The sequence below is a fragment of the Rhinolophus ferrumequinum genome, chromosome 11 (assembly GCF_004115265.2).
Source record: "Rhinolophus ferrumequinum isolate MPI-CBG mRhiFer1 chromosome 11, mRhiFer1_v1.p, whole genome shotgun sequence".
Classification (NCBI taxonomy): domain Eukaryota; kingdom Metazoa; phylum Chordata; class Mammalia; order Chiroptera; family Rhinolophidae; genus Rhinolophus; species Rhinolophus ferrumequinum.
Genome location: NC_046294.1, coordinates 3,949,679 through 4,010,626, shown reverse-complemented (window position 1 = coordinate 4,010,626; position 60,948 = coordinate 3,949,679). Strand labels below are relative to the sequence as shown.

General features: G+C 52.6%; 3 protein-coding genes, 2 long non-coding RNA genes and 1 pseudogene across 5 annotated transcripts; 4 read left to right on the top strand and 2 right to left on the bottom strand.

Moving 5' to 3' along the window:
- The first annotated feature begins 3,618 nt into the window (after nucleotides 1-3,618).
- On the top strand, nucleotides 3,619-10,585 carry LOC117029651 (uncharacterized). The gene is made up of 3 exons (XR_004424296.1): nucleotides 3,619-3,808; nucleotides 5,167-5,456; nucleotides 10,262-10,585. It is a non-coding gene; the product is annotated as an uncharacterized LOC117029651 (long non-coding RNA).
- LOC117029650 (10 kDa heat shock protein, mitochondrial-like) lies at nucleotides 6,214-6,811 on the top strand. Its single transcript, XM_033118875.1, has one exon. It carries the CDS (start codon nucleotides 6,359-6,361, stop codon nucleotides 6,665-6,667), a length of 309 nt encoding a protein of 102 aa, XP_032974766.1. The 5' UTR covers nucleotides 6,214-6,358; the 3' UTR covers nucleotides 6,668-6,811.
- Nucleotides 10,586-19,859: 9,274 nt separating the features above from the next.
- LOC117030776 (60S ribosomal protein L10-like) lies at nucleotides 19,860-20,503 on the top strand (annotated as a pseudogene).
- Nucleotides 20,504-22,309: 1,806 nt separating this feature from the next.
- On the bottom strand, nucleotides 22,310-33,890 carry MRPL21 (mitochondrial ribosomal protein L21). Its single transcript, XM_033119794.1, has 7 exons — nucleotides 33,743-33,890; nucleotides 30,310-30,367; nucleotides 28,278-28,363; nucleotides 27,153-27,316; nucleotides 25,366-25,418; nucleotides 24,861-24,964; nucleotides 22,310-22,427 (listed from the first exon to the last, which is right to left on the bottom strand). The coding sequence occupies exons 1-7, from the start codon at nucleotides 33,840-33,842 to the stop codon at nucleotides 22,363-22,365; spliced, it is 630 nt and encodes a 209-aa protein (XP_032975685.1). The 5' UTR covers nucleotides 33,843-33,890; the 3' UTR covers nucleotides 22,310-22,362.
- A 3-nt stretch (nucleotides 33,891-33,893) lies between these two features.
- IGHMBP2 (immunoglobulin mu DNA binding protein 2) lies at nucleotides 33,894-56,366 on the top strand. Its single transcript, XM_033119795.1, has 16 exons — nucleotides 33,894-34,064; nucleotides 35,333-35,502; nucleotides 37,469-37,652; nucleotides 37,852-37,949; nucleotides 39,698-39,861; nucleotides 41,332-41,532; nucleotides 42,892-43,039; nucleotides 43,854-44,028; nucleotides 46,403-46,585; nucleotides 46,864-46,979; nucleotides 47,552-47,646; nucleotides 48,605-48,728; nucleotides 49,629-50,298; nucleotides 50,428-50,624; nucleotides 52,800-52,972; nucleotides 55,173-56,366. Exons 1-16 carry the CDS (start codon nucleotides 33,979-33,981, stop codon nucleotides 55,365-55,367), a joined length of 2,979 nt encoding a protein of 992 aa, XP_032975686.1. The 5' UTR covers nucleotides 33,894-33,978; the 3' UTR covers nucleotides 55,368-56,366.
- LOC117030103 (uncharacterized) lies at nucleotides 48,646-49,744 on the bottom strand. Its single transcript, XR_004424327.1, has 3 exons — nucleotides 49,612-49,744; nucleotides 49,293-49,476; nucleotides 48,646-48,750 (listed from the first exon to the last, which is right to left on the bottom strand). It is a non-coding gene; the product is annotated as an uncharacterized LOC117030103 (long non-coding RNA).
- Nucleotides 56,367-60,948: the final 4,582 nt, after the last annotated feature.

Genomic DNA, 60,948 nt, shown 5'->3' with positions numbered 1-60,948 from the left:
GTTCGGAAAAATAAAAAAAGATTCCTCAAAGTTATGGTTTTATTGCCCTGTAGGATAACCAGTTTGTACCTTTTTAGGAAAAACTCAGATTTTGTCTACCTTCCTGTGTAGAGAAAAATCTAGTTCTTCCCTACTGTGTGTTTCTCTTCTGAAAGTCTCCTTTACGACTGACACAAAACACTTCGCTTCTGACACTTCTGGTCACCAAATGTGCATGGGGGGGGGTTCCCCACACCAACAAGCCATTCAATTCAATTCTGACACCCTCTACCCAGAGAGCATCAGATTCCACAGGTAAGGGCTCAGTCCTATAAGACTACCCACCCCCCGCCCCTTCAGACTCTCCAGAGGCTCCTTGTTTTTATTTATTTATTTTTAAGTTGTTTTTTTTTTAATGATTATTATTTTTTTATTGGGGAAAGGGAACAGGACTTTATTGGAGAACAGTGTGTACTTCCAGGACTTTTTTCCAGGTCAAGTTGTTGTCCTTTCAATCTTAGTTGTGGAGGGTGCCGTTCAGCTTCAAGTTGTTGTCCTTTCAGGACTTAGTTGTGGAGAGCACAGCTCAAGGTGCCGTGTTCAATCTTAGTTGCAGGGGGCAGAACCCACCATCCCTTGCGGGACTCGAGGAATTGAACTGGCAACCTTGTGGTTGAGAGCCCACTGGCCCATGTGGGAATCGAACCGGCAGCCTTCGGAGTTAGGAGCATGGAGCTCCAACCGTCTGAGCCACTGGGCCGGCCCCCAGAGGCTCCTTGTTTTTAGAAGACTCACACTTTGTACAGTACCTTTCTACTTGCAGATGCGATTGTCCTCAGATTTCAGATGTGTCCACATATTTTTCTCTTCCTTAAGAAAGTCCATCTCACCCAGCAGCTCCTCCTCCCACTGTGGCACTGGTCCTCCGGAAGCTTACCGGTGACCAGCAGCACCTGCCACCTGCCCCAGGTCCCATCCTATTGGGCCCTCTGCTGCAGTTCACTGCTACTGCACTTCATGTCCTGGGAACACTGTCTCCCTGTAACCGCCGAACCACCTTCACCAGGTTCTCCTCCCCTGGGGCCTGTTCTCAGCTGTTTACCATAGCTCCCTTCTGTTTCCCCGCACCCCCAACCTAGATGTGGCTCTGACCCTGGCTGGTGTCTACACCAGCCTTGTTTGCTCAACTCCTGCTAGCTCCCACCCTGCCAGATAGCACCCGTATTCTGATCCTCCCAAATCCTCAAGGAGCGGCCCTAGCAGAAATCTCTCAGCTTTCCTGCCTCTGTCCTTCCTGGTGTGCCTATGCTCACCTTCCTGTCTGAACATCTTTGCTACATCCTGTGGCCTCAGGCAGAACTAGCTGCATTGTCTGCCAGGCCCCCTGCAAAATGAAAATGCAGAAACCCTGGGCGGCCAGTTAGCTCAGTTGGTTAGAGCCACGCTGGTTGTAACACCAGGATTGCAGGTTCGATCTCCACATAGGCCAGTGTGAGTTGCACCCTCTCCAAATAGATGGAGACAACTATCCACAACTAGATTGAAACAACTACTTGACTTGGAACTAATGGATCCTGGAAAAACACACTTAAAATAAATAAAAGTTTTTAAAAAAAAAGAAAACGCAGAAACCATTGTTCAAGAATTATTAAGAATTTTAAGACTGGGCATTAGAGTGGCCGGGTGGCTCAGTTGGTTAGAGCGCCAGCTCTCAACAAGCTTTCCGGGATGGTGGGGTGGGCCTCCTGCAACTAAGATTGAAACCGGTGACTGGACTTGGAGCTGAGCTGCGCCCTCCACAACTAGATTGAAGGACAATGACTTGGAGCTGATGGGCCCTGGAGAAACACACTGTTCCCCAATATTCCCCAATAAAAATTTTTTTTTAATTATTAAAATTAAGGCCTTCATTTAGAAAAAAAGAAAGAAAGAAAAAGAAGACTGGGCATTAAGCCACCACCGGGCCCTTCAGCACCCTTCTGAGTGCTGGCTCTGTGTGACTGGGCGGGGTTGTACACCCATGGAGCTGGCCCTGTCCCCTAGGCAGGACCCACAAGACCTTCCGAGGCCTGCACCTAAAGGACCAGCCTGTGCTTATGAGCCTTGATGGACTAACTCTGTGCTTCTTCCACTCAAGCTCTCACCCTGTTTCCTGCCTCTGGGCATCCGTTCTTGCTGTTCCCACTGCCTGGAGTGCCTTCCCACTCACCTCTTATCTTCCCCCCCCCCAACTGACAACCTTGTGGTTGAGAGCCCGCACTCCAACCAACTGAGCCATCCAGGAGCTCAGCGGCAGCTCAGCTCAAGGTGCTGTGTTCAATCTTAGTTCCAGGGGCGCAGCCCACCATCCCTTGTGGATTCGAGGAGTTGAACCAGCAACCTTGTGGTTGAGAGCCCACCGGCCCATGTGGGAATTGAACTGGCAGCCTTTGGAGTTAGGAGCACGGAGCTCCAACCGCCTGAGCCACTGGGCGGGCCCAACTCTTATCTTTGTGCCCAGCGGTGGGCTAAATGCCAGGCACAGAGACAGGGTAAACCAGGACCTACTCCTAACTCTCCAGATGCTCAGAGAGCATCTGGGTTCTGGCTCAGCGGCAGCCCTGCCCAGCTGTGAGGCCCCAAGCCAGTAAACTTTCCTCTATTGCAAAATGGGATAACAACCCAGGAAAGTGCTCTACCCATAACCCTCCTCCTTTAAAAAAAAATCCATTAGGATATGACTCATGTATACCATAAAATCCACCCTTTTCAAGTGTACAATTCAGTGGTTTGTACTACATACACAAAGTTGTGTTACCATCACCACAATCTAATCCCAGAAGCTTCCCAAAACATGCTCCCCTAAAAGAAACCCTGACCCACTAGCCATCACTCCCCTCAACTCCCGCCAGCCCCTGGCAACCACCAATCTGCTTTCTGTCTCTATGGATTTCCCTATTCTGGACATTTCCTATAAGTAAAATCCTCCAATAAATAGTTCACCTTCTGTATCTGGCTTCTGTCACTGGGCATAATATTTTCAAGGTTCTTCCATGTTGTAGCGTGTCAGTGCTTCATTCCTCTTTAAGGCAAGTAACACCCTATTGTATGTCTGGACCATGTTTTCTTTCACCATTCCTCCTTTGATGGATGCCCACAGCTTCTTCACTCACCAGCCTCCAATCTGCCTGTGGGGGCTGGGGGTGGGGTGCGGAGCTCCCACTCTGACCTTGACCCTGAAATAGAACCCGATGGCTGTCTCCTTTTCCACTTGGAAAAATCCCTCTTAGCCTTCAAGATCCAACTCAGACACCACCTGCTCCAAGAAGCCTTCCAGATTACCCAAATTAGACTGATAACCTCTTCCTCCCGGGTGCCCCTACAGGGCCCGGTTCCAGGAAGTCCGGCCTTTTCTAAGATTTTAAGGGCCTCCCCCACCCCACTCCAGATCCGGAACTACGGTTGAGTCCCATTTCTGACGACTCAGGCTCGGCCAACTCGCCAGATCTTTTGTGGAAAGGAAAAGAGGGGAATTGGCTGGGCGCTAATTGGCCGCCAGATAAGCTAATTAAGGTCACTTGCTTTTGATAGGAAGAGACGAGCGTGTGTGTGTGGGGGAGGGGGGATTTCGGGGGTGGAGAGAGGAAGTGACAGGCCGCAGCGGCGGGGAGGTGGGCCGGGAGCGACAGAGGCTTTAGGCTGTTGCAGGAGCACTTGCAGTTTAAAAATGTCCAATTGCCCTGCTCCCTTGAATTTGTTTCTTCTGCAGGAAGTTCCGCGGTCGATCCCGACGCTGCAGCCCCTCTCCTGCCCGCCAGGGTGCCGGCCCCGTGCCAAGGGAGAGGCCGAGGTAAGAACTCGGCCAAGGGCTCCGGCACCTTGCACAGCTGCGAGTCCTGCCGCTGGGGGCAGCTGGCGGCCGGTGGGGAGGAGGTCCCGCGATGCCCCAGCTCCCGGCGCTCTCCCTCCCAGCTCACCCCTGCTCCTCTCGGCGTCCACCCAGAGCCCTATTTGCGTCCCAGGGTGCCCTAGAGCCCCTCTTTTGTGCACGAGAAGGAGCTGGGGTGGAGGGGAGGCAGTACCAGAGATGTGCTAGTTCGCCCATCTCGTCTACCCGCCCCGGGGAAGCCGGAGTCGCGGGCGGGAGGGAGAGGGTGCCCGGGGCGATCACCGTGGGTCAAGGTCCGCCGGGCCCGCGCGCGGGGGCGGGGTTAGACTGCGGGAGGGCTCAGCGCCAGCCGGGCCGGGGTGTGAAATCGGCCACGAACCGGGAGGGTGGGGGCAGCGTGCTTGCCCGCCAGCCGGGAGACCGCATCCGGTCCCGGGCGTCGAGACCCGGGGAACTCGGAGCGTTCCCGCCCTGCGCCTCTCCACGCGCGGAGCCAGCACTTCCTCGTCGGCGTGCGCCTTGCTGAGCGGCTTCCTGCTCTGGGTGCCCTCGGGCTGCACTGCAGCCAACCCGGGCCATCGGCCTGAGCCGCGGCCAGCGCCCCCAGGGTCTGGCGCAGGAGATGGCCTCCAGAGCTGGCTGCTTTTTAGTAAGTTAAAATTACGCAATTAAGTTGTGTTCACTGTGGAAAAAGAGGAAACACTGGACCGTATAACAAAAAGCTGTAAAACATTGCCTGAAATCTCACCTCTCGGTAACACTTCGCTGCATTTCCCATCGGTCTTTTGTGCTACTTTCTTTGATTACTATTTTTTTTCTATCTATTTTCTATCTATTTCTATTATTTTCTTTGTGCTATCTTTGATTTCGTGAGTTTTTACAAAATGGAAGCCATATGGTATATACGCGTTTCTGCTCTCTTTTTCTTGATAGGACGCTATCAATTTTTTCCAGGTAACAAATCCATTCTCAGGAATAAACGGAAACTATCCTAGGCAGATACTCCCATCAGCTTCTCCCACCTCCAAACAACTCCCTACTCTGGCCGTAACCACCACTGTTAGTCGGCTGTCTATTCTTCCAGACTTTTCCACATTTTACATTCCACATCTTCCAGAATAGTTTTGTTTTAGGGATCTCTTTTACATAGATCAGATTGGGTTTATATATAATTTTGGCACTTGTTCCCCCTCTGCACTTAACAGTCTGTTTTGGAAATCACTCTGAACCTACCTCCTGCTTACCTGCTTCCTTCTTTTCCACAGTTTGAGTGCACCTTCATTTATGCAGATCATTCTCTGTTGTTTTCTTGTTTTTAGTTTGTTTCCAGTTTCTCTAGTCAACGGTTCATCCCAAATGTGTTTCTCCAGCACCTACTGTGAGCTGGACCTCTCCTAGGCCCCGGAAGAACAATAATGAACAGACTAGATGCCACCCTCTCATTTCTACAAGGGCAATGAACAAGGACACTTCTGGTGGATCAGCAGGGGATATTTTATTTTTTCAATCGGGAATGTGTTCAAATCAATATGGTTTAAATATCCAATCAGTATAAGACGTATCTAGGAGAAAGCCTGACTCTCACCTCTGCCGCATCTGACACACACAGGTAACCATTCTGACTGGTTTCTTATGTTGTCTTTCCAGAATTTCCTTATGAAAATGCAAGCAAAAATTAGTATGTATGTCAAAGGAAGCTTGCTTCCTTCTTTCTCATGTCAAAGGAAGCTTGCTGTATCTCCCGTCCTGTGTTTGCCTTTTCAAAAATTTACTTACATGCCTTAGAGCTATCTTCCTGTCATTACACAGAGAGTGTCTCTGTTTAAGTTTATTTACATATGGTTTAATGGTACACAGTGTTCCATCATATGGTTTATTTTATCTTATTTTATCGCAATTTAATTGTCTTCTGTGACACTTGGCTATTTCCTGTCTTTTGTCCTAGAAACATTGTTGCAATGAATAACTGTACAAAGGTCAGTTCTTGCACCTGCAAGTCTATCCATAGGGTGGGTTCTCGGAATTGTGATTGGGTCAAGGCCATGTGTGTGCAGTGTTGTTGTATATTACTGAATTACCCTCTGTGCTGGTATTAGTCAGGGTGCTCCAGAGAAACAGAACCAATATTATATATATATATATATATATATATATATATATATATATATATACACAGACACACACACATATATGTACATATATATATATATATAAATATAAATATAAATATATAAATACACACACTGTGTTTCCCCCAAAATAAAACCTAACTGGACAATCAGCTCTAATGTGTCTTTTGGAGCAAAAATCAGTATAAGACCCAGTATTATATTATATTATATTATATTATATTATATTATATTATATTAAAGACCCAATCTTGGGCTGGAGCGAGCGCGCCTGCGCGCTGGGCAGCCTTTTCTAAAGTTCACGTGTCTCGAAAACCGGACTGCAGGTCTCTCCTTGCGGCCGAGGCGCGAGAGCAGAGTACGAACTGCTGCTGCCGGAGTCATGGCAGGACAGGCATTTAGAAAGTTTCTCCCCCTCTTTGACCGAGTATTAGTTGAAAGGAGTGCTGCAGAAACTGTAACCAAGGGAAGCATTATGCTTCCAGAAAAATCTCAAGGAAAAGTATTGCAAGCAACAGTAGTAGCTGTTGGATCCGGCTCTAAAGGAAAGGGCGGAGAGATTCAACCAGTTAGCGTGAAAGTTGGAGATAAAGTTCTTCTTCCAGAATATGGAGGCACCAAAGTAGTTATAGATGACAAGGATTATTTCTTGTTTAGAGATGGTGACATTCTAGGAAAGTATGTAGACTGAAATAAATCACTACTGACATGGCATCACGTGAAGCTGCCCATTCCACTGAAGTTCTGAAATCTCATCATGTAAATAATTTCCATGTCTCTTTTGTAATAAACTAATGATATCCAAAAAAAAAAAAAAAGACCCAATCTTATATTATAGTAAAATAAGACTGGGTCTTTCATTAATTTTTGCTCTAAAAGACACATTAGAGCTGATTGTCCAGCTAGGCCTTATTTTCAGGGAAACACAGTGTGTGTGTGTGTGTGTGTGTGTGTGTGTGTGTGTGTGTGTATAGCATAACATATACATATTATGTTTTATATATATATATATATGTATATATATATATATATATATATATGAGAAACAAAGAGAGAAATACATATACCGGGGGTGCCAAAAAATGTACACATGTGGACACTTTGGTCAACGTGGCTCAAGCAATAGTTCGCCATAATCAGAAGTGTCTGCACGCTGATGGTAACCACTTTGAGCACCTCTTGTAACTGCAGAAGTCAAACGTGACTTGTATTCACCTTTTGTTATCAGTATATGAGGTCTGATAATTAAGTTTGGGAACGCATCCTAGAAAAGGTGCCTCATTGCTGAATATCACTATGGTCACTTCGAAGGACTCCCCTTGGGAAGTTATGCACCAACGCCAGCACCTAGTCCACCCTTCAAAGCAATTTTGGAACTCTTTTTCTGGAATGGCCATCAGAGCTGTCGTCGTATTACCCTTGATGTCTTGAATGTCATCAAAATGTCTTCCTTTCAATATTTCCTTTATCTTCAGGTAAAGAAAGAAGTCATTGGGGGCCAGATCAGGTGAGTGGGAGGGTGTTCCAATACAGTTATTTGTTTACTGGCTAAAAACTCCCTCACAGACAGTGCCGTGTGAGCTGGTGCATTGTCGTGATGCAAGAACCGTGAATTGTTGGCGAAAAGTTTAGGTCGTCTAACTTTTTCATGCAGCGTTTTCAGCACTTCCAAATAGTAAACTTGGTTAACTGTTTGTCCAGTGGGTGCAAATTCATAATGAATAATCCCTCTGATATCAAAAAAGATTAGCAACAGCATTGTAACAAGTTCTCAAATTTAATTGTCAGACCTTGAATAATATTGAGTATTACAATTTTAATACAGTTTTTTCCTTTTTGGGGTACCCTCTGTGTGTGTGTGTGTGTGTGTGTGTGTGTGTGTGGATTGGAACTTTAAGAAAACATGCTCAGGCAGGGGATGGGTAATAGATGGGAGGAGCTAGGGCTTATGGAAGTTCACACAAGAACCCTACAGGAAGAACCCTATGGTTCTAACTTCCTTTATAATGGAACCCTATGGTTCTAACTTCCTTTTTTCCTTCCTTAAATACCCCTGCATCTTGGCATGCTGGCCATAATCTGCACGTGGCTTGACATGTCCGTATGTGCTGGGTTGCAACCCTTTTTTGTCTCCCGAATAGATCCTTTTTTGGGACGAAATAGGCTGACAAGTCCCAAAATCTGCAGTAGGCAAGCTGGAAACCAAGGAGAGCTGATGGGATAATTCCTGTACGATGTCTGGTAGGCTCAAGACCCAGGAAGAGCCACTGTTTCAGGTTGAGTCCAAAGGCAGGATAAAAAAAAAAATCTGTCTCAGTTTCAAGTCAGGCAGGAGGAGTTCTCTCTTACTCAGGGAAGGGTCAGCCCTTTTCTTCCGTTCATACCTTCAGCTGATTGGATGAGGCCCACCCCATTGGGAAGAGCAGTCTGCTTCACTTACTGCACTGATTCAAATGTTAATCTCGTCTAGAAACAAACACCCAGAATAATGTTTGTCTGGCTCTCTGGGCCTCTGCCTCCCATGCCCATGGCCCAGTCAAGTAGATACAGAAAACTAACCCTCACACCTTCCACAGGGTTGCCCCAGTTTGCCCTCCCCCCAACACTGTGTCCCATAGACACACCAAAAATGTGTGTCGAAATGTTAGGTTTTCCCCAGTCTGAGAAGTGAAAAATGGTGTCCTTGCCCCATTTTAATTTGCATTTCTTTCATTATGAGGAAGGTTGGGTGTTGTTTCGTAAATGGGAGAGCCATTTGTATTTCCTTCTCAGTATACTGCTCATACGCTTTTCCTTATTTTCTATTAGGTTGTGGATCTTTTTATATAAAGACTGAGCTGAAAAAAATGTTTTGTTTTTTTTTACTAAGTGTCTTTTTAAAACAGCATTATCAAGATATAATCTACACAGGATACAATTCATCCGTCTAAAGTGTATATTTCACCGGTTTTTACTATGTTTACAGAGTTGTGCAATGATCACCACAGTCAAGTTTCGAAAATTTTTATCATCCCGAAACAGAAATCTCCAACCATTAGCAATGACTTCCCTTTGGCCCCCAACCCAGGCTTAAACAACCACTAACCTATTTGGGGTCTGTATGGATTTGCCTGTTCTGGACAATTCATATAAATGGAATCATGCAATATATGGCCTTTTGTATCTGGCTTCTTTCGCATAGCATAATATTTTTGAGATTTATCCATGTTGTAGTGTATGACAGTACTTAAAGTTCCTTTGTATGGCTGAATAATATCCCATTGGACGGATAGACCACATTTTGTTTACCCATTCATCTGTTGATGTCTATTTGTCTTGTTTCCACTTTCTGGCTATGCGCCATTTCACATTCCCACCAGCAGTGTGCGAGGGTTCCAGTTTCTCCACATCTTCACCAACACTTGTTACTACCTGCAGTTTTGATTCTAGCTATCAAGGGTATGAAGGTGTTGTTCATTATGGTTTTCATGTGCATTTCCCTGATCACTAACCAGTTCATCTTTTGACTTTGATTTCTTTTTATGATTTCCTTCTATAATCAAGTGTATTATTATTTTATGGCTTCTCAGTTTTGACTCATAGAGGAAATTGCCCCCACTGTAGGATTATAAAGCAATTTTCCTGTATTCTCTTCTAGTACTTCTATGCTTTCAGGTTTTTCATTTAAAGCATGGATTCCTTTCCATTTTACTCTGGCATGATGTAGGGGAGGAAAAAAAATTTTTCCTCTACCCTTCTAGATTCTTGGTTGAGACACGCTATAACAAAAAAAGACAGATTAACAAGAGAAAAACAAACAGAAGTTGAATAACATATATACCTCTTATATACATGGAGAAACCCAGGAAAACTGAGTAACTCTCTGACATGGCCCAAACCACCGCCTTAAATACCATCTCCAGCTAAAGACAAAGGAAAAAGTTGGGGAAGTAGGGTGGGAGCCAGTTATGGGACATTACCAGGAAAAGCACCCGTAAACACGGGTAAAGTTGTTATGCAAATTTAGGTCAGTTACCTTCTCCATTGATAAGAATTTCTAGATATTCGGTCATTCTCTTCCTACGACAGAAAGGGAGACACTTACAAATTAAGATTTCCGTTATAACTGTAAATGTCTCTTACAAAAGGGTAACTTTTATTTGATCTTCAGAGCCTCTCCTATGTCTGCAGTTTCTTAAAAATAATCAGCTAAAGATAATCCTTATGCCAATAAGGCATCTTTTGGGGTGGCAAATTCTGCTCCCCTTCCATGTGAAATAGGCATTCACTTCCTTCTTTTCTCCAGAAGCCATGCTGTGTCCTGGCACCCCTGGCGGGAAAGATTTCGATCAGGTGGTCTGGAAGGCCAGTGTGAAGAGGTGACATTTGCAGGAAAGGAACATTGTTCAAGAGTGTGCCAGCATCACAGGTGAGAAGGTGGCAGGTACAAAGGCCCTTAGGTGGTAAGAAGCTTTGCGGGTTCTGAGAACATAAGACCAGGTGGCTGGCCAGCCAGGTGGCTCAGGAGGTTGGAGCTCCGTGCTCCTAACTCCAAGGGCTGCCGGTTGGATTCCCACATGGGCCAGTGGGCTCTCAACCACACGGTTGCTGATTTGACTCCCGCAAGGGATGGTGGGCTGTGCCCCCTGCAACTAACAACGGCAACTGGACCTGGAGCTGAGCTGCACCCTCCACAACTAAGATTGAAAGGACAACAACTTGACTTGGAAAAAATCCTGGAAGTACACACTGTTCCCCAATAAAGTCCTTTTCCCCGTCAGAAAAAAAGAAAAAAGAGAGAGACCAGGTGGCTGCAGGTGGTCGAAAATCCCAGAGTACAGAGTTGGATTCCGAGAGGTGGCCGGGTCATAGATGGCCTTGCAGGTCTCTGTGTGGATAGAATTTTAATTTCAGTTTAATGGTATTGAAGAACTGCAGGTAAGATCTTTACAGCTGTTTGCTCGATAATATCTAGAAAGGAAACTTCTGGGTCCAAGGTTAAACGCACTTTCAATTTAGCTGCAAACTGCCAAATTGTCCTCTAAAAAGGCTATGTGGAATTATTCTCCTTCCTCTTTTCCCTTTGTTATTGTAATATCATTTGGCATTTTATTAAATATTTTTGAAACATGGTTTAGTGAGTGCATGGTTTTTTGGTTTTTTCATCTTTATTAGGGTATAGTTGACATACTATAAACTCCACACATTTGAGCTGTACAAGTCTGTAAGTTTTGGCCTATGTACACATCCTTGAAACCATCACCACAATCAACACAGTATAAGCAAAAATGAGGCCACATGCTCAACCTGACAAGCACAGGTGAGGCCTGTATGGCAAGCCCTACAAAGCCAGAGACTGAAAGGAACTACACGGGATGGTCTGAACATAAAAATTCCTGACTACCAGCGGTCATAGCAGGTAGTCACATCCTCCGCCTGTAGCTTCCGTGACAAGGATCAATCTTTACCTTAGGTGAGCCTGTCTATTGTTTGTTTGGGTTTTTTTTGCATCTAAGATAACATACCTTTGAAATGTCAGAGTAACCCTTTTCCAGACCCCTCGGAGCACAATCATGGCACCAGAGCACCAGACCACGGGACCCCTTCTTGTTGTCTTGTTCCCCAAATACCATCTTTATGTGCTATAAATGTCAATTATTAACTATTCTGTCCCCACAAAGTACGTGTCTGTCTCCATTTTGCTTTTTACCCAAACCTAGAGATTTCTCCTCTTTGTTTTCTCCCGCCTTTTCATCTACTACCAATGGATCTTGTGTAACTCTCTTTTTGCTCCTCCTTTGATCCTAATATGTAAAATAAGCTGCAAAACTGCCATTATCTGGAGCCTTTTCTCAGTCTGTTGAGATTTTGCTTCCCAGCAGTTGTCATCAGTTTGGCTTAAAGAAACTCATGAAAATTATCTATGGGTTTGAACATGTCTTACGGCCACAATAGTGTTCATAAACAAAACTCAGCTGAGAACATGTAAAGATCTAATTGGCATCATTAAACAGTTCATGAATGGGGCAGCCTCCTAGCTAGCAAGGAGAAAGGACCTTTGAGGAGCCATATAAAATGGAAGACTTTTATGGGAAGAAGGTTGGCGAGACAAGGAAGTCACGAACACGAGAAAGGATTCTTTCAGGTAAGGTCGCCTCACCGGTTGGAGATGGCAGGGGTCTTATCAGGCAGATGACCTCACACATGTTGATTAGGAAATTCCAGACTGATTGGTTTCAAGTCCTACTGCTGGGAGAAGCTGAAACCCTAAGTAAGTCTCGGTTTGCTGACTTGGGCTCAGCACAAGTGACTCCATTTTGGGCCCGTTACTCTTTTTTAACAGTAGCGAACACATCCGTAACCTCCAGAAGTTCCTCCTGCCTTTGGTGGTCCCTGCTCCCCTGTACCCCTCCCCAGGGAACGAACCACTGCTCTTCAATGCAGTTTCTACTATGTGGCTGTCACAATTGTTCGAGCATTCTTCTGTTGTTGGATATTTTTATCCCATCCACATTTATTCCATTTTTACTATTATATTTATCCATCCAGCTAGGATGAGCATCTTTGCACATATGTATTTCTTCCCATATCCGATTATTTTCTTAAGACAAATCCCTAGAACTGATATTACCGGCCTAAAGGTAATAAATGTTAAGACTTTTGAAGCAATTTGCCAAATCCTCTTCATAAGCCTTGCTAGGCACGACATTCATTTTCCATTTGATTTTCTTTGTGAAAAGCTGAATTTTTTTAAAAGAGAAAAAAGCTAAACGTGGCTCAAATGTTCCTGTCGGACATAGGGCTAGCTATTTTTGGAGAGATACTTACGTGGCTGTGAAAAAAAACAACCATTAACATGTTCGATGTTTTAATTTAAGGGATTTCCTCTTGCTTGGGCACTCCGTACCTTGGTGTGGTCCAGTCCAGAGCAGGCTTAGGTGACACCAACAGCCTCCCTCAGCCATGCCTCATCCTTCCAAATTCTGGAGACTTTTGCACGTTGAGATAAAAACTTTGATTTAACTTTTTTTCAACTAAATAGGCTTCTCTGAGCCAGGCTGGGACCTCTAGGTACTGGGTCCTTGGAGTGGCTGACCGCAGTCTGAGGCAGATGAAAGGGGAACGCAGGGTTGGGGTACCAAAACATGCCACCCCGAAATGGGCCTCTTTGGCCTACTGGTGATTTTGAGCAAAGGCCATTGAGAACCAGCAGATGCAGGAAAAGCTGTAAAACAGAGCACCGATTTTCCTCTTGTAAAGGAAATTTACATTAACAAAAGTGTTTCCATTTATAAAAAGAATCCCTCTCCCTGAGGGAAAGTGGAGGACACTTAACTCTCATCAGTGGAGAAGACAGGCACTTAAATCTGTGTAACAAACCTGACTACACAACCCTTGATTACCATTCTTTTCCTGGTCACTTTCCCACAATTTTCATCCTCCATCCAGAAGCCCACATCCCATTTCCTTGGTTTTAACCTAAAAGGGTATTTAAGCCCAAATTGTAACCACCCCACTGGGTTACTCATGGCTGGGTTCTCCCATGTGTCCATGCATGGAGCACATGTTAATAAACTTCTGTTTGCTGCCTTTGGCCAGTCTTATTTACAGCACCCAGCTGGGGAATGGAAGATGCATAGAGGAAAAGATGTTTTCTCTACCCTACAGGCGTGTTGATGTAAGAAATATCCAACCCTGTAGAACATTTTTATGAGAGTTTATTTGAGCCAAACTGATGACATACGAGTATGCCGGGGAGTGAGATCTCAAATGCTCCAGAGAATAACAGTTTTGCAGTTTCTTCTATGCATTTGAAATTAAGGAGGGGACGTAAGGGAGATTACATGGAGGTGGGAGAAAGCAAAGCAGGGATTGTATAACTGAGTCCAAGTTTGTACAAGTTACCGCATGACAGCCAGTAAGTCGAGTGACAAGGTGTTGGGACAAGAAAGGTGGCTTTATTCAGAAAGTCAGCAAGCCGAGAAAATGGTGAACTAGTGTCCTAAAGATCCATCTTAAGAAAGTACAGAATTCTGACGGCTTTTATATCAAGGGAAGGAGGAAATGGGAGGGGCAAGAGATGATTGACAATTGCAGACATCTGGACGCCAGCAGGGGTCCAAGGAAGATTGTGAAACTTCTTTGTTCTTGACTCTAGTTGATGTGCATCTGGTCACGAGGTTCCTGCAAATCTTTGATTAAACAATCATCGTTTTTTTTTTTGTACCTACTTCCCTTACCTCCTGAGGAGAGGCACCTTCTGGGAGCGGGCTGTTTTTATAAAACTCAAGCCCCAAGCAGAATTCCTCTAATGATTAACACAGCTGTGTGCAAGATTAAGCAGAAGCTATGAGCCTGAAGGCCATGGGAGCAGAGCAGGCTTGAACACGATAGCGTCAGAGAGGCCTGAGTGTTTCATCAGTTACAGTTGCCTTACAGGACAGTGAACAAGATTATGGGCTCTTTTGAGGGTTAATACCCCCTTCCCGGGTTATCACTTTTGGTATTTCAAAGGTGGGTTAACAGGGTGCACAAGAACAATGGACAGGGCTGGCTCAAGACCTGTTGTTAAACAAGTTATAGACCTGGGGCTGTCACTCCACACCATGACCTGCCCAGTTAGGAATTTATAACCAGATCACCCTGTGAGGTTGCTTTCTATAGAACCCCTTTTAATCGCCCACAGGTATAAACTTCCCCAGGCAAGCTCTGAACATAGGCCCCCAGCCTCAAATCCAGGGGGCTCCATTTACTAGCAGTGTGGCCACAGATGCAGTTTTTTGTTTGTTTGTTTTTGTTTGTTTTAACTTCTTTAAGTTGCAGTTTCCTCCTTTGTAAAAAGAGGGATAATAAAGCTTACCCTGCATATTATTATGAGAATCTCATGGAGATGTAATGGTTAATTTTATGTGTTAACTTGACTGGCCTGAGAGATGCCCAGAGCACTGGTAAGACATTATTTCTGGGTGTGTCTGTGAGGATGTTTCCAGAAGAGATTAGCATTTGATTCAGTAGACTGAGTAAAGAAGTTCCCTGTCACCAGAGCAGGTGGGCACCACCCAATCCACTGAGGGCCTGTGTAGGGAACAAAAAGTTACCACCCCAAAATGTGTCTCTTTGGCATGAGGATTATCTTAAGCTCATTATTTTTCAGAAACAAAAGACTCAGGAAGTTTTTCTTTCTCTCTTCCTTAATTGCCTAAAAGAATTTAGATAGAGGGCTTGTAGCAGGGAGACAGCTATTATCAGAGATAGCTACAAGTGTAGTGAACTGGGGGAGAAACTTAGCAAGACCAGTTTGTTCACATTCCTTGCTGTGTCCCTTTGTCACTGCAGGGCATGGCAAATTGTTGTCTCACCAAACATTTGCTCTTTCTATCTAGGGAATCTCCTTCCTTCTTTTTGAAGACCCAGACCCCTACCCGCTTCTCCTTAGCTTAGGATGACATATAAGCCTCAACTGCCTGACTGTCTAAGGGGCCCTTGTATATATATTCTCATGGGGCCCTTGTACATATATAATTAAATTTGTTTTTTTCCCCCTGTTCGTCTATATCATGTCAATTTAATTATGAGACCGCCCAGAAGAACATAGAAGGGTAGAGGAAAAATGTTTGTTCTCCCGACACTCCTGAATAGAACAGGAAGGCAGAGGAAGGGTGACTGTTCTCTCGGCTTGAGCTGGGACATCCATCAGCTCCTGCCTTGGACATCGGTGCTCCTGGTTCTTGGGCCTTTATATCAGATTGGGATTTGTACCATTGGCTCCCCTGGTTCTCAGGCCTTCAGGTTTGGGCTGGAATTATGCTTTCCCAAGTCTCCAGCATGCAGATGGAAGATTGTGAGACAGCCTCCATAACAGCATCAGTCATAATCACTGTCTTTCTATATATCTGCATAGATCCTTTTGGTTCATTTGCCTGGACAGCCCTGAGTAATACAATGGGATTATTTTGGGGATTTAATGTGATAACTGAGGTAAAGTGCCAGGCACAGTGCCTGGCCTATAGCAAGCCGTGTGTGAGAGGTGGTGATGCAGTGGGTGGAGCCTGCGTGCTCAGCCTGGCCAGCTGGGCAGAACCAGGCACTTTACAGAGTAGGAAAGAAGGGGAGAGGGAAACGATGCTCCCCAACACCTGCTGTGGGCTTCTGGGCAGTCCACCTATAAACTGACCTCACAGTGACCTCCCCTGCCAGGTCCCCTCCACTTCCCAGAGGTGGACACTGAGCCTTAGAGGAGGTTTGGACACTGGCGCACGACCCCATTGTGGGCTAGCGACGGAGGCGGCTGGGACTGAAAACGGTCCGCATGCCAGTCAAGGTGCCACTCGATGCAGGCTTGCTGCACGCTGGTGACCTTACCTATTCTCGATCTGGGTGACACAGGAATGCAGTTTTTGTTTTCATAGTTAAGCATTTATTTAATATTTAATATGCATCAATAAGTAGTGGCTGCATCAAGGCTAGGATTTTATAGCTACAATGGCTTATGGCAAGGCTAAAGGAGGGGTTTCAGTACAAAAAGAAAATGAGGGAAATTTAAAAAATTACATAATAACACGTATTGTGGCACGCTAGGGAGAAATCACGAAGATCGAAGTTGAAGGGAGCCTGGGAACAGTAGTGACAGGTGGGGGTCTCACTGCCCACCTTGCTCCTTCCTCTGAGAGCGGACCACAGGTAAGATGGCCGGATGCAGAGTGGTGGTCTTGAGCTTCCATGTGCCCTGCCCTCACGCCCTACACACACACAAACACACACACACACACACACACACCCTTGGTCTGCTGGAAGCATGAGGGCTCCTAGGTCCTACTGCCTACTGTTCTCTCTACTGGGGCAGTAAGACAGGCCCACCTTCCCAGCCCTGCACCCAACCTTGGGCCCCTCCTCACCCTCCACGGAAGGACCAAGACCACTGGTCCCAGGTGTCCAGGTACCCACAGCCCATTGGAAGGACGGGGATGTGACAAGGAGAGGGCAAGGGTCCCTAAGGAGGTGGGTGTTTAGAGGCTCCCAGGTGCTCTGCCCCCCAAGTCCAGTTGGGTCAGCCTAGGCCTGCTTTGTCTTGGCAGGACACAACCACGAGTCCCCGTCCTGCTGGGACAACACCAGAAGGATGTGTTGTCCCTTGCTCCACTGTCCCAGAGCAAGGCCACCCCCTCTGACCTCCCTGGCCAGTAGGAGCTCTGGGCCTTGCCTAAGACCTGCCACTGGCTGCTTGCAGCTGTCAGCACCCGTCAGGTCAGACCTGCTGCACGCTGGTGACCTTTCTTATTCCTTCCTTCCTGGTGGCTTTTCTTGTCAACCGCCCCTAGAGACTTGACTAATCCTCTCTAATTTCCCCGTGGTCAGGTCAGACCTGCTGCACGCTGGTGACCTTCCCTAGTCCTTCCTTCCTGGTGGCTTTTCTTGTCAACCGCCCCTAGAGACTTGACTAATCCTCTCTAATTTCCCCGTGTTACACACCACCGTATCCCACCATTTCCAAGCTGTGATATTGCGATTTATAATAAGAAATGTATCCCTGGTCCTAAAACTCTTAGGATTTCCTAAGTGCTAAGAGCCCGCCAGGTGAAATGGGCATCTTGCTATAACTGGCCTATTTCAGCCACACCTGAGTTTATGCCCATGAGGTGATGTGTGGAAGTCCCTAGACAGCCTTGGGAACCCGGCTGGTTGCCAGGGGAACCAACCACATGATTAGAGGCTTGGAACTTTGGGTCCCATTACCCGGCTGAGGAAGGGAGAGGGGCTAGAGTTGGAGTTAGAAAGAGGGCCAATGACTCAATCAACCACACCCACTTAGTAATTAGGTGAAGTGATGGTGGTTTTAGCTAAAGCCACAGTGATACCCAGTTTGCAATATATGTGTATCAAATCAACACCTTAAACTGTGATATGTCAGTTATATCCTAATGAAGCTGGAAGTATTTTCCCCATGAAAAGAAATCATGCCTACATAACAAGGGCTCCTTAAAAACCCCTAAAGTATGGGGTTTGGAGAGCTCCAGGTTTGGTGAGCAAGAATGTAGCCACACATTCTTGGAGAGTGTCCCACCCCAGACTGCATGGGGACAGTTGCTCCTGTGCTTCGGACTTTTTCAGACCTTGTCCCCCGTACCTCTTCGCTGAGCAGTCATTTCCTTTACTATCCTTTGTAATGAGTTATCGCATAAGAAAACTGCTTTGCTGCATTCTGTGAGCCTTTCCAGGAAATGATCGACCCTGGTGGAAGGGATCTTGGGGACTTGAATTTATAACCCGTTGTTCCGAAGCACAGGTAACAACTTGGACTTGCCATTGGCGTCTGGAGTGGGGGCAGTCTTGTGGGACTGAGCCCTTCACCTGTGGGGTCTGAGGGAAGGAAGGAAGATTGCAGGACAGTTAACAAGATTATGTGCTCTCTTCAAGGAGTATCACTTCAGGTTTTTCAAAGGTTGTTAACCTGGATGCACAGAAACGAGGGACCGGCAGCTTAAGGCCTAGATAAGCCTTTCACAAGGAAGTTGGATGCCTGGGGCGTGACTACCCACTGTCACTGTCATGACCCAATGGCACACGTGGCCTTCCCAGGTCTGAGGTCCCGGGTCCCTGGACCAGGAGCCCGACACTCTGAGCTTCTTTGGCAGCTCAGGGCAGAGGCTGCGGCGTCTCCCTCTTTCTGTGTCCTTTTCCATGTGCTGGTTCCCTGGCAGCCCCCAGCAGTGTAATTTCCAGTATCAGTCCTGACATTCTAATAAAGACTCCGCCAGCCCTGGACTTTTATTAGGAGCCTGGGGGTTGGGTTAGACCCTCCCCTCGCAATTCTGTTCTGCACATCCAGGCCTGGAACGGTTAGTCAGGTTCCCGAGGGGACGTGTGTGTCACCTGGTAGCCATCAACAGGGGGAAAGAAAGAAAACCAGATGGTGTCTTTCGGGGACGCTACGCAGCCTGGGTTCTGCATCTCCTCCAATCTCTGCCCTGTCGCCCGCACAGAAAGTGTGTCAAAGGGCACCCGCCTCCCAGGTGTGCGCGATAATCTCCCAGAGACTGCGGGGGTGGTGCCCCGCCCCAGCGGAAGTGTCAGTGGGTCAAAGGGCACCCGCCTCCCAGGTGCGCGTGCTTATCTCCCACCGACTGTGGGGGTGGTGGCCCGCCCCAGAGGAGGTGTCTGTGGCCCCAGGAGTCTGAGGCCCTGGGGTGTGAAGATGCTGGCAGGAAATGCCACCCACAGCTGCGGTCCTGGCCGCTGGGCTCAGCCGGGGGGAACCAGGGCAGCCCTTTCTGTGACTTTGTAGATAAGACTGAGTCCCGCCTGCACGGGGTTACGAAGATTTCCATGTTTAATGCTTCTGGAGCTATGCTATCCTGTGGTTCGCGAAGGCACAAGGAACTCCCTCTCTTCCACAAAACCGCTGGACCATCCGCCTCGCCTGACACCACCGGGCAGGCCCCCCAGACCTCCCCCAGACGTCTGCACTGCATTGAAGGAGCACTCTAGCCCTCCGTGGGGACCAACCCTGGTCGCCAGCAGCGAGGAATTAGATTCTGACGGAGACTTTTTCATTCATTCAGAGTGCTGATTGCGTGCCTGCCGTGGGCTGGTGTGGCGGTTCACGGTGGATATGCATATATTAATGAATGAGGCAGATGTATGACACCCTCCCCACCCGAGCTGGCAGTCCGTGTGGCCCAGCGTCTTACCATTCCCGAGGTGACCCACAGCGTGTCTGCAGTCAACCTGCGAGGTGACATTCATACTCTGCAAAGACAGTGATGGGAATCTGATTTTGCTCCTCCCTCATCCCTGCCCGTCAAGCGATGTCATTAAGCTAGTCCAGTTTTTTCCTCTTTTTTAAAAATTGTGGCTAAATCTTACGTGCCATAAAACTTACCGTTGTACTCTTTCCCTTCCGCACTCCCCTGACCACCCCGGTGCCGCTCTGGGCCACCGCCCGCCCCGCCTGCTGTAGCCGGTATCGTAAGAATGGCTGTACCCAAAGTTTCGCTTCTGCCGAGGTCCTGACTCCAGGTTCGCATCTTTGACCTGGGCAGAAAAGGGCAGCGTGGTGAGCTCCCTCTGTGGCCACATGGTGTCAGAGCCGGTTTCACATCTGCGTGTGGCTCCACCCCTTTCAGGTCACCCTTGTCAACAAGCCATCCTACGCTGGGGCTGGCAGACTCCAGGAGGTATGCGGGTGCCTTTGGAAAGCCCCAGGGCACGGTGGCCAGGGGCCACGTGGCCAAGTCCTCATGGCCGTTAGCACCAAGCTGCAGAAGAAGGAGCAGGTGACTGAGGCGCTCGGGCCAAGTTCAAGTTCCGGGCTGCCCCGACCTCCGAGGAGTGGGCTTGACTGCTTAATGTGGATGAATTTGAAGACATGGTAGCTGAAAAGTGGCTCATCCAGGATGGCCGTGGGGTCAACTGCATCCCTAATTGTGGTCCCTGGACAAAAGGTGGGCCCTGCCCTCAGGAGAATCTGGGCGCTGCCCCCTCCTCACATCCACCAGCAAATCCCACTTCCCATCAAAAACACGAAACATACCATTTTAACCATTTGTGACAACTCCTTGGCAGCAAGGACAGTCACAATGTCGTGCGACCTGCACCGCTGCTCCCTAACTTTTCTATGACCTGAAACAGAACCCTGCACCTGCTAAACAGTCGTTCCTGCCACTCCCCCCGACCCCCCCGCTCCCCCCACAGCCCAGGGCTAGCTCTGACCTACTTTGTGTCTATGGATTTGCCTGTTGTGGACATTTCCCATCAATAGAATCCTGCGGTATTTGTGCTTTTCTATCTGACTTCTCTCACTTAGCGTGTTTTTAAGGTCCATTCGTGGGGTAGCCTGTCGGCGCTTCCTTCCTTTTTATTGCTGAGTAATGTTTCACCGCAAGTCCATCTGTCAACACACATTTGAGTTATGTCTGCTTTTTTGTGGACGATGCCTGGTCCACTTTCTAGAAGGAGTAAACTTTCACCAGCTCAACACCAATAGTAACGCATGTCACCAGGTCCCCAGGGCACACAGCCTCTGCCTTTCTAGGCAATACGGACGAATAGTGACCAAGCACTGACTATGGCCCGTAATCCTCACGGCAGGTGGACCAGTAGGGTGGCTACTAGCTTCACCCCTCTTGGACGTAGGAGGAAGTTGGGGCCCAGAGCTTGGTAACCTAGGATCACACATGGCTCACTGGGGGGGTCTGCAGTTCACACCCAGGTCTGTCTGGCTCCAGAACCCCCACTAAGCAGTACTGCTTCCCGCAGCACTTTTCAGAATCTGTTCTGTATTCAAGCCTATGGATGTCGCCGTCGAGCAACTGGGAAGGCGATTCCTGTCTGAACATTTTACAACCTGCACATGGCACAATGACCACAGGAAACGGTGCCAGGCTGGCCAAGAACCCAGAGAGAAGGCCGGGCCCTGGGTGGGGAGAGAGAGGGAGGGAGAGGAGGAGGGCCTCCTGGGACAGTGCTGTCATTTTCATTTCCACGTCACAGGGACGATCCCCCAAGGGAGTCTTGAAGGCACCTAGGGAAGAAAGTATTCCCTCGTCACTTGAAAGCACTATTGTCTTGGAGGGAGGCCCTGCCTCTGGGGATGGCACAGACCAGGCCTGGGTGGCGAGTCCCTTCTTCCCCACACTGGCTCCCCCGAGTCCTTCCCTCCGGTCCCTGGGCCTCTCTGGGCTGAGGACCTGTCCCTTCTTTCCTGGGTTGGCTGCCTGCCTGACCGCCCCAAACAGACCTGGGCAGCCCTAAACCCTTTACGGACAAGTGGCTGCTTTCAGGACCAAGTTCCAAACTGCTCTGGGCCCCCGGGGTCTCTGCTGCTTCGCAGGCCTGGTTCTCAAGCCCCACTGCACCATGCCGTCCCTCCTCCCGCCAGGTCAGCACCTCCTGTGGTCAGAGCGACAGCCCTGCACTGTGACCCTCCTTTCCTGCTGGACCAAGCAAAGCCAAGCTGTCCGGTCTGAACCCAGCCTGGCTGGTTTGAATCCCAGCTTTTCAGAAAAGCAAATCGCTACAAACAGGGACACTGGCTCGCTCAGAGATGGAATCCGCTCATGTTTTCATCCATCTCACCCAGAAGTGGAATCTAGACTGTCTCTCTTGGCGTCAGCTCCCTGGACCCTGCTGTGTCCTCCACTCCACTTCTGGCCCTGCCACCTGTGGTGGGGGGCGGCCAAGAATCTGTGTCTCTCACACACGCACGGGGCTCCACCCAGGAGGGCCAAGTTTGTGATTCTCCCCCCACTCCTGGTTTCTCTGGCTCGGGGAGGCTGTGTTCACAGACGCAGCGCTCCAGCCAGAACACTCCGTAATAACAGACGTCCAGGGCGTTTACACCAGGACACACTCAGTCTTCCTGGAAAACGCGAGTTTATTTTTATGTTTCTGGAACTGTCAGCTCGAAGGTCAGCGCAGACACGGAGCAACCTCGATGGTGTTTATCCGGAGGACTGTCTGTGGGTTCACAATAACTAGGAGAGAGAGAGAACGCGGTCACAACTTGACCACAGATTCCAACCTTAATGAGTCACTGTGAGACCCTGCCGCCCATCGCCCGCTCTTTCCACGAGGGGCTCAGCCTCACACCGGCCCTCCCCAGGTGGCACCAGCCACCCAGCAGGTCCCACGTGGCCCCTGCCAGCCACGTGCCCAGAGTCCTTTGTGGTGTGCGCCGAACCCCTGGCCCCCTTGCTCTGAGCCCTTTAGAAGATGCAGAGGCTGTGACACCTGGAGGCCTGGTGGCAGGGGAGCCCTGGCCGCGGCCCCCAGCCTTTCTTCCCCCACCGTGCCCACTGAGACCCCTGGACTGCAGGCGGGTAAGTGAATGGCGCGTATGCCTGACCTGGAGGCCCCGTGACCCAAGTCGAGGTACAGGCAGTGCCACTGGTTCAGGTGTATGTGAACTAGTCCCCACTCGGCAGCAGTTACCATTGTGACCATGGATTATGGGTGACAGACATTTTGGGAGCCAGGATTCTACAACCTGCCGGGTCCCAGCCTTGAGGAGCCCCTGCTTGATGGGGACTATGATCTCTAGAGGGAGCCCCTGCAGGACAGTCCCCTTTCTGCTTGTGGACTAACTGGGCAATGCTGGTGGCCAGTGATGGGAACAAAGGCAGGTAACGTGGGGGTCAGGGAGACTGGAGACAGTGCAGGCCAGGTCCCACTTGGCTGCCCCGTCCAGGACAGGAGGGCAAAAGGTGGGCAGTGGCGGCTGGCCCGAGACCTGCCTGGGGCTTCCTCCGAGCCCCACCTGTGTCCCTTGTTCTGATGCACGGAGCTCAGCACCCACACCCCGAGGCTGGGAAGCGAATTCAGATCTCCTGTTCTCACTCCTTCCTGTCCGCACCCACCAGGGCTGTCGCCTCGAGCCCCGCATTTCCACAACACCCCTGCGGCATGTACCAAAATGCCACCACATGAACCTAGCTGGCCGGCAACTGGCCACACCGGCCCCTGTGGACCCTCCCACCAGCATTCAGCCACCCGGGAGGCACCCACGGTTCCCACGGCGAGGCGTCTGCTGTGAGATCAGCCCTCAGACTCGCTGCTGCTGTGACTGGGTCCACTTCTCACCCGCCAGCCCTTCCGGCCATCCTGCCTTCCTACGCGGCTTTGGTTCTGTCGTCCCCCACTTGTCAGTGCCTGTGTCATGCCCTCACCCTCTGTGGCACCTGCCACAAGCAGCACTCAAGCAGCACGCGGGCTGAGCCCCACACACCCCCAGCTGAGCAGCACTGTGCTTCTTCAGCTCTCCCAGCAGACCCCCTTACTTCCTGCCCACCTCAGGGAAGCCATCCAAAACTCACCCCTGCCCTCAATACCAACTGTGTAAGCCCAGCTGCACGCAGGCATGCACGCCCTTCACCTCAGCCGAGCCGGGATGGAGGGACCCTCTGAGGCGTCTCTCTGGGCTCCAGCCCACCCTCCTCGGTCCCACCAGCACTCAGCTGCCTCTGATGTCTGCCTTCCGACAACGCCGGGCCTCTGTCCCCGCAGGCCTGCCTGGAAGCCTGTCCAGACTGCCTCCCTCTCCCATGCTCCCGTCCTCCATGCTGCAGAGGGGTGTCCCTCCTCCATCTGAAAGCCTCGCCCACTGCTTAAGAGGCACCAGCCCGCCTCCCAGCCCAACTGTGACCTCACCCCCCCGCCTGCCACCACCTCTTTAACTGCCGTCAAAGGATACTGTCCTCGCGTCTCTGGTTCACGGCCGGTGCACTTTTTTCTCACAAGATTTTAACGTGACACTGGCAACACGAGAGAACAGGGTGCACCCGCGAGCGCTCTGCAGCAGAACGGGACGCAGAGCCCCGAGGAGCGTGCCACGGGCACCTGACCGTGAGAACACACCGGCCCCTTCCTCCCCCCGCTCCCCCCAGAGGTGAGCAAAAGCGTGGATTCTGCTCATCACTCCTCCTTCAGAAGTGCTGTGTGTGTGTGTGTGTGTGTGTGTGTGTGTGAGCACGTGCATGTGTGTGCGGACAGGTCTGTGCGCCCAGCAGTAGGGGCTGACTTCCGCTCACTTTAGGCTCCGTGAACCGGTGTCACCCTGTACACCACCCAAGACCCACCCGCTGTTGTGTAACGTGGTGCGGTCCCTGCTGGGTGGTGCTCCACGTAGAGTTTCTCTCCACTCATTCGCCCCTTCTGCGGCGGAGATGTCAGCTAGTTCCGGGGTTTTCCAGCACAAAGGGAGCGGCCGCTAATGTCCCGGTCTGTGTCTCGTGGCGCATGCAGTGTGATGACTGGCTGATCCCGGCCCCGGTGGCAACGTCAGAGGCCTCCCAGGGCTCTCTCCCTTCACAACCCCACCTGCTCCGCCCTGTCGGACCCAGGGGCAGGACGCAGGGTAACACCCAGAGCAGGGCGGGGTCACAGGGTGCCAGCTCCATTTTCTAACTTACTATGTTTCTTCCTGTAGTTTTTCCTTTTCTTAAATTTCATATTGACTTTTGGCCATGATTCTGTCTTTTCAATGACTGTGGCTTCTACTCGAACAAGATCCTTTCTAGAAGGGAAGAAAAGAAATAAGGACAGTCTTCTGGATTATTTTTCAGTTTTACTAATGTTTCATGTAACAATTTCTAAAATGAAGTTTTACTTCCTGTTTGGCTGATTATAAAAGTACTATGCCCTCCCTGTAGACATTTTAAAAGCTACAAAGAAGCATAATGAAGAACAGTGTAGTGTGTCCACAAATCTTAAAGGACCATGAGTTAGTAACAGAACAATGATTTGGTCTGAATGTTCTCCACAAGGGGACGCTACATATCCACTCTTCTGAAGTGTGAGCGTGTTGTGCGTGGCATTGTGGTGTTGATACGAGTGCCGTGTGTCACCCCCTCTGCCCACCAGCCAGGCCTCACTGCCGGGGCCCTATACAGAGCTACACACGTGACAGCACCTTACCCAAGGAGTGGCTTGCCAAGTAACGTGAAGTTGTCAGCTCCAACCAGCAGGACCTGGAAAATGAAATCGGTGCATTACCAATAAGTAATATAGAAGTCACTAAAAATAGGTAGTATTGGGGTGGCCAGTTAGCTTAGTTGGTTAGAGCATGGTGCTAACAGCACCAAGGTTGCCGGTTCGATCCCCACATGGGCCACTGTGAGCTGCGCCCTCCTTAAAAAAAAAAAAAAAAAGGTAGCAATACCAGAAAATGAGAAAGGTATTGGTTAGAAATTGAGATGTGGACTTGATCTGCTATGTAATTAGTTATTGCCTTATTTAACCAGCACTGGCTGTAAGTGCTAGCTTGTGGAAACGCCCTGGACTGCCAGAGGCAGGACACGCGAAACTGACTATTTGATGTGGTGACCACATACCAAGATAAGTGTTAACCTCCTATGAAAACAGTGGCTTTTTAATTTAAAAAAATTCTTAGGGAAGTATAACATACACAGGGGGAAATGCACAAATCAGACTATGGTGTCTTCTGATGCAGCTCACGGGCCTGCTAAGACTGCGAAGATTTGGGCTCATGTGTGTTTGATGACTGCAGAATTCTGTAGAGCCAGGTTACCATTCTTGGTTTAGCGGAAATTGTGACACTAAGTGTGGCCACAGATGGAAACATCTTTGTATTCCAAATGCAACGATGTTTTTATTAGATGTTGGAAGAATGTCTTAAATTTCACTGACAAGAAAAAAAGCCAATCATACTCCACTTAAATATCTAAAGACAAAGCACAGTTATAACCATACCAATGTATGATGTCTATTAGATGATGACAAAGAATAAACAAACTGTTTCAGAGTTACTTTTCGTGAGCATGAACACTTTCTATTCCTGGACTTGTTAAGTCATGAAAAACAATCTGCATTAATGAGATTTTCTATACTGTTTTATGTGTGAAAAGTTTTAAAATGATGTGCTCAGATCCCAGGTTGTGAGAAGACCCTCTAAGGAACAGAGTTTAATGCTCCCTTGGTATAAATAGGCAAAACCTACAATCACGAAGGAAGGAGGAGTTCTACTTAATAAAGCAAATCATACTGGCGTATATCACATTGCATCATATTAAGTTACATTTACCCTAGAAAAATGATCTGGTACAGAGAGCTTTTATTTTGTAGTTTTAAAAATACAAACAGAATTGGCAAAACCAGAATAGACACCCCAAAGACAGCAAACAGAATCACAGCCGAAGGGCAGAAATGCTTAGCTGAGTACACACACAGAGCTGTGCGGTGTAGACCGGCAAGACAGACTATCTGTGCCCAGGGATATGCCTCCCAACTGGTCCTACTGCTTAAAAACAGCAGCAGCCTCCAACTCTAATGTCAGAGCCGTGTCCTAGCTGACCCGTAACATTTCCCCCATAAATATGGCTTCAAAATCCTTTCCATCTTTAACTGGGACTTCTATTAAATTTGCGATCAAATATTTTTTCTGTGGGAATACATCAATGAGATACGAGACGGCCAACAGACACATGTATTTTTCCTTAGAGAAGCTTACTGGCCTTCTCCGGGTAAGGAGTGAATTTACTGGGGGGGGGTTCCTCGGGAGGCGGCCAGCTCTGCCCACCCCTCCCCTCGCCCCGCCTGCGCCCACCCCACCTGCCTGCTCCATCACTCGCGCTGCCTGTGGTCACCTCCGACGTGAGGACACCTCCCCAGCAACGACCCGGGAACCAGGGATCGCACATTTGCTGACGGCGTCCCCGAGTCCACAAATAAAAGGACCGTCTCACCTTCTCCAACCGAATCCTTTCTCCACACTCAATGTCTAATTCATTTTCGATTAAAATCAGGTCTTCGGAGGTCACCTTCCACTGGTGGCTGGCGAAGTGCACCACGGCAAAGAGCCTGCCGTACTGGCCGGTGGCGATCAGCTCGTTCACCTTGCCCACGACCTCTGTGGGGCAGAAAAGATGGACAGTGGTGCGGGCCCGTCAATCACTCATGATGGAAAGGCAGCAGCTCCGCCCCCACAGGGGCCTGCAGTGACCTGACTGGTCCGTTTCTGTGGCTCTGGGTGGAACCTGAGCCCACCCTGTTCAGTTCCCAGTCGTTATTAATAAAGAGCCAGAGATGGGCAGTGTGCAAGCTCTGAGAAGGGAGAGGAGACCTTCTTGCAAAAGATGGGAACCTGAACGACAGCCCCCCGGGACTGGCTTTCCTGCACGCCTCTCCACACGCCTCTGTGGTCGCCACCCCCCCTCAGGCCACAGCCCCGTCTACCCTGCACCGTTTACTGTGTGCACAGCGCTTACCAGGGCACAGCGCTTACCAGCAACACATCCAGTTCCTGCCTGGGAACCGTCCAGACCAGAAGCTGCGCCCGTCTAGGGGGGCGGGGCTCAGCCCGCAGCTTAGCTAGCTCGCACCGCACCGCCGACAGTAGTTTAAAACTAGGTAATTCCATGCAGTAATCTGCATTTCCAGCTTTTTTGGGAAAACTGAGGATCCTGCAGGCCCCTATGACAGCAGTGGCTGCGGTGACCCGCGACACTCCCTCCTCAGGGCACGCGCTCCACGTTTACACGCCTCCTACCACCTGTCCTCACTGGTTATCATGTGACCATGATAACCGGCTGGGTGGGGAGGGTTCACTCTCTTAACCCGCGTTCCTACCAAAGCAGGGAGACAGGGACGGACCAAGCGCAGTACCGAGCCCAGTACCTGCCTGGAACACAGGGCCTGAGCGGGTATCTGTTAAATGAACGGGGCTTTCGATTCCGGTGTTCAGTGGCAAAAAATGAAGCTGAGCGTTCACGCTGCGCCAGGTCTGGGAGCACCGCGAAGCCCTGTTCTGGGACCAGGTGAGCGCCTTTCCGGGAGGGGGTGGGAGCTGCCCTCCTGTTCCTGCCTCTTACCTGCATGGTGTCTGGTCTCCTCCGCTGGGTCTGGCAGAACGATTTCTGGCCAAGGTGGTGAACTCAGGGATGTTTTGGGGACATATCTGTAAAAGTCATTTTACACGCGTGTCACACACGTGAGAAAAGGCAGTGCAGAAGCATAAGAAATGGCTGTGCCAGGAAGGACAGGAATCCACCCCGTCCCCCGTTTGCCTCTCAGAAGCTCAATGGCTGTGCATCCACCTTCTCAGGCGGCCGATGCGGGGAGGGGACCAGCAATGGCGGTGGGGTGTCACGGGCTCAGGGCAACACCAGCGCAGGCTCTCTGGTACAGACACCACCCTTTGGGGTGACCCTGAGGACAGGCCCCCACTCACCCTCTTAGAACACTGCCATGTGCTTCGAGGAACAATGGCCAATCGCTAATCCTAACAGGCATTATGAATACTGGATTCCAGAAGAGCCCATCCCTGGAATAGCCCTGTGGATCCTGTGGGACTGCTGGCCCACCCCAGGGGGGGAGGGGTGCTGGGTGACAGTGCTGGGTCTGAACTCCAGCTCTGCCATGGACAATGGGATGACCTTGGCATGCATTTAACCGCACTGGGTCCCGGTTTCTTTCACGGAGAAAGTGGGAATAAGAGCACCTGCCTTCAGGGCTGTGGGGGGTCGGCAGGGGTCATGTGCCCGGCAGGACTCAGCAGAGTGGGGACATGGTCAGTTCGGTGCCCTGGGGCAGTGGCACCATTGCCACCATTCTGTCTTGTGCTGCCGTCATCCATGTGTCCCCCTCCCCACCTTGGGCTGCCAAGCTCCGTGGGGGCCTCAATTTCATTTTAGTAACTCTCTCCCCCCTGCTTGGCCTGGTGTGGAGTAGGGTGCGTAGGTGGGGGAAGCAAAGAAGGGGAGCCTGGGCTTGAAAGGAGGGGGAGGGTTCTTCCTAACTTCCTGACCTAGTTTTGCCTGGAAGTCCTCAATTCCACAAACAGGGGACAGATCGGTAGAGCCCAAATTGAATTCTTCAGACCCATTTTCAAGCGTTCGTTGCTGTTTGCCACCAGAAAGTGAAATTTTCTCGGAACGTGCTCCCATACATCTGTGAAATGCACAAACGCTTTCCATGCTGGAGTTCACTGGCCATGTTGGTATCATTGGCCAAAAAAGTAAACTGAGCTGTCCCAGCGTGCTAACCTCAGAGCACCTAGAAACGTGAACTCGGGCAGGACCCAGCTGAACCTGCGAAAAGGACCAAAATGGGAAAACTGGAACCCAGTGGGTTTCACAGAGGAAACAGGTGAAAATGGGCCAAATTAACTAAAATGCCCACTTGTGATTTCTCAGTTTTTCAACTTCTGCTTTTGAGACACAAAAAAACCTGTGTCTCTTCCCACTGCCGAGGCTCTGGTACAGAAGCAGCAGGCATTTTTTTGTGCGTTTTAACATATGCCAGGCACTGTTCTGGGCTCTTTCAATGTAGAAATTTACTTATTCTCACAAAACTTCACCAAGGTAGATACTTATACTCCATCCTGAAGGACAGGAAGCAGAGCTGAGCCCTGCCTTGCCCAAGGTCCCACTACTGGGTGCAGGGCGGGCACGGGACCCTGGAGGGCTTCCCCACTGGTAACCACCGTCCTGTACAGCTCCTGTGTCTCCCACCGCCAGTGGGACTCCATCAAATTGACCCTCTGTAGTTTACAGTAAAGCTTTCCCCTAAGTATGAAATTTTAGTCAGGAATATGCGCTTTCAAATTCTACAGATTCCTCCTAGAGATTCTGATCCCACCTTCCAAGTTAGAAATCTCCAATAGGAGCTAAAACTTTTCCTTAATAAAGCACAGCTATGTAAGGCCAAGGAACACCTTGCTATTTGGACTCTTGAAATTCTGTCTATTTTTATTTGTGTTGAGGGTCTGAGAAAAACACTGTTAAAAAAGTTAGGAGGACATAGAAAATATTCCTGAAAACCCAAATGTCTGAAGTTGTGATTTTAGAAAGACAGTCCTACACATGAAAGGAAGAGTCACCAAAACCCACATTTTGATATTACCCTTGTGGAAACGAAGTGCTCTGCGAACTGAACCTTCGAGAAACAGACCACAGGGAAGCTGAGGGAATAAGAGAAACACAGGTATAGTTACTGGTGTGAAATGCAAACTGCCCTTTACAACCCTAAATGCACAACTCTTACTGGTATCAGTTTCAACCACATTGCAACGTGTCTACAGAAAATCTAGATCAACAAAGCTAAAAGGACATCGTCTAGAGTCGTTGGTTATTACAACAAGCATCGAGACTCATGCACCACACCATCTAAAAGGGCCGACAACCAAATCACCCACCGCTAACTCAGTCCTCCAGCACCAAGCGCCCAGCGGGGGCAGGCCCTTGTGCGAGACTAGCTTCCAAGACGGCCCCGATGAACCCCCTCCTGTTATTCTCACCACAGCCTTGTTCCCCCACATGGAGTGGTTTTCTGTGACCAATGGCGTGTGACATAAGTGATGGAACAGCACTTCTGAGATTAGGGTATGAAAGATGGCAACTTCTGTCTTGGACATTCTCTCTCGCGTCTGGCTGTCGGGGCTGCCATGCTGCCAGAACCCTATGGAGAGGTCTGTGTGGGAAGAACTGGGGCCTCCTGCTGACAGCAAGCAGTGAGCTTGGAGGCAGGTCCTCAGCCTCAGTGGATTCCCGTGGTAACTGCAGCCCCAGCGGTTGGCTTTACCGCGATCTAATGAGATCTGCAGCCAGAACCACCCAGCGAGGCGGCTCCTATGCTCCCGACTATCAGACACGGTGTGAGATAATGTTAGTTTTCTTAAGCTGCTAAGTTTGGGGCACTTTGTTATGCAGTAGATACGAATACACCAAGGGACAAAGGCACTCACAGTCCCGAGGAGAGAAGGGCGCGAAACAAAAGGGACAGTGCTTAGGTGCAAAAGCAGAGGACAGATTTCTCAGCAACTATTGTCGGTTATTTAAAAAATTGAGCTATAATTTATACACCATAAAACTCACCCTTTTAAAGCTCACCCAGTAGCAGTTGTTCCCTATTCTTAGTCTCCTTGGCTGGTTTTCACCTTCTACCATCTGGGTGTGCCTGAAGTTTAGACCTTGAACCTTACCTTTTCACCTACGGCCATTCCTCTGGTGATTGCATCCAGTCGAATGGATTTAAACATCACCTGTACGCTGGTGACTCCCAAGCTTACACCTGCAGCCTGCCCTTGGAGATCCATCTGGCTGTGAGCCCTCGCCACCTGCGTGTCTGGTAGGCAGCCCCAAACCTAACAAAGGCTCCTGATCTCCTCTCAGGCCTGCTCTTTCCATACTCTTCCCATCTCACATACGGTTACGTCATCCTTCCAGTTGCTCAGGCCAAAAACCTTTGCCCTTCTCTTTCACACCCTTCAGCCAACCTATCAGCAGGACCTCTCGGCTCTCTCTTAGAGATCCAGGCTCTGACCACTTAAATCGTGCAAGTTACGAACCCCCTGCCTGGACGGTCACCTACACCTTGCTCTCCCTCTCGCCTCCCTTCTCTGCACAGCACCTAGAAGGATCCTGTTAAAACTTAGGTCAGATCATGTCAGTATTTTGCTGAAAGTCTCCAAGAACTTCCTGTTTCATTCAGAGACAACGCAAAAGTCCTTACAAGGCCTACATGGCACTGGACAGTACGTTCCCATTTTTCTGAGCCCATCTCTCACATGTTTCCCTTTGTTCACTCTGACCCGCGACTCTGGCTTCCTTGCTATTCCTGGAACACGCCAGGCATGCACCTGCCCTGGAGCCTGTGCCTTGATTGCTCTTCCCCTGAAACCCTTCTGCCCGCTCGGGTCTCTGCAAGGCTAATTCCCTCATTTCTTCTGGGTTTCCACTCAAACACCATCTCAGTAGAGAGGTCTTTCCCGACCATCCTATTTAAAATTGAATCCCTCTTCCAATTCATGCTTTATTTTTCTCCACAAGACGTATCAGCTTTTAACATACGTCATTTGTTTATTTTAAAAAACTGCCTTTCTCTCTGCTTTGCCCCCTCTCCCATCAGAATGCTAGCTCCATTAAAAGCAGGGGTTATGGTCGTATGTTTATTTTTGATGTATGCCCACCCTGGACCAGTGTTTGACATGTAACAGGTACTTAATACACGGTGAATGAATGAAGGCAACCTACTCTGTTCAGTCATCAGACGAAGCCCCTGCTGGAAGTCTAAGTGACTAGGAACCCAGCACCACTCATGGGAGCCATCCCACCATTAAAAGCTCAGTTAGAAAGTTTCTGCATTTGACCGGCTTTCCTGTAACTCTTATGGACATGACAGGGACAATGGTGCTCCCTGCTGTCCCACAGGATTGTCCTTTCTATCTCTGAGGACTGTGGTTGTCCTTTCATCCTATTTCCTTCACTCACTCTCCAAGGTCCCATCTGCTCACTATTTTAGTCACCTCCTCTGTACTCATTACACAGAGTACAGGGAGTTTCTCTGTGCTTCTCTGGAACTGAACACAGGATTCTAGAGGTGGTTTTGTATCAGTAGAACAGAGGAAGTCCCACTCCTTTTGTAAAAACGTCCCTGCCTACATATACCCACATTTTATTATGGACGATGTCAAGCACACAAAGAGAACAGCACAGTGAGCCCTGAGCCCTCAGAGATATTTCCCCAGATTCAACAGTTATCAACTCATGACCCATTTTGTTTGATTTACACTGCCTCTGGCTCGATTCTGCAATTATTTTAAAGCAAATCGGAAGTTGTTTAATCAGTAAAAATGTCAGTATATTTCTGTAAAAGGATTCATTAAATACAACAACAACATAAGCAGGACGCCATTATCGCATCTAAAAAAGGGTAAATGCTTAATATCACCAAATGTCCATTTGGCCCAACTTGAAAACATACGTAAACACTCGTGCACACAAACATACACTCTAACCATTTTCAGGCAGAAATTTACAGTGTTTTTGATGAACATAACCTTTTTGGAACCTCCTGACAACCCAGTGCTGAAAATACAGCTGTAGCTTTTGCTGAATGGGTTAAGATTAGATAAGGACATTCATCACCATTTTCCAGATGGGGGCAGTGAGGCTCAGCGAGTGGCTGGAAGTCTCCGAACAATGGTAAAGCACAGGTTTTGATGCGGGACAGAGCTGTTTGATGCACTCCTGTCCCATGTCCTTGCTGTGTGACCCCGGGCAAGTTACTTAACCTCTCTGAGCCTCAGTTTACTCCCCCAGTAACACAGGCCCTATAATGAAGGTGAAGAGCTATCGTCAGTATTTAAGCTACTAAGTAAAATATGCGGGATCTGAACCCAGGTTTCCCCGACTCCAAAGCCAGTGCTATGATCACCGCATCAAAAAAGGCAATCAGCACCAAAGGCATGGAGTCGGACACAGACACACACGAAGCGGGATGGCCGGGGGTACCGCTCGCCCCGCTTCCTCCTTTCACTCCGCGGCTCGGGTCTCACCCGCTCCGGGCTCCGATGGCCTCAGGATGTTGCGGCTGCACGCAGACACCAGCCGCCCAAACGTGACCGGCAGGGCCAAGGCCGCCACGGCCGCCGCCATCTTTCTGCAGCCTCGGCCGGAAACGGAAGCAGAAGCGGCGCGAACCTGGTGCGTCGACGCACGGGGCCCGGCGAGCAACACCTACCTGCACGGCAGCCGGACCTCGGCAGCTCCTGGTCGGGGCCGGGCTGCAGCGATGGCCTCCGCGGCCGTGGAGAACTTCGTGACCAAGCAGTTGGACCTCCTGGAGCTCGAGAGAGACGCGGAGGTCGAGGAGCGCAGGTACGGACGCCGGCGTATTCTCTCGGGGTCTGTCCGGCTGTCACCACAGCCTTGCTCCGCTCAGACCCGGGCGGAGCCTCGGGAGAGGGGCGGGGGTTGGAGGGGCTGAGGGTCCACCTGACGGGCTTCGGGAGAGATCTGCTCTCCTGACCCCTGGAGTCCGGACCGCGGCTCGGGAGGGGCTTGGCTGCCTCCAGGGATGGAAACCTCGTCCGCTCCCGGGGCGGCCCGTGCGGGTTTCGGGCCCTTAGGAATCCCTTTCTTTTCTCGACCTGGAGTCCCCTTCCCATTGATTCCTTGAAACCTCCTGCCATTTCTACGAAGTGTGTTACTGTTGTTGTCATTTTGTGTCTAAGGAGGCTGAGGCAGAGAGAGGGGAAGTTCCTTGCTCAGGGTAACACAGAGTCAGGACCTGAGGTCAGGCGGTCTGATTCCACAGTTTGCACTCAACCATCACGCTGCGTACGTTGCTAGCATTTGCTGGAGAGGTTTGGACGGCGACAGTGAAGAACTCTTGCAGTCTTGCCGACCTGAGTAGAATCCCAGCTCCTTCACGTAGGGCTGCTGACTTTGCAGGATCCGGCTCTGAGCCTTGGTTACCTCCTCCGTAAACGCGGGATCATTGCCACCTCGTAGGTTTGCTGTGAGAATGAAATGACCTACTCGAGGTCAAGCGCTCAGCGTGGTACCCAGGACAGAGTAAGCACCCCTGGCAAGATACATGGGCATCGGCTCGAGAAGGAGCTTGTGTTACACTTTTGTGCGGAGGGTGGCCCTCCATGCAGCGAAGCAGGTGAAGGGGGGTGGACAGATTTGCATTTTAGGAGCATCACCCGGGTGCTGCTGCTGGCGACTGGAGGGGTGGACCCCAGAGGTAAGGCAGTCAGGAAGTTCTGTTTAGTCCAGACTCAGTGGTGGGGGCTTGATCAGGGCTCTGAAGGGGACGGTGAGAGGCGAAGGTGGATTCTGGGTAAAAATGGGAGGGGCCTGACAGGACTTAGTGACAGGGGAACCAGCATGTGGGGAGAGCGTGGAGAAGGTGAAGCTGACCGAAGGTTCTGTCTCGGGTGACTGGGGGCAGGGCTGTGACGTGACGTGCACTTGGGGAAGTATTAGGAGCAGGGTTTAGAGGGGCAGGCCCAGGATTTCGCTGGGTCTTATTCAGTGCCTGTGCCCACATCTTGTTTTTCTCTCCCTTTCTCCTGGCTGGGTGGAAGTAAAAACTGGTAAAGTACAAATGTTGATGTCTCACATTGGGTATCTTCCAGGTCCTGGCAGGAAAACATCTCTCTGAAAGAGCTCCAGAGCCGAGGTGTCTGTTTGCTGAAGCTACAGGTATCCAGCCAGCAGACTGGGCTGTATGGACGGCTCCTGGTCACCTTTGAGCCCCGGAGAGGCGTGTCTGCAGGAGTGCTTCCCAGTAACAGCTTTACTTCCGGTCTGTGCGTTTCTGACGTTGGCACATACTGAATATTGCTGGCTTCAAGCTGACTTTTACTCTTTTTTTTATTTTTATTGGGGAATATTGGGGAACAGTGTGTTTCTCCAGGGCCCATCAGTTCCAAGTCATTGTCCTTCAATCTAGTTGTGGAGGGCGCAGCTCAGCTCCAGGTGCAGTGGCCGTTTTCAATCTTTAGTTGCAGGGGGCGCAGCCCACCATCCCATGCGGGAATTGAACCGGCAACCTTGTTGTTCAGAACTCGCGCTCTAACCAACTGAGCCACCCAGCCGCCCCACTTTCACTCTTGTAAAGACCCGGTTACACATGACCAGTTGACATGGGTTGACACGAGCAGGGCTAAGGGGCCACAATAGTGTCTTTCAACCTCACCATCAGGATTAAACGAGCAGAACTGAGTGTCCATGCAGGTGGCTTGTAAACTCTGAAAATGCAACGGTGAAAATGTATATTCAGTTAGTAAGAGATGGATGGCTGGTTGAGAAACAGGAAGTCAGAGAAAGTGGCGTTTATGTGGAAAAGTCGCCAGCAGGAAATTTCATACGTTGCTAGAGCTATGGATCAAATTCAGGCAGAGTTCTTATTTTTCATCTTCTGAAGAGCAGTTCGACGGCTCCGTAGCTTTGAGACGTACATTCTGAAATGAGGGATCCTATTCCTGGTCGCCATGGCACATCCTGCGACCGGAACCTGCCCTGACCCAGGAACATTGTTCCTACCTGATGTGTCTTTAAAAGTTGGGGAAGGAGGCAGAGGAACGATCCAAGGTGGAGCTGAAACTCACTGTCTAGAATAAAAACAGCGCTGGCTGGAAATCTGCCTGGCTGACGCGTGAGCAGTCGTAGACACGGAATAAGTGGGATGCAGATATGTGGGTGGCCCTGGCTTTCTCTCAGAGCAGATTCTGTTTCAGTCAGAACTGTCTCTGTTCAAGTGACAGGAAGCCCAAGCCAAAGGGGCTGGGATAAGGGATTGTATTGGTTGTGATAATGGCGAGGTCGGCTGCCAGGTTCGAGGGCCGGTGCCCAGCCTGAGCCTCTCCCCGTTTCTTGGCCTTGTCCTTCTCTGGGTTGGATTCCTTCTCAGGTGCCACGTGGTAGCAGTGCCGGCTCCTCCAGTCTCTCAGGGTCCTGGCCCAGCTAGAGTGAGGGCCTTTCTCCCAGGTGCTCAAGCAGAAGACTCACTGTGTCTCGGGGGCTCTGATCTGATTAGGTCACGTGCCCATCCCTGAACAGTCCCCGTGGCCAGGTGTGAAGCACTGATTGGCTCAAGCATGGGTCATGTGCTCCATCCCTGGCGTCAGGGGAAGCCCCTCACAGTGACCTGGCAGATGGCTAAGTCACCGAACAGTTATCTCAGGAAGTGAGGAGATCCGTGTGGAGTAGACAGCAGACAACCACTGTCCCTCTTTCATCCATGTGCCGTTTCCGCCTGCAATGTTCTCCCCCAGGTGTGCTCGTGGCCCGCCCTTCATCCAGGGCCCCCCTGCTCACCTGTTGCCCCTCGGACGGGCCCTTAACGCACACTCCTGTTAAGATGGTGCCCTCCTCTTTCTCTCCCCTCCCTGGTCTTCACCTTTCCTTAGCGCCCTTGGCACTGACATCTGATAGATTGCTGCATTTATCTCTCGCCTCCCTAACGGGAGGGTAGGAACTGTGCTTTATTCCTAATCAGACCGGCACCTAGAACAGTGCCTGGCACAGAGGAGGCACCTTAAATATTTTATTGACTGTCATGTTTGTTTTAAACCGTTCATTGATCTCAAGTCAATTTTCATGTATGATTTAGATGTTTTATTGTTACTTGTTTTTTGTGTTTTTTTTTTACTGCTACTGACGAAAGAAGGTAACATAATGATATTTGAAACATGCTGGAATTCGTTGTATAAAATAACCCACATTTAACTTTGTTCGGTGTTTGTGTAACTGAGCCTTTGCTTCTGCAGGTGATATAGTGGGTCTATATGATGAAGGAAGTCAGCTGGCCACTGGCATCCTGACCCGCATCACCCAGAAATCAGTCACGGTGGCCTTCGACGAAGCCAATGATTTCCAGCTGAGCTTGGACCGAGAGAGTTCCTACCGGCTGGTAAAACTGGCCAATGACGTCACTTACAAGCGACTGAAAAAGTGAGTGTGTGACTGGAAGTCACGTGTAACATTTTCCTTACGCACAGCTCACTCACTCAGTCTGCCCGCCCGCCGTCCCGGGCACAGCCAGCAGCTGCATTCAGCCCGGGCTGCAGGCGGCAGCCTGGGGTGGGCCTCCGGCACTGCATTCATTGCTGGTTTTCACCGTGATCCTAATCTTCGTTTTCTCCCGGGGCAGAGCTCTAATCACCCTAAAGAAGTATCACTCTGGACCCGCATGCTCCCTCATCGAGGTCCTCTTCAGCGACTCCGCCCCCAGTCCTGCCAGCGAACTACGTAAGAAAGTTTGCTTTTTCTTTTCTGATTGAAATCACTACAAAAAAGTATCGAGGACAGTGTGACCTTGGGCCATTTTGGCAAGAGTTTGAGGATGTGCGATTGGAAGAAATCCACCTTAATCTCTTCTTATAGGTTTCTTTGAAGGAGTTGCATGAACTAGGCTCTCTTTTTTATACTTAGTATCAAAGAAGTAGCTCCTTCCATTGCTTTTGTTTTAAATCTAATGTTCTTTCTGTTATATATACACAGGTTTATTTTGAGATGTAGGGGGATTTCTTCTAGCTCAGTGGTAAAAACAGGCTAGCTGATCATACGGTATGCTTCAGAGCACTTTTTTTTTTTTGGTTTGAAAAGTCTCACCTGGTTATTTTCTCAGCATCCTTCAAACTGAAGACAGCTTATTTCTGATTGTAGGAGTCATGTGTGTTAATCATAGAAAATTGGAAATAAAGAAGCAGATAAACAAAGGAAACAATCTCTCAGAAACTTGCCATTTAGTTCCCCTTACTAGTATTTGTGAGTATTCTAGGCTTTTCCACATCCACATAGGACAGTGTGTCTGTTTTACGTGCAGAGATACACACACACACGCACACACATGCACACACATGCACACACGCTCTCTCCTTTCGCTACACCAGTCTGTGTACTTTCTCATACCCTTTGGTGTTCTTGCAGAAACTCATTTTCCAGAGGAGTCTATCATCTCCTCAAGAAGCTGCTCACAGAGGCTTTATGGAGCTTCTGGAGACTGGACACTGCCAATTTTTCCAGCCAAGCTTCAGTCAGTTCTCACAGGGACTGTCCCACAACCATTCAGCGTCACATCTGAGCCAATACACCCAATGTCATGTGGGCTTTAAACATGGGGACATCATAGCACTTTTTCAAATGCTGAAAACACTCACGTTTCGAGGATATCTCCCAGACATGTGGTAAGAGGCTACTCTGCTGGAAGCTGAATTAGAAACTTACTTTGTTTTAAGGAACTGACATGCCTTGATTTTGGCTGCTATCTAAGGAGAAAGGGACTCGGTGTGGAGTGGTGGGGTGTGTACGGACTCTTGGGTCGGAGGGTGTAACTGCCTTCCAGGTTCTGCTCGGTCTCCGAGCCCCGACCAGCAGCGTGTGCCCGCGAGCTCAGCACGCTCCCCTACTGAGCGTCCCTATGCAGCAGGCACCGTGGAGTGGCCGTTCCTGGTGGGACAGCTGGGCATAGTGGTCCCTGCTCTGGGAGCACAGAGCATCCAACGCAGATAATTAGTCTCTGTTGTGAAAGATTCAGAGTCAAAACACGATCCTGGAATGTGCTAGTGCTTTTTTATCATTTGTTTTTGTCGTTCTATGGGCACTTAAAAAAGGGACAATATGGTAGAAACAAACATGCTCCAGGAAACATTTGCCTTAGAAATATCCGTTATTCTGGAGCCTGAGTTGGCAAACTGTTTCAGTAAAGGGACAGACTGTAAATACTTTAGGCTTTGCAGGCTGGTGTGGCAGCACGCAGCCAGAGACTAACTGTAAGGGAGTGGCATGGCTACCCCCCCAGGAATCGGGCAGCGGCTGGGGGTGGCCTGTGGCCCGTTCTGCCAATCCTGTTCTAGAGAAATCTTTTGAAAACAAAGCTGGTTGATTTTGTGTTGATTGGGTGACTCCTGGGGAGGCCCAGCTCCCTCCTGTTCACACCCCTCATTTCCCAGGGTGCTCTGCAGGGAGCCAGACCTAACACCTGCCTTCTCCCGCAGAGCCGCTGGTTTTCTACAACGCCTCCCTGGACGCCTCCCAGAAGGAAGCGGTTTTGTTTGCGCTGTCCCAGAAGGAGCTCGCCATCATCCACGGGCCTCCTGGCACTGGGAAAACTACCACGGTGGTTGAAATCATCCTTCAAGCTGTGAGGCAGGGCTGCAAGGTGGGCAGGGGCGCTGCATCCCCCACCAGCACGGTCAGCTCCCATCTGCCAGGCTCGCCGGCGCTCGGCAGGCCGCAGCTTGGGCTCTGCTGGGACTGACATTTGCCGATTGAGCATTGGTGGGTGCTGTCTGAGTTCTGACAGCCTCGTGGGATGTGGGAACACGCTCAGGAACATGGGGCTGGGCTGCTGAGAAAGGCTCCCTGAGCCCTCAGAGGCCGGAAGCCTGGGAGCACGCCACAGACCAGCATCCGTGGGTCAGCACATGCGCTGTGCTTGCGCCCTGTTCAGGCCTGGGCGAGGACGGGAGGTGATCGGGCGCTTCAGGGGCCTGCGGCTGGTTCAGGGAGACAGACATGTCACGGTTTGTCAGTTACGTTTATGGTTAATTGATACGACCCACACGAGCAGCGCGCAGATTACCGATTTCTGAGAAGTGGGGCGTAATATTGTGTAATGTTGTTCACTTGTGTTTTTAATGGTTGAGGAAGGATTCTTTTATCCTCGTCTGCCTCAACACGAGTCATCGTGGATTCTGAGCACGTGGGAAGCTTTTTAAAAAAATCTTTCTGGTTTATACATGTTGGGTAATAAGAATTGGAATAATAATGGCCAGCATCGGTAGGTCTCCATTTAGTGGGTGCTTTTTACAAAGCCTGTGCCCTGCCGAGTGCGTGGCGTATATCGCCTTGTTTCATCCTCACAGAAACCCTGGTGCTGGGACTGTGAGCAGCCCCAGTTTACGGTCACGTGCCGCAGTCTCCCAGCAGGGAGTGCAGAGCCCGGATTGGCGCTGAGGCAGGCGCCTCACAGCCTCTGCCCTGAGAGCTGCAGGGTGGCCAGTCACTCAGTTATGAAACTGCGTCCTGGGGTTTCCTTCAAGTAAATGGTTTGGCACGGACACCTGAAAACTTGATAAAAACATGACTTATTGGCAGGAAGCTGAAACAGGATGTTCACACTTGGCTCTAGGTGTGCCCTTGGCCACCTCGATGGGGGTGGAGGCGAAGCCAGGACCTCGAGGCCCAGCCTTGGCACCAGTTCTTGATGTTGGCACTTCCGGGGAGTCCTTTCCCCTGCCAGCTGCCACCTGCTTCTAATGGAACTGCAGGAGGGCTCTCTTTCAGGGTTGTCCCTGTTCTACGTTGTCAGATGATGAAGTGACTTGATGGGTGTCTCAGCCCGATTACTTCAGGGCATTTGGAGTCCTTTCCCTGCGGATTGTAAGTCACTCGGCGTTCTTGGTGCTTTGGAGACCAATAGGTTCTTAAGGCCTAAGTTCCGGTTGTGCAGATACTGGCAGCTTGTGTCCTGGGGGCTGCTCGCCCGTCCCGACGGCGCTCGGTTTGCACCTTCGCCTCTCCAGCTGTGCACACCCCACCTGCCTCCCTGTACCTGGAAGGTTCCTGTTTGTTTTAGTGTAAAGTGGTTTCATTCAGGAGGAAGTCACCAAACCCGAATGCCCCCCAGGTCCTGTGCTGCGCGCCCTCCAATGTTGCCGTGGACAACCTGGTGGAGCGTCTGGCGCAGTGGAAGCGAAGGGTCCTGCGTCTTGGACACCCCGCCCGGCTTCTGGGCTCCATCCAGCAGCACTCCCTGGACGCGGTTCTAGCACGCAGCGACAGCGCCCAGGTCATCGCGGACATCCGGAAGGACATCGACCAGGCCTCCGTACGTGTCCCCTGCCACTTCCGCTTCCTGGGTGGTTGTCTGACTTGCCGTCTTTGCAGGGAGTGCGTCATGCCTGCCTGTATTCCTCGTGCTCGGCCTCCGTCGGTTCCTTTAATAATTTCAGACGTTCAGATTGCCCATTTCTGATAGAGATCTGCACACGGTATTTAATAGGGACTCGGCTGTCTTCAGGGTAGTTTCGTGGGCAGGCGAGGAATTGTCTTAAAGAAAACACTGCTCTACGTGCCCCGTAGAGCTGCCCGTGTGGTCTGGGTAATACTGGTAAGCAAAAAAAAAACACCTGAAAATAAAATTTCAGAAGACTCATCCTCCCCAATTTTTGGTCCATCTTTCATTACCCTTGTGAAAGAGAGGTAGGCGGCAGCTCCATCTGAGATGGCGCTTTCTCTTGCAGGCAGCGCTTTCGAGCTCTTTGGTTCTCCAGTTTCTGTGTGAGCCCTAATTTCCTCAAGTGCCCTGCCCTGAGTGGTCCCACGGCCCCACCAGCTGGTCCCACGGCCTCACGCTGGCATTCCTCGGTGTCCTGGCCTCCGAGGCCGGTGCTGTGCGTCAGCCTTCCTCATGGGCCCATGGAATAGTGGGGTCACGCACTCAATGCCATCGTGGGAGTAGTGGGTGGGAACAGGATAAACACGCGTCACTCCAGGTCACAGGCGCAGGAGTCCGTCATGAGGCCCCGGCTCCGTCCCAGACGTGGATGGTTTCATTGTCTCATGGCCGTTTAAATCAGCTTTTCAGGGTCGTCCTCTCTAAGTCAGGCACAGTAACACCTCCCCTGTCATTTGGGCCAGATCCCCATCCTCCAGAGCAGAAATCACAAGTAGGGAAGGGGTTGCGTGTCTTTCTGAGTATTCACATAAGTTGGGGTTTAGGTCAGCATTTTATGGGCTGAAGGAAACTGTCTTAACGTCTTGACAACTGGGGTGAACCAAGCGAAGCTCAGCCTCTCCGAGTTACTAAAACCCAGCTCCTGAGTCGGCCAGCTGCTTTGTCTCCCCTCGAGCCTGTCCGCTGGCTGCAGGGCAGGGCTGGACCCACGTTTTGGGCTCCTCGAGTTTGCAGTTAAAACACCAATTGCTTGGTGGACCCAGACTTTGCCTCTCTGCCTCTCCCTCTGCAGGTGACAATGACTCCAAGGGTAGGCAGGGTGTCAGCTGCTTAGTCACCTGTGTGCACCTGGTGCTCCTTCAAGAAAAGTTTTGACCTTTTAGTGCTTTTTAAGGCAATTACTGAAGTGGACCAACTGGTTAGAAATAAAAGCACTTGGTGAATTGAAAAGAGCTAAGTGAGTGCAAAGCTGGGTCAAAAGAATTCTATTTTCTTTGCTTTCCTTTACAGGTGAAAAACAAAAAGACCCAGGATAAGAGAGAGAAAAGTAACTTTCGAAACGAAATGAAGCTGTTAAGGAAGGAGCTGAAGGAAAGGGAAGAAGCAGCGATGCTGGAAAGCCTGAAGTCGGCAGATGTGGTCCTGGCCACAAACACAGGTGAGAAGAGGGCGTCTCCATCCGTCCCGTCTGGGCTCTCTGCCGTCCCCCGTCTTCAGTTTTCTGGAATGGGCCTCACCATCGGGCAGAATTCACCAGTGAAGCCTCCTGGGCTAGGAGTTCGCTTTGTAGGGAGGGTTTTAATTACAAATTCAGTCTCTTTAATGGTATGGTGATATTCACGTTACCTCTTCTTAAGCAAATTTGTATCTTTGAAGAAATTGATCCGTTTAATCCGAGTTGTTGAATTTTTAGGCATAAAGGTGTTCATAATATCCTCTTATTATTTTACAGCTCAGGGACAGGCTCGGCTGGTTTGGAGCCTTGTAGAGCCAGGTCTTCCTGCACTTGACCTCTGTTACTGCCCCACTCTGTGCTCCAGACGGAGGAGCTGGTGCGGTGGCCTTGTGTTGTCAGACATGGAGGTTTTGTCGCTGAGTGAACACTCAGCAGTTATTGTTCTGTATGTCCAAGGAAACACCTTAGAGGAGGAGTAATTAAGTTCTACTTTCAGAAAATGATACAGGAACAGTATTTAGAAATAAGACAGCCTTCTAAGGACTTGGGGTTGCAGCCCAAGGGGGTGATGGATTTTGGTGATTGGAGCATGGGAGTGGCCCAGGGTTGGGGACGCACTGTCTCACTTAAACACACAGGTGGGCAGGAACCATGAATCTTTATTCCAAGATGCAAGTGTATTACACAGTCGTAATGCAGGACTCGGTTATGAACCAGCTGGCTTGCTGGCGCCATTGCAGCTGTTATGACACAGCCCATGCTTTCTGTAGAGACTGAGGGCTCTGATTTTGATCAGGTGCTTCTTCCGACGGCCCCCTGAAGTTGCTGCCTGATGGCTACTTCGATATGGTGGTCATCGATGAGTGTTCCCAGGCCCTGGAAGCCAGCTGCTGGGTCCCGCTGCTGAGGGCCAGAAGGTGCATTCTGGCTGGAGACCACAAGCAGCTGCCGCCCACCACGGTCTCTCACAAGTAAGACCCCTCCGCTCGAGTGCCTTTCTGTGCCCCCGTGTGGTCCCTCGGGGGCCAGCCTGGAAGTCCCCGGCTCCCCAGGCGGCCCTGGCTTTGCCATCCTCTGCACGGGTGTGAGTACAGCTCCCACCCGCGCCACTGCCTTGACTCATTTAGCCGTCCGGTCTCAGACTCTGCTCCTTGAGGCCGGCGTTTGTCTTCGTAGCCTCAGACCCTGGTCCCATGCTCAGTCGGTGCTTGTTGGAGGGAATGTCCCCTGGTGAGTCAGGCAGCAGGATGCGCACGTTCGCTGGGTGGTGTCCCACGGGAGAGCCACGGCTCTGGGCTGACGAGCTCCCAGCCCAGCACGGTCCCCTGCGTCCTGATCTATAGGCACACCCTTCACAGAGGACACAAGTGATTCAGCAGAGACAGTCCTGCGGCCTTAGGGACGCAGTGTCTCCTAGTGCTGTGAGTTGTGACCGAGCACCGCCTCCATCCGGGTGGCGGCATGTGCTGCCACCACCTGGCCCCTCGTCTCATGTCCCATCCCTGCCCTCGTTCACTGCTCTGCCACAATGGCCTTCTGTGTCCTCACTGTCCCCGGTCTGGACCACTCCTTCCCCAATACTGGGTGGTCATGCCCTTCATTTAGTTCTCTACTCAGGTGACCCCTCCGTGTGGTCTCCCAGGACTGCCCCGTCACCGCCGGGTCCCTTGCTGTGGCTCCCTGGCAGTGGTGTCTGTTGATCAGTGCGTCCGTTTATCTTCCCAACTGGAATGCAGCCTAGGGAAAGGGCCTGGCACAAGGCGGCCGTTTACAAGGTGGATCCAAGGTCATGGCCAGGAGGGCGCCCTAGAGAGGGAAAGCCTCGAAGGCTCCTGCGTCGGGGCGCTGCCTTCCACTCGAAGAAGTCTCTTGCTCCTTAATCCTGCTGCTGTTTCAGATAGTTCTCTACCTCACCGTGCGTGTCGATCACAGCTGACCTCGGAACGCTAGCTATTCCTGAGGACCAGGAGAAAGGGGGTGCAAGACAGTTCGTCGGGGACCTTCAGCTTGGGGGAGTGGGAACCATGGCACCTGGGGGAGTGTAGGTCAGGGCGCCACAGACAAGGGCATCGAACCTGGTACTTGGAGTGAGGATTCGGCAGGAAGACAGGGGTAGGTAAAGGGGGCAGTGGGAGAAATGTCTTTTGAAGGGTTTTCCTGGTGGGAGAATCGCTACTGGGGTGGGACCTGCGTGGAAACTGCAGGAGAAGAAGGGGCTCAGTGGGTATTTATTCGGAGACTTGTTCCAGGAGGAGGTCCCAGGGGGTCCTTACAAGAGGGCTGTGTCCTCCAGAAAGAACGTTTAGAACTGCCCTGGGTGAGTGGGGAGCTTGTGTCCCTGGAGAAAGGAGGGTGGTTGGGGGGAGATGTTGGGTGGGGTCGTGCTGGGCATATCTAGGTTTGTATTGGGACGGGCGAGCATGTCACCGCCTCCCTTCTTTGGCGCGAGCTGTTTTTAGTAGAGATCTTTATGTCAAGAGGGTAACCACAGGGGTCTTACAGGTTTGCAGAGGGGGCATCCCTGAGATAGTTAGGTCCTTCCCCACAGATTTCGTGTCATCAACCTGGGGGGAACGGTGGGCCCTAGTGGCTAAGACGCTCTGGAGCCAGGCGCCTGGCCCTGCAGCTCCCTGGCTGGGTGATCTTGGGCTGGGGACTTAGCCTCTCTGTGTCTCACGCTGCTCATAGTAACGTGCAGTCCCAATAGGCACCTTGAATTCAAGGTCATTGCGGGGAGTAAGTGAGTAAATACGGATCAAGTGCCTGGTACGTGAGAAGCGCCCAGGAGGTGTCAGCTACTAGAAGTATCTGTCATTAGCAGTGGACTGCTTACGGCTGGAGTACACTGGCGTTTCAAAAGCATATCTGGGGTGGTTTCCTACTGCTGCTGTAACAAATGACCACAGACTTAAACAGCACAGATTTATGAGCTTACAGTTCCGAAGGCAGAAGTCCAGAGGCAGTCTCCGTGGGTTACAGGCTCCAGGGGAGAGTCGCCTGTGCCTTTTCCAGCTTCCCGAGGAGCCGGCTCCTTACCGGGGGCCCCTCCCCCATCAAGTCAGCACTTCTGACTCTGACCCTGGGCGTCCCTTCTGTAAGGACTCTCGTGATGACGTTGTGCCCTGGATAGTCCAGGATCAGCTCCCCGTCTCAGACCCTTCACTTCATCACCTCTGCAAGATCCCTGTGGTCACATACTCGCGGTCCCAGGGTTAGGACGTGGGCAGTGTTGGCGGCCATTGTTCAGCCGACCACTCCCTTAACCTTAGGTCAGGTTCTGAGGTGAGAGCTGCTCCCGTGCTGACAGGCCCTCCTTCCTGACTCCTCTCATCTCTCCCGGTGCAGGGCTGCGCGGGCTGGGCTGTCGCTCAGCCTGATGGAGCGTCTGGCCCAGAAGCACGGTGACACGGTGGTACGGACGCTGACCGTGCAGTACCGGATGCACCGCGCCATCATGCAGTGGGCCTCAGACGCCATGTACCACGGGCAGCTCACGGCACACCCTTCTGTGGCCGGCCACCTCCTGCGGTGAGTGGCGGCTGCATCCCTGCCTGGCCTCCTCTCTTGGTCCTTCTGTCCTGACAGCCCCCCATGTCACTGAGTGGTCTGTAAAGCTCTTAGAGGAAGCGTCATCTCTAGGACTAGTTTTCTGGGAGGGACAGTGGCCTTGCCCTGGGGATCTGCATTTGGGGTGCTCCCGTCTGTGTTCTTCCTGCTCATTGTGTTGCCCATGGGTGGTCCCCTGTTTTCCTGAGGGGAGAAGGGAAATGTGCGGCCTCACGCATCCGGTGTCCGCCTGGGTGCAGGGACCTCCCGGGAGTGGCTGCCACAGAGGACACGGGCATTCCCCTGCTGCTTGTGGACACAGCCGGCTGCGGGCTGTTCGAACTGGAAGAGGAGGATGAGTCTAAAGGAAACCCCGGTGAGCGTGCCTAGAGGGGTCAGCTTTTCTATCTGAACAGACCCCGAGCTCCCCCGTAAACACACACGTCCCTCTAAGTTGCCGGCTTCGGAGCGAAGCTGAGCGCAAGGTGCGGGGAGGGCCGGGCCCAGTGCCCGGGAGCTGGGGGAGGTTGTGACATGACGGTCTGAAGGCTGAACTCAGTGGCGTTCACAAGCAGGCAGCACCGAGCAAGGGAGCTGGTGGCCTGGGCAGCGAGCGTCCTGTGTCCTTCTTCTGAACAGAGTGGCCCCACGTGGCCTGGCTTAGCCTCCGGGAGAGGTCCTTGCTCAGCTCCAGTCACAGGGCACTCACGGAGGACACATGGCCATGCTTAGACGAAACAGGTGTTTGTTGTTTATAGAAGTCCATGTTGGCTGGGTGTCCTGTCCTAAATCTGGCAACCCTTGGACTCAGGTTCGGAGCTCCAAGACACAGCCTCAGGCACAAAATATAAGGTCAGCTCTTTGTCATGGGGTTGACACCTGTGCTGATGACTGGTGTCAGCTCACACTGTCCCTTGTCCTGGAGACTCGCTCTTTGTTTCCCTCCAGGTGAAGTGCTCCTCGTCAGTCTACATGTCCAGGCTCTGCTGGATGCTGGCGTCCAAGCGAGTGACATTGCCGTCATCACACCATACAACCTGCAGGTGTGAGAGGGCCCCTTTGTCTCCATGTGTATCCGTGGGACTCAACCACCCGAGTGGCTGAAAGAAAAAGGGCAGTTTACTGGTTCTTGTGACCAAAAACTGCAGGGCAGAGGCGACCATGCCACGACTGGTTCTGGGGCTTAGATGACATCAGACAGAGAATCTGTCTGTGTGTCCATCCACCCCATGCTGGTCTCTCCACCTGGCTCCCTGTTTTGGCTTCAATCTTAGGCCAGCTTTCCCCGTGGCCCCGGCAACCTCAGGCTGCCGCTGTCCTTACACGGGCAGCCCCAGGGAACGGCTGGCCGTTTTACGGCATTTCCCACAGGATCTCAGCTTTGAACCTTATTGGTCTGCCCCCACCCTTGAGCCAGTCAGTCGTCGTGGCCGGAAGCTGGCATCTTCGCCCATCTCGGGCTGGGCCGCTCGGCTTCATGGAACACAGTAGATCGGAGTGTGGGAGTGGGTGGTTTCTTGAAGGAAAATCCAGGGTGCCAGCTGTTCCTGGAGAAGGTGTAGGTGCTGGACCACCAGAAGCAACAGACGACTGTTCCCTTCTCTTCTGTTTTCCTCACATTTTCTCTTAGTGTCTATGTGCTTATGAAGCAAAGCCTGTCTCCTTTGGTAGGAAAAACTCTTGCTTCAGAGTCTTGTGAGGTCTGCAGATCAGCGGCCATCCCTGCCTGGTCTGCAGGCATCGCACTCAGGGCTGTCACGAGCCAAAAGAAATGATGAGATGTGTGCTGGCCGTGGGGGTCATGTCTGGCATGGGGCATGGTATTTGTTCATTTGCATGCCTGTGAGAGGGCGGCTGTGGAAACCGTTTCCCATGAGGCTCCTGAGGGTTTCCTGGGGTTGTGGGGGTCCTGCCACTTGCGGCCCCCTGCTGAGCTGCAGGGCAGTGTCAGCTGCCTGTACCCAGCCTGTGCTGAGGCCAGGGCTTTGCTTGGTGTTTCAGGTGGACCTGCTCAGACAGAGCCTCTCTCACAAGCACCCCAAGCTTGAAATTAAGTCAGTCGATGGCTTCCAAGGCCGCGAGAAGGAGGCTGTGGTACTGTCCTTCGTCAGATCGAATAGGAAAGGTATGAAGCTCTCGCCAGAGTCCTAGAGGTCAAATACTTACGCGGAGAGCAAGCTAGATTCCTGCTAGGGGCCGCGCCCGCCAGTCACGGGGGCGTGGCCGTGGATGGAGCACACACTCTGTCCTCCACGAGCTCACCGCCAAGTGAAAGCACAGGGGACAGTGCCGCAGTGAGCGTGGTGTGAGGAGGGCTGTGACGGGAACGTGCTGGGGCTCAGCGTGTGTCGCAGGTGGGCCAGTGGCAGGGGGTGAGGAAGGGTGTTCCCGGCAGAGGGAGTAGAGCCGGAGGGTTAGGCACATGTGCGGCCGGGGTGTGGGCTGCGAAGGCTGGAGCCCCTGCTGAGGACGTGGAGCCCCCTAAAGCCCACAGCTTGTCTGTGGCCTCAGGGTGGATTCAGCCTCAGTGCATGGTCTTTATGCCCCTGGGGCTTGTGGATAGGCCATTTGGTAAGAAAATTGTGCTCAGAAAGAATTTTTAGTTAATGGGCTTTATAAAGCAGTTTCAGTAGGAGGTTGAAAACAGAGTGGGGATAAGCTATGGTGGGAAAAAGAAGATGGCCCTTACGGTTTCCCTGTGTGTCAGCTGCAGCCACATCCATGTCGCCCGAGCTGCCTCTAGGTCTGGGCTCGGAATGAACAAGTCTGGTAGCTGCCAAGTGCACGTTTGGTACGTGGAGCCGGACTGAGAAGCAACGGTCAGCAGCGGGTGTCTGAGCAGCCGTGGCCTGACGACAGGGCCTCGCAGGAGCCTGCGAAGGTTGGGGGGACATCCATGGTGCAGGAGGCTGTGAGCGGTGCAGCTGGTCCTTGCTTGTGATTGTTGCCGAGTAGGGCAGGAGGGCCTGGCTTCCTACTCCTCAGTCTTAGGTCTGCACTCTACTCACCCCTACCTTGTTTCTAGGTGAAGTTGGTTTCCTTGCCGAGGACCGGAGGATCAATGTCGCCGTCACCCGCGCTCGGCGCCACGTGGCGGTTGTCTGCGATTCTCACACTGTCAACAACCACACTTTCTTGAAGACCCTGGTGGATTATTTCACCGAGCACGGGGAGGTGCGCACAGCCTTTGAGTATCTCGATGACATCGTCCCTGAAAACTATTCCTATGAGAGTTCCCAGGGTCCCGGCCGAGCTGGTGCAAAGCCTCCAGGCTCTTCCCCGTGTGCCAGGAAGCCTGGAAGTAGGCAGCAGGAGGGAGCCCGGGGGCCCAGAGCGGCTGCCAGGCTGGCCCAGAAGACACCGCGCGGGAAGCCTCTGGGCCCTGAGGGCCACACTCAGCTCAGTCTCAACGGAGTCAGCCCAGAGGGAGTGGAGAGCAGAGACAGTGCAGCCCACTTACGGGCTGTCATAGCAGAGTTTGTGGCGAGTGAGCAGACGCGGCTGGAGTTTCCTGCTTCCCTGAACTCGCACGACAGGATGCGCGTCCACCAGATCGCTGAGGAGCACGGGCTGAGGCATGACAGCGCCGGACAAAGGAAAGAGAGATTCATCACTGTGAGCAAGAGGGTGCCGCCGGCTCCACCTGCCCCGCTGGCACCACCTGCCCCGCCGGCACCACCTGCCCCGCTGGCCCCGCCGGCACCACCTGCCCCGCTGGCCCCACCAGCACCACCGGCCGCACCTGCCCCGCCAACCCCACCAGCACCACTGGCCCCACCAGCACCACCGGACCCACCAGCACCACCGGCCCCAGTAGCACCACTGGCCCCGCCGCCTCCACCCTGTGCTGAGCCTCCCGTCAGGGAGCCCAGCGGCCCAGACCAGCTAGACCTGAAGGCCCTGCACCTGGAGAGACTGCAGAGGGGGAGGGGTGGGCAGGAGCAGCGAACCAAGGAGCTCCAGCAGGCCACGGGCTCGGGGACGCGGAAGGTACCAGACAAGAAAAAGAAAAAAGCCAAAGGTAAGTCTGGTCAACTCATGAGAACACGGTCTTGGTGTCCCCTTAACTGGGATGTTTATCCCACTCGAACCCCCTGCTACCCTTGAAAAGAATGGGGCCACTGCCCTGATTCTGCGCCTTATGTCTGATCGGCTGGGGCTGAGCCCCCTGAGAGCCGTGACTGGTCGTGGTGACCCTCTAGTCCCCAGAGTCTGGCCGATGAGGAGGGAGTGAGTGCGCTTACAGCAGGGAGTAGCCTGGGGGAGCACACAGGGGTGGTGTGGGTGTCCCCTGGGGGATGGGAGGGGCATTCACGGGCCTGTTGGGGACCTCCTGTGGTGACAGTGCCCTTTCTGAATAAGAGACCCGGGAAGGGCCACGCTGGTTATCCCCCGGGGAGCCCTGCGGGGCTGTGTGCTCTGTCCCCGTCCTGTACTACGACTGGGTGTCCCCAGGCGTAGAGCTCGAAGACCTGGTGGTCACAGCCTAGATTTTCTGGAGACGTCTGTGTGACCTCTTACGACAGCAGGACCCTGGAGCCGTTCACGTTCCCCTTTATTCATTGAATTCTTGTGAGCTAAGCCGCACAGACATAACTCGTGGTTTTTGAAATGAGCCTCCCGGTGAGTGTCTCAGGCTTCAGCCGAATTCCTCTGCGGCATTTAGTGAGCAGCTGCTCTGGCCAGGCTTTATGCGGGTGAGCAAGACAGATGTCTGCGGAAATTGGCGTTCTGGCAGAGGAAAGAGATTACATTTTAAACCATGCTGAGAATATGGTAAATGCCAGAAAGGGCCAGGTACCCAGACATCCTTCCGAGAGAGGGCATGTGGCCTGGCCATTTCGGGACAGTGTCCTGGGGAGACTGCGCCCCATTTCAGGGATGCTGGCGCCCCTCAGTGTGTGAAGCGTTTCTTCAAACAACCACCTCAGAATCCATCACTCAGACTCTGAACGTGACCTGCCCAGTTGGTCTCCAAGCTCTGTGTCGAGGTCCCGCAGCTGAGAAGCAGAGGCCAGCGTGAGCAGGTCCCTGGGGCACAGCTGGAGGCTCACGCAGGGACTGTCCCTGCCTGCTCGTCATGCGTGAGGCTTCGGGAGAGTGACGGGTGCCGGGTCCTGTGGGAACGTGGCCAGTACTGGTGTTGACGAGATTTCGTGTTGCGTTAGGGCCTGAACACTCTTCGCGGTTCCTGTGTCTCCCGAGGACACTTGCCGCTGCCGAGAGAGTGGGCGCCCATAGTCGTGAGCACGTCCCAGGCCTTCCGCGAGCCTCCCGGGACTGCTCTTGGAGCATCAGCGCTTCTGGCCCTCCCCTGACTGCAGGTGGCCCCAGGCCGGTGTGTGAGTGCCGTAGAGCTTACCCTTGACGCAGCCTGTTGGCGAGGTGTGGGGTACGGGGCAGGCAAAGGTGTGCCTGCCTAGGAGGTTTGAAATGGCTTCTGTGAACCGAGGCGCATGCAGGTGAACGGGGCCTCTGGGAGACCCTGGGCGGTGTCACAGTTGTCCCCACGCTGCCCCCGGAGGCTGACCATGCTGACCTGTGTGCCCGGCACTGAGCGTGCCCATTGTAGGGAATAACACAGGGAGATGGGGACTCGTCTGCCTGGGTGCCCGGCACCCAGGTAATCCTACCAGCTTCCTGGGTCACGCTCCCCACTAGTTCTGTGCATCTGTGTCACTGTACGTGTAATGTCATTCATACTTGTGTATTTTACAGGATTGCAACCATAGTTAGTTTTGTCTCTCTTTCCCACTCATGAACATTTTCCTAGAACTTTCAAAGGTTGCCATGCATCTGGGTGAAAACAGTCGGGTCTTCTGGCCTCGTGCCCTGAACGTGTTTTAGTTCATCTGACTGTTACCCTGGGGGGGCGCTTGGTTTATCTTGGGTTTCTGCTTTTATAGTTGATGTCTTAGGGAACGCCCTGATAATTCAGTGTTTTTCTGGCATAAAGGCCGTCAGAGGCAGCGCCCGCGCACTGCCAGCGCCCTCTCGGAGGTCCCTGTGCTCACACTTCCCGGCGGTGACTGGTTGTTAGCGCTGAGAAGGGCGGACACTGAGCCCCACTGAGTTGCATTTGCTCACTGCCCTGTCACCTCAGAAGCAGGAAGCCGGGGGGCAGGCCAGGCTCAGCGGGGGACTTCTTGTGCTGCTTCTTTGTTCTTCCCTATTTGAGTGTCACTTTCTCCCCTAGGACCTGTGGCCGTAGACCTGCCCGCCAAGGAGGACCTGGACGCTCTGGTCTCGGCTGTCATGGAGGCCGATAACACTTGTGGCTTTTCCAAGTGCACAGCCAGCGTCGTGACTCTGGGCCAGCTCTGCCGGCACTGCGGCCACCTCTATTGCCTCAGCCACCACCTGCCCGAGGTACGCCGGCCCCTGCGGGGGCACGGGAAGCAGCCGCGGGCCTCTGTTTCCAGGGCTTGGATCCTGGGCAGATGGGCTCCAAACAGAAACACTAGCTGGTCGTGAGCTCTTAAAACAGACATTGACTTGTGGGTCTGTTTTTTTTCTTAGCATATCGGGGCACGAGTGAGTGAAATGCCACATTTGCTAAGTTATAGCCAAGGCGGTGTGGGAATTCTGGGCAGAGAGAATTTGTTCGGCGTCCTTGGGTTCTGTCGTGGGTTAGCATAGGACCAGAGGGAGGCGGGCCTCTGGCTCACCGTCGGAAATGGACGGGCAGCTGGCTGCTTTTTCATTCATTCCTTGAGCAAATGTGGATGGGAACCTCCTCTGCCAGGTGTGGGGAGCTGGGGGCACTGGGGGCCAGAGCAGACTTCATCTCCGTTTTGGGGGGCAATGGGCCCAGTGGGGATTATGACAAGAGACCAGCATGTGGCCGTGCACTGCACGCTCCTGGGGGGACCCGGGGGCCCATGGCAGCAGGGGAGCGGCTGCCCAGGTTTCCTTTTCTCACGTACAGCTCTTACTTACCTGCCCACATCCCTCTACCTGAGTTACCTGCATTCCACCGCACTCCCTCCCCCATGCACGAGGCCAGGATGAGTGCTCTTGGCACGCAGGAAGGGGTGGGCCCCGCCCGGGTGACCGGGGATGGAAGCACTTCAGGGCGGGCTTCCCACAGGAGGTAACGCTCTGGCTGAGACCTCGTGGATGAAAGGTGGGGGGAGAAGTTTGGGGCGCTTAGGCAGCTGGGAGTAGAGTGTGAGGCAGGATGGTGGGAGTCGAGGCTGAGAAGGGCCCAGGGAGCCGCCTCGAGGAATTCCGACCTGGTGCTCAAGGCAGTGGGGGGCGCTGGAGGGTTTCGGCAGGGCCGTGACACCAGGAGACTTGTCTGTAGTGCAGAGAAGGCCACGGGCGAGGCCAGGAGGTAGGTGAAATGGCTGCGGGGATGGAGGCAGAGACCTTGAGGGCCCACCCTGGGGGTGGGGAGCAGAGAAGGTGGAGGGGTGGGTTTGAGGCCCTCGAACTGGCTGTAGGCCAACGTGAGAAGAGGAGCGGGGACCCAGAGGGTCCCCTGGGCGGCCCAGCGTGGTGGTGGGCCCTCGGGGGTGGGGGGAGGGCCCGGCGCCCCCTCTGATGTGGGCTGCAGCCTCTGGGGGGACGGGTCCTGGGGGTGTCCCTGCGCCAGGTCAGGGTCGGAGCAGCCGCTTGGCCACGGCGGGGGTGAGGGGTCTCCTGGGTGAGGGGCTTTTCCCTCGCACACCCGTGCAGCCTCTCCACGTCCATGCTGGTTGATAAAGTGTGCCGTGTTTCCGAAAGATCTTTGTTTAGAGTGTTTACCAGTTGTCATACCAAAGGTTCGTGTGGCCAGGGTGCGTCCGTCGCACAGCTCCTGCTGGTCTGGTGCCATGTGGAGTGGCCGAGCGCCTGGGCGGTCCCTGGGACAGTGAGGGTAGCGGGCTCCGTGCGCCTCATGCCATCGGTTAGTGTCATTGCTGGAAGGCCAGCACAGCGTCCTGTGGGACGAGAAGTCCTGGTGCAGGTGCGGCCACCGGTCTCCTGCTGTCTGTTCTGGGATCTCACTGGGTCCAAACTCGCGTCCCACCTGGTTTCCCCAAGGAAATACCCCTCCCTCCTTGTGTAGCGCCTGGCAGGTGCTTTGTGTTCTCTCCCTCCCGGCCGGCCTCCTTCCTGCAGAAGTGGTTATGCCAGAGTCTCACATGGCTCAGGGCAGATTCCCTCCCGCCGGGCATCTGTCTGCAGGCACGCACCCTGGAGCGCCTCCAACGGGCCTAGCATTTGGGTCAGAGGAGATATATAGCTTTTTTGCCTAGAGATTATAATCCTGCTTTGGGTACATTTTGCTGTCTCAGCACTGCCGCTGGGGGGCCTGCGAACGTGTGTGTCACACGTGCGAAACTGCATCATCCTGTCAGGCTGTGGGGTTTGGGCTGAGGTGAAGGCGGGGTGGAGGGAAGGGGGGGAAGGGAGGGGGTTCCAGCCTTGCCAGGGTGTGGAGTCCACCCCTCCTCCCCCCAGGGAGCCTGCAGGTGAAGGGTCCGTGTGCGGGAAGAGGAGGGAGCCCCTCGGAGCTGTGATGGGCAGGATTGCAGGGTGTTGTCCCCACTGGTCCCCGCACTGACTGCTGTGTCCCCCCCAGATCCACGGCTGTGGGGAGAGGGCTCGTACCCACGCCCGGCAGAGAATCAGCCGGGAAGGAGTCCTCTACGCCGGCAGTGGGACCAAGGACAGGTCCCTGGCCCCAGCCAGGAGGGCCCAGCTCCAGAGGAGGCTGGATAAGAAGCTGGATGAGCTGGCCAGTCAGAGGAGGAGCAAACGGGAGAAGGAAAAGTGACGCCGGGCCTTCATACGCGGCCTCCAGAGCTTGTGTGAAAATGCAGGCGAGAGCGAGCAGGGCTGTCCCCTGGCCGCTTTCTGTTCCTTGTAGCTGCTCCCGGTGACAGTGTGCCACCAGACCCACGCTATGTCTACCAGCTGCACGGGGCACAGGGCCTTTGGGAAGAAGGGTGGGCTTTCCGACCTGGCCAGGAGCTTTTCTAAGAGGACGGATGGAGGAGAGCCCCGGGGCCCAGTCACTGCCCGCTGGCCCTTTCTCATGGTGAGGGCTGGGCTGGCCCCAGAATGCCGCGTCCCCTTCCTCCCGCCCTGGACTGGTCCCTAGTCTCTTCCTTCCCTCCCAGTCAAACCGAATCTTGGGGTGCTGCCACGAGGGACAGGAAGGCTCTGTTCCCTTGGACATGTGCCTGGGCACCCTCCCTCCCCCGCCCACGTCTGGCACTGGCCAGCTTTCAGCCGTGCAGGATGAGGGGGCACTTGAAAACCCCATTAATGTGCCTGGAGACGGTGTCTGAGAACGCTGGGCGTTTCTCCGTGTGTCCCCCTGTGGCTGGCTCACCCTTTGTTGGAGCTGTGACTTCACCGAGGCCATTTCAGTCTGTCTTCTGTCCCTGGTGGCTGCAGTGGCCACACCCGAACCCCCGACATGGGAGTAGAGTGGCTCTGGCCGCTCCCTGCTCCCCTGAAGCCTGGAGGTCCCTGCTTGGGTGTGAGTCACGAAGGCGCCCTGGCCCCTCCCGGGTGCCGCGGGTGGGAACAGAGTGAAATGGCTGCTCCTGGGGTCAGGCCTGGAAAAGCTGTCCCAAATGCGTGCACAGGCCGAGGCCCCTCCCAGGCGTCCCCGTGTCCTTTGCTGGCTGTTTATTCAAGAGACCTCATTTGGATGCGTTTGAGCCTCAGGGTTTCATTTGAGCCTCAGGGTTTCATTTGAGCCTCAGGGTTTTATTTGTTTCAAAGGGAAGTAAGTTATTTAAAATTAAAGTGCGTGCCCACTGCCCCACAGTCTGTTTCGTCTAACGTACACATTCTTTCCCGTTTCGCTCACTTTCCTGAGGTGGTTGACGACGCAGGATGAGCGATGTTTGCTCTGAATACTCAGGCGACCAGAGGCGCTGCTGGGGCTCAGAGCCAGGGGGGCTCAGGCCGCTGCGGGGGCTTCTTGTCTTGTTAACAGATGACGAGCCGGAGAAAACACTTCCTGTTTAGCTTGACTTCTCCACCACTTGGAATGAATGTTTATGGGAAGGTTCAGAGTTGTAACCTGAGGAGAGAAACAAGGCAGGCTGGTGGAAAGGCGAGCGGCGTGGTTCAGCCCCCCTCGGAGGGAGGGGGCTGCGGGGGCGTTTCACCCCAGGGATGGGAGGGGCGGTTTACCAGAGGGGACAAGGGGCGCTTTATCCTAGATGGGGAGGGGGCTTTTAACCTTGAGGGGCGGAAGGGGCGTTTCCCCCTGAGACTGTACTGACAACAGCAGGGTGGAGATGGGTGCCCGTCAGGGGCCCGGGGTCTGGGGTGCGGGGCCCGGGGTCTGCCGTCTGCCGTCTGCCCTGCAGTCCAGCGCAGTCTCTTCCCTTGCCTTCAGGGCCTGAGGTCTGACCCAGGCGCTCTTGGCAGACGTGCTTCCTTCATGCCGTCCGCCGTCACCCCTGCAGACTGTCCTCACGTGGTCCTGTGCCCGCGCTCCTTAAATGCCACTCGTGTCCCCGTGGCGTCAGAGGGAAGCTCACGCTCCCTGACCGGGCATTCAGGGTGTCCGTGTGTTTGTTCTGTCGTTAGGCCACTGGCCCCCAAATGCCGTTCAGGCAGCACATTCGTTGTGCTCTCCGTGCAAGGCCTGCGTGTGTTGACCACTCCGCTTTTGCCGGTGCTGGGCTACCCTCTCGTGGGGCTCACATTCCCCGGCCCAGGCCTGATGTCCACGTCGTGCCACCATGGACCCTCCTCCTTCCTCTTGCCTGGACGCCTTCCTGGCTTGGTCTTATCAAGTGACCTAGGACTGAATTGCTCGGGGGGAGGGATGGGGACCCCATCGCATCGTGCCTGTAAGCGCCACCATCCAGTGATGTGTGGAAGCACGTGCAGGAGTGGTCCAGAGTGTCGCAGGTGGTCGGTCAGCTGCCGTTCTGCTCCCAGGGACCCATGGCTGGTGGGCAACACGTAGACAGATGATAGCAGGGCAGTGACCTGTCTGTGTGTGAGACATTGTTTCACGGTTGTTGCAGGGCACAGTGGCAGCTGTTAACCTGCTGAGGGTACTTTCTTTATCTCCCTGTCTTTGTGGTAACGAGTCCCGATCCCCTGGCCACTGGGAGGCTGTGTGTCCTCGTCTGGGTCACTCAGAGAACCTCACTCACCTGGCCACAGCAAGGTCAGGTTCAGGGATGGGCCAGAATCCAATCAGCCCGTCAGGGTTCCACCTGGGGTCCACACATAGATGCTGAAAGAAGAATGTTGTCTCTTCTTCCCCCTGGGGTGGGGGACATGGGGGGACAACAGCTAGCCTCCCCGTCTGTCTGCAGGAGAGGAGGAGGCCGGCACGGAAACAGCCAGAAATGGGCTTGGGGGGATCACCTGATCACATTGTCTGAGCACCTGGATCCAGCCACACCTGAGCCTACTGCGGTCCCAGTGTCCCGAGCTAATCCCCTTTTGTTAGCTGAGGACAGTCTGCCTGGGGTTTCTGTTACTTGGAACTAGAAGGGTCTTTGCTGGTCCACTTGTGCCCATGACTGTATGTCTCAGTGTCTACAGTCCCAGCAGGAAGGCAGTGCCCAGTCAGTGCAGCCCTCCTCGTTGGAGAAAGAGGGGGCCCTGTCACTTGATCCACGTGCTCTTCCCTGGGCCATTCTGACCGGGAGGGCTTAAAGAGAGGAAGGAAGGCGACAGCCTGGCTGGGGTGGTGGAAGCACCCAGAGTTGGAGGGCCCTGGGTCTGAATGCCGGCTGCATTAAATGTGGCTTCAGCAAGTCCCTTCCCCTCTGAACCTGTCGTCCACCTGGCCAGCTGTGCTGAGGAGTCAAGGGGGTGAGCGTCGTGTGTCGGCAAGGCCTGGTCCGGGTTGGGGGCTCCACGCAGTGCCGGGCGCCGTGTTGCCCACCTGCCCCCACATGGGAGTGTCCACCCCTCCATCTCTGACCTTAGCGTCAGCCAGTTTTGATGCATCATTAAAATGTCAGAGCTGACCACTGCAACACAAGAAGTTTCCATTTCTCATCCAGAGAGGCCTTGTTAGGAAAATGTTTGTAGCTGGTCGCTTGAAAAATGTCCTGCAGTTTGGCCTGGCTGGGGAGCCAAAAAAAGGAACATGCTGAGCCAGGGTGCAGCCCTCCCTGCAGGAGCAGCCGGGAGCGGGGCAGCCCTGTCCGGGCGGGCGTGCCTCCTTTTCGCAGTGGAGGCGCCAGGGAACAGGCCCTGCCAGTTCTTCTTTCGGGGTGGGGGGCAGTGCAGCCCCGGCTTTGCAGCGTGTTCATCGCCCGATTTATCGTGTGCGGGCTGCGTGGCCTACTGCCTTGATTTCCTCATCTGTAAAATGGGGAAGTAATAGGTCCTGTGTCCCAGGGTTGCTATGAATATGGAATGTGTTCACCATCGCAAGGCCATTGAAACAGAGCCTGGCCCTTCAGTGCTCAGAAGCATCTGCTGTCCTTGTTATCATGCGAAGCTGCAGCAACGTAATAAAGACGTGCATGTGGCTCCTCGCGCAAGTTCAGCAGATGGCCTTTGCTGCTTGAGGCCAAGGCCACGGTGCCCAGGGCCCCAGGAGCCAGTTGGCTGCTAGCGCACGTTGCTGGATGGTAGAGCCCTGCTCCACCACGTGGGCACCAGGCTTCCTTCTGAGCAGCAGGCTCACCCTTGCCGCCTGCCAGTGGGCGGAGGACCAAGCCGGGCCAGTCCTGCTCTGTTTACCTGGGTTTGTTTGGAGCGTTACCCAGAGGGATCGGGGCTCATGGGCATCGTGCTGCTCTGGGATGTTTTGGGCCCGAGTTATAACCTGGCACTTAAAAGGAATTGTGTGCCAGGAGCATTGCAAAGGCTGCAGCCTTATTTGGTCTGGAAACTTCTTTTTGCTTGGAGAACAAGCGGAGGGAGTAAGCAGACTTCTCCTCTGGGCGGGCAGAGTTTTCATTATGCCGGGATGGATCGTCCAGTCCGTGGATTATTTTGATCTGTCACTTCCCTTTTGTGACTGGCTGCCTGCCCTTTTCAGCAGTGGTCCTGCCTTTCCCACTGGAGCCGCTGTTCCGTGCTCTCTCCTCCGCCCTCAGCTGCCAATGAGTTGTCTCGTTGTACAGCTTTACCGAGTGTGGTTATCAGGCCATAATATGCACCCGCGGCCAGAGTACGTACACCTCAGGGAGTTTCAGTGAAGGCGTCGGGTTATGCAACCCTTCATCCTGCAAAGCCCTCCGATGCCCATTTGTAGTCGGAGGTCGAGGAAACGCCCTTCCATTCTTTTTTTTGTTGAGAATACTTACACATTTTTTATTGGAGCTTTTATTTCTTTAAATCATGACTAGGTTTTGGACTTTGTCAAATGCTTTCTCTGTGCCCCTTGGGATGACCACGTGTCTCAGTAGGCTACATTGTATTAATTTGAGTTTTGAACGTTAAACCAACCTTGAATTCCTGGGCTAAATCTCGCGTGGTCTCTGTGTATCATCTTTATAGATGCTGCTGATGGAGTATATGGTCAGAAACATCTGAGAACCACTTTTTGGGGTCTGCTCCAAATCCAAAGTGAGTCTCTTTATGGGGCAGCCATGCTTGGATTCTTTTCATGAGGTGAGGTAGAGATTTCAGGTCCCAGAGAAACAGAACCCCTCTCCCCGCCCCAAAACGTTTCTCACACCCCTTTATTTCCTATTAAACACAACACGGCACCATTCTGAGACTGAAGGGCCACTTCTTTTAGTCCTCAGCCCCGAGGCGGAAAACTTCAGCCCCAGGTGGGCCTGACCACCTCGGGGCGGACGGAAGCAGGCCCCTGCGTAAGGCTGTGCAGTTGGGCTCTTTGGAGGTGACTTGGGGCTGCGGTCCCCCTTGTGCTCTGCCCATCAAGTCGCACACACGGGCTGTGGCCACTCAGGGAGGGTGAGTAGCTCCTAATTTGCACTGAGATGCGGTGGCGGCTGCTGTGGCCCTGGATGGAGGGTGGGGTTGTGGGGGAGGGTGGGGTCACTGGGGTGGTCACACTGCCCAGCCAGTGCTGGAACTTTCTGATCCACCCCGTTTAGTGAATGAAGGAGTGGTCCCATGGACAACCTGTCCTTGAGTCGAGAGGACAGAGCTTGAAGCTTGCTGGTGTTGCCTCCTCCCTGTCCCCAGTACTGAGCTTGTTGGGGCCAAGCCCTAGTGGATCCCACCCAGAGTGCTGGCTCTGAATGCACAGGGAACACGCCTTCATGGGGAGACAGCAGGTCGGTGACGGTGCTGGGCCGGGAGTGGGCCTGTCTGCTGCCCCCACAGCCGGCTTGAGAACAGCGGGAGGTGCAGGCCCCACTGGGAAGCCCCCCGCCCCCCTCAGGGAGGGCAGCCCTTGTTGCAGGAGGCATAGGACTGACACTCCAAGGTGACGCTGC

What these genes read in the sequence shown, in the direction of transcription:
- LOC117029650 (XM_033118875.1), top strand. Translation starts at nt 6,359, where the DNA reads ATGGCAGGACAGGCATTTAGAAAGTTTCTCCCCCTCTTTGACCGAGTA.
- MRPL21 (XM_033119794.1), bottom strand. Translation starts at nt 33,842, where the DNA reads ATGGCGGCGGCCGTGGCGGCCTTGGCCCTGCCGGTCACGTTTGGGCGG. An exon ending in GGAGACCAGACACCATGCAG is followed by an intron (nt 27,317 to 28,277) that starts GTAAGAGGCAGG and finishes TCTGCCCCACAG; the next exon opens with AGGTCGTGGGCAAGGTGAAC. An exon ending in AAAGGATTCGGTTGGAGAAG is followed by an intron (nt 25,419 to 27,152) that starts GTGAGACGGTCC and finishes TTCATTTTCCAG; the next exon opens with GTCCTGCTGGTTGGAGCTGA.
- IGHMBP2 (XM_033119795.1), top strand. Translation starts at nt 33,979, where the DNA reads ATGGCCTCCGCGGCCGTGGAGAACTTCGTGACCAAGCAGTTGGACCTC. An exon ending in GCGGAGGTCGAGGAGCGCAG is followed by an intron (nt 34,065 to 35,332) that starts GTACGGACGCCG and finishes GGTATCTTCCAG; the next exon opens with GTCCTGGCAGGAAAACATCT. An exon ending in CAGTCCTGCCAGCGAACTAC is followed by an intron (nt 37,950 to 39,697) that starts GTAAGAAAGTTT and finishes CTTCTCCCGCAG; the next exon opens with AGCCGCTGGTTTTCTACAAC.